Below are 72,089 nucleotides of genomic sequence, written 5' to 3' on the forward strand. Positions count from 1 at the left end.
ATGCGTCATCGCTTGGAGAGTAATAAATTGATTTGAACTTTATTTCCATCCAATCAGCTCCTAACTGCCATGCTACAGGCTGTGTAGGAGCTGATTGGCTGGTACTTTTTTCTCGCTCAGTTTTCTCACCCTCCAAGCGATGATGAATCTATCTGTTTGTGTGGTAACTCCCAACTCTCTCTAAATGGGGAGAGGAACGCCACGATTTAGAGCCTTCCCCCCCCCCCCCCCAAATAGGGACTGTCCTGCTGGAATTGGGATGTATTGTGTGCATTCTGCTGATCCTGCTATTGTAGCCGTTGAGTAAGAGGTGCAGCTCCTGAGAAGTGCTGGAATACTGCACTGACCATGGCGCAGCTTGCAGAATAAATATAAAACACATTACACAGGGACAGCTGCCATTACCATCGTTATATTTAATTGTATACCATTGTTTTTCTTTTAAAATAAATTTTTTCACAGTAATTCATTAAAAACATTGGACATTATTATTTATTACCAGTTTCTTATATAGCGCAGCATATTTCGTTGCACTTTACAATTGGAACAACCGTAATAGAACAGAACTGGGTACAGACAGACATAGAGGTAGGAAGACATGAATCAAACGACAAATATATAGCGTATTAACACGATCCACTATGTTTTTCACATAGACCGTTTTTTAACGCCGTATGAAGTGCCAACTTTATTTCACAATATTGTACAAGTTCCGTAGACGTGTTCTATATCTCAGTGCACTGTGTGACCATCACAGAGAGGTCTGTATAAATACATTACTGTACCATATAAGTTAATGCTATATACTACAGCTACCAGCGCAGGGGGTCTTACAAGCAACGCTACCCCGTCACAGACTAGTTACAGCAGCGGAGTCCTTTTCTCACAAACGTCCTCACCCGTAGTAAATATTTCTGATAATACATGTGTGACGTATGTAATACGCCCTTTTTCACGGAGACATAATTTATTTTTTCCCAATTATCCATTTTCCTGATTAAGTGGCTATATACAAGTATAGCATAGTAGAAATTTCATTTAAGCTAGGCACACAACAGACAGATAATAGGATCCACATCCAATTTCCTGTAAACACAACACAATTAACATTCCTGTCTGAACGATTGTGTTGATGCCTGTAAATGTGGTTTTGTCCGGCCAGTCGTGTACACGTCGCATTTGTGGCACGATGTCGGCTCAACGTGGCCGCACTCCCGATGACGGGAGCCGATCCACCTGGCTTGTGATTGGCCATCAGCCTCGGGTGGTGAGTACACACTGGTGGTCATTCCGAGTTGTTCGCTCTGTAATTTTTTTCACATCGCAGCGATTTTCCGCTTATTGCGCATGCGCAATGTTCGCACTGCGACTGCGCCAAGTAAATTTGCTATGAAGCCAAATACCAATTATTTTACTCACGGCATTACAAGGTTTTTTCTTCGTTCTGGTGATCGTAATGTGATTGACAGGAAGTGGGTGTTTCTGGGCGGAAACTGTCCGTTTTATGGGAGTGTGTGAAAAAACGCTACCGTTTCTGGGAAAAACACGGGAGTGGCTGGAGAAACGGCGGAGTGTCTGGGCGAACGCTGGGTGTGTTTGTGATGTCAAACCAGGAACGACAAGCACTGAACTGATCGCACTGGAAGAGTAAGTCTCGAGCTACTCAGAAACTGCAAAGAAATTTCTATTCGCAATTTTGAGAACCTTTCGTTCGCAATTTTGCTAAGCTAAGATTCACTCCCAGTAGGCGGCGGCTTAGCGTGTGCAATGCTGCTAAAAGCAGCTTGCGAGCGAACAACTCGGAATGAGGGCCACTGTGCAGTAATCGTCCGACCAGCTAAGAATAGTCTGATCAGTCCGGGTATTGCACAGTGGGCAGCTAGCTTTAGATGGGCGGAATAATGACGTATAGATGGAGCCATGATCATCTTGGCTTCTCTGCTGCGCCTAGGCGCACCAAGGTTTATTAGCATAAGCCTTTCATCTATTGTTCTCAGCTGCTATACAATACAGAGAGAACAATACATAAAGGGATTAAGTCTGATTGCCCTGGCTCAATTAATCCTATTAAAGGCCAAGATAAAGATGGCTCCATCTGTAGGCTGTCCATAGCTGATGTACAAATGTTACTCCTGCAATACACAGTGACAATGCCCCCACTTACACCATCATCATCTCAAGCTCCACAGGGTAGTGGTCACTCACAGCCAAAGCCTGCAAACAAAAAAAACAATAGCATGTACATTATAGGTAGCGTCTGTAACGAGAACAGCGATGCTAACAAATGATACAGTTCTGAGTAAAGGTTGTAAATGGCTGCGGTAAACTATGGGGGAGATGTATCAAAGCTTGGAGAGAGATAAGTACCATTCAGCCCCTGTTGGTTTACAGCAGGGATGGGGAACCTTCGGCCCTCCAGCTGATGTTGAACTACACATCCCAGCATGACCTGCAACAGTTTTAGCATGGCCAAATAGCAAAACTGTAGCAAGGCATGCTGGTATGTATAGTTCAACAACAGCTGGAGGGCCAACGGTTCCCGACCCCTGATTTACAGGCTGTGTTTGAAAAATGACAGTTAGGAGCTGATTGTTTGGCACTTTCTCTCCAAGCTTTGATACATATGCCCCTGTCTGTTATGTATTCCCTGTAGCAGACAAGTACAGACAAATGTGTTTTTTTCTGCTTTGCGGATTATGGGGGAGATTTATCAAAGTACGGAGAAGGAAAAAGTGGAAATAGATACAGTATCAACCAATCAGCTCTCAACTGTCATTTTTCAAGCACTTTATCTCTCTCAACTTTATCACTCTCCAAGGCTTAGTACATCACTCGTATATAGGTCTATTCATGAAGCAGTGAAAAGTGTGGGGAAGTGAGCCAGTGCAAAGTTGGCTAATGTAGTAGCGGCCGCAAACCGGATTTCTCTTACGTCCTAGAGTATGCTGGGGACTCCGTAAGGACTATGGGGTATAGACGGGCTCCGCAGGAGACATGGGCACTCTAAAGACTTTAAATGGGTGTGCATGGGCTCCTCCCTCTATGCCCCTCCTCCAGACCTCAGTTCGATCCTGTGCCCAGAGGAGACTGGGTGCATTACAGGGGAGCTCTACTGAGTTTCTCTGAAAAAAGTTTTTCGTTAGGTTTTTTATTTTCAGGGAGCACTGCTGGCAACAGGCTCCCTGCATCGTGGGATTGAGGAGAGAGAAGCAGACCTACTTAAATGATAGACTGCTTCTTATGCTACTGGACACCATTAGCTCCAGAGGGTCAGAACGCAGGTCTCACCCTCGCCGTTCGTCCCGGAGCCGCGCCGCCGTCCTCCTCACAGAGCCGGAAGATAGAAGCCGGGTTAGTATGAGAAGAAAGAAGACTTGAAAGGCGGCAGAAGACTTCAGATCTTCAATGAGGTACCTGCGCGCCATTGCTCCCACATTCACACACACACTGGCGGCACTGTATGGGTGCAGGGCGCAGGGGGGGGCGCCCTGGGCAGCAATTATGAAACCTCTAGGGACACTGGCATAGATATATACTGCGGAGGCAGTATATTACAAAAACCCCCGCCAGTATAAAGATTTGAGCGGGACCAAAGCCCGCCGTTGAGGGGGCGGAGCTTGATCCCTCAGCACTAACCAGCGCCATTTTCTCCACAGCTCGCTGCAGAGAAGCTGGCTCCCCGGACTCTCCCCTGCTGAACACGGTTACATAGGGCAAAAAAGAGGGGAGGGGGGGGGCACATTTATTTGGCGCAGTGAGTATATTTCTATAAAAGCGCTGTACTGACTGGGATTTTATTCCAGTGTCCGGTGGCGCTGGGTGTGTGCTGGCATACTCTCTCTCTGTCTCTCCAAAGGGCCTTATTGGGGGACTGTCTCCATATAGATATATATCCCTGAGTGTGTGGGGGTGTCGGTACGTGTGTGTCAGCATGTCTGAAGCGGAAGGCTCATCTAATGAGGAGGTAGAGCAGATGATTGTGGTGTCTCCGTCGGCGACGCCGACACCTGATTGGTTGGATATGTGGAATGTTTTAAATGCAAATGTGTCTTTATTACATAAGAGAATGGACAAAGCAGAGTCCAGAGAAAAAACAGGGAGTCAATCCATGGCTTTGGCTGTATTACAGGGCCCTCCAGGGTCTCAGAAACGTCCCCTGTCCCAAGTAGCAGACACTGATACCGACACGGATTCTGACTCCAGTGTCGACTACGATGATGCGAGGTTACCCCCAAGGGTGGCCAAAAGTATTCATTATATGATTATTGCAATAAAAGATGTTTTGCATATCACAGAGGACCCCTCTGTCCCTGACACGAGGGTATGCATGCTTAAGGAAAAGAAACCTGAGGTAACCTTTCCCCCATCTCCTGAGCTGAATGCTTTATTTGAAAAGGCTTGGGAAACTCCAGACAAGAAACTGCAGATTCCCAAGAGAATTCTTATGGCGTATCCTTTCCCCGCACAAGACAGGTTACGGTGGGAATCCTCGCCCAGGGTGGACAAGGCTTTGACGGGCTTGTCCAAAAAGGTGGCGCTACCGTCTCCAGACACGGCAGCCCTCAAGGATACTGCTGATCGCAGACAGGAAACTACCTTAAAATCAATTTATGCACATACGGGTGCCTTGCTCAGACCGGCAATACCGTTGGCTTGGGTATGTAGCGCAGTAGCAGCATGGGCAGATAACTTGTCATCTGACATTGATACCCTAGATAGGGATAGCATTTTATTGACCTTGGGTCACATTAAAGACGCAGCCTTATATATGAGAGACGTTGGGCTGTTAGGTTCAAGAGCCAACGCCATGGCAATTTCTGCTAGGTGAGCCCTGTGGACCCGCCAATGGACGGGTGATGCCGACTCAAAGAGACATATGGAAGTTTTGCCTTACAAGGGTGAGGTTTTATTTGGGGAGGGTCTCGCGGACCTGGTTTCCACAGCTACCGCGGATAAATCTACTTTTTTACCTTATGTTCCCCCACAGCAAAAGAAAACACCACAATATCAGATGCAGTCCTTTCGGTCGCATAAGTGCAGAAGAGGTCGGGGCTATTCCTTCCTCGCCAGAGGTAAAGGTGGAGGGAAAAGAATGCCTGCTACGGCTAGTTCCCAGGAGCAGAAGTCCTCCCCGGCTTCTACTAAATCCACCGCATGATGCTGGGGCTCCACTGAGGGAGTCCGTGCCGGTGGGGGCACGTCTTCGACTCTTCAGCCAGGTCTGGGTTCAGTCAGACGTGGATCCTTGGGCAATGGAAATTGTATCCCAAGGCTACAAGCTGGAATTCGAAGAGGTGCCTCCTCGACGATTTTTCAAATCGGCTTTACCAGCTTCTCCCCCAGAGAGGGAAATAGTTTTAGCTGCAATTCAAAAACTGTGTCAACAGCAAGTGATTATCAAGGTTCCCCTAGTCTAACAGGGTAAGGGGTACTATTCAACCCTGTTTGTGGTCCCGAAACTGGATGGCTCGGTCAGACCCATTCTGAATCTAAAATCCCTAAACCTGTACTTGAAAAGGTTAAAATTCAAGATGGAATCGCTCCGGGCAGTTATCTCCAGCCTGGAAGGGGGGGATTTTATGGTGTCACTAGACATAAAGGATGCATACCTTCATGTCCCCATATATCCCCCTCATCAGGCGTACCTGAGATTCGCTGTACAGGACTGTCATTACCAGTTTCAGACGTTGCCGTTTGGGCTTTCCACGGCCCCGAGGATTTTCACCAAGGTAATGGCGAAAATGATGGTACTCCTGCGCAGGCAGGGAGTCACAATTATCCCGTACTTGGACGATCTCCTGATAAAAGCGAGATCGAGAGATCAATTGCTGAAAAGCGTGTCGCTCTCCCTGAGAGTGCTGCAGCAGCATGGCTGGATTCTAAATCTACCAAAGTCACAGTTGGTTCCAACGACTCGGCTATCTTTCTTAGGCATGATTCTGGACACGGAACAGAAGAGGGTTTTTCTCCCGATGGAAAAAGCCCAGGAACTCCAGAACATGGTCAGAGACCTGTTAAAACCGAAAAGAGTGTCAGTCCATAAATGCACTCGAGTACTGGGAAAAATGGTGGCGACCTACGAGGCCATCCCCTTCGGCAGGTTCCATGCGAGTACGTTTCAGTGGGACCTTCTGGACAAGTGGTCGGGTCCCATCTACAAATACATTGGAAAATAAGCCTGTCCCCCAGGGCCAGGGTGTCTCTCCTGTGGTGGCTGCAGAGTGCTCACCTTCTCGGGGGTCGCAGGTTCGGCATTCAAGACTGGGTTCTGGTGACCACGGACGCGAACCTCCGAGGATGGGGAGCAGTCACACAAGGAAGAAATTTTCAGGGACTATGGTCAAGCCAGGAGGCTTGTCTACACATCAACGTACTGGAATTGAGGGCCATATACAACGGGCTACGACAAGCGGAGAATCTTCTTCGCGACCTACCGGTCCTGATACAGCCGTGGCTCATGTAAACCGCCAAGGCGGGACAAGGAGCAGAGTGGCAATGGTGGAAGCCACCAGGATTCTTCGCTGGGCGGAAAATCACGTAAGCGCTCTGTCAGCAGTCTTCATTCCGGGAGTGGACAACTCGGAAGCAGACTTCCTCAGCAGACACGATCTCCATCCAGGAGAGTGGGGACTTCATCAGGAAGTTTTTGCAGAGATAACAAGTCATTGGGGACTTCTTCAAATAGACATGATGGCGTCACGCCTCAACAAGAAGCCTCGGATGTATTGTGCCAGGTCAAGGGACCCTCAGGCAGTAGCGGTGGACGCCCTGGTGACACCGTGGGTGTTTCAGTCTGTCTATGTGTTCCCTCCTCTTCCGCTCATCTCAAAAATACTGAGAATCATAAGACGAAAAAGAGTGCAGACAATACTCATTGTTCCAGATTGGCCTCGAAGGGCCTGGTATTCAGATCTTCAGGAAATGCTCACAGAAGATCCGTGGCCTCTTTCTCTCAGGGAAGACCTGTTGCAGCAGGGGCCCTGCGTGTTCCAAGACTTACCGCGGTTACGTTTGACGGCATGGCGGTTGAACACCACATCCTAGCGGGTAAAGGTATTCCGGAGGAAGTCATCCCTACTCTGATTAAGGCTAGGAAGGAGGTGACGGCGAAACATTATCACCGTATCTGGAGGAAGTATGTATCTTGGTGTGAAGCCAAGAATGCTCCTACGGAAGATTTCCATCTGGGCTGTTTTCTCCACTTTCTACAGACAGGAGTGGATATGGGCCTAAAGTTAGGCTCCATTAAGGTACAGATTTCGGCCCTATCAATTTTCTTTCAGAAGGAATTGGCTTCTCTCCCAGAAGTCCAGACTTTTGTAAAGGGAGTGCTGCATATCCAGCCTCCTTTTGTGGCACCATAGGACCTTAACTTAGTGTTACAGTTCCTAAAATCTCACTGGTTTGAGCCTCTTCAAACAGTTGAATTCAAATTTCTCACTTGGAAGGTGGTCATGTTGTTGGCCTTGGCATCTGCAAGGCGGGTGGCCGAATTGGCGGCTTTGTCTCACAAGAGCCCCTATCTGATTTTCCATGTGGATAGAGCAGAATTGAGGACGCGTCCTCAATTTTTGCCTAAGGTGGTTTCATCTTTTCATATGAACCAACCTATTGTGGTGCCTGTGGCTACGGGTGACTTGGAGGATTCCAAGTCCCTTGATGTAGTCAGGGCCTTAAAAATTTATGTAGCCAGGACGGCTCGGGATAGGAAAACAGAGGCACTGTTTGTCCTGTATGCAGCCAACAAGGTTGGCGCTCCTGCTTCTAAACAGACTATTGCTCGCTGGATCTGTAACACGATTCAGCAGGCTCATTCTACGGCTGGATTGCCGTTACCAGATTCGGTAAAGGCCCATTCCACTGGGAAGGTGGGCTCTTCTTGGGCGACTGCCCAAGGCGTTTCGGCATTACAGCTTTGCCGAGCGGAGACTTGGTCAGGGTCAAACACTTTTGCTAAATTCTACAAGTTTGATACCTTGGCTGAGGATGACCTCATGTTTGCTCAATAGGTGCTGCAGAGTCATCCGCACTCTCCCGCCCGGTCTGGAGCTTTGGTATAATCCCCATGGTCCTTACGGAGTCCCCAGCATCCTCTAGGACGTAAGAGAAAATAAGATTTTAAACCTACCAGTAAATCTTTTTCTCCTAGTCCGTAGAGGATGCTGGGCGCCCGTCCCAGTGCGGACTAAATTCTGCAAGACTTGTATATAGTTGTTGCTTATATAAGGGTTATGTTACAGTTTTAATAAGTCTCTGGCTGATGCTGTTTTGTTTCATACTGTTAACTGGTTCGTATGTTCCAAGTTGTACGGTGTCGATGGTGTGGGCTGGTATGTATCTCGCCCTTAGATTAACAAAAATCCTTTCCTCGTACTGTCCGTCTCCTCTGGGCACAGTTCTCTAACTGAGGTCTGGAGGAGGGGCATAGAGGGAGGAGCCAGTGCACACCCATCTAAAGTCTTAGAGTGCCCATGTCTCCTGCGGATCCTGTCTATACCCCGTGGTCCTTACGGAGTCCCCAGCATCTTCTACGGACTAGGAGAAAAAGATTTACCGGTAGGTTTAAAATCTTATTTTTATGGACACTTTCAGCTGTAAAGTAGAGCGCCCAATAAAGTCGGATCCAGATGTTTTGCCCATGTTAAGTATACAACTCGGCCAATGTCATGGAGTCCAATATTGAAAGTCGGACACAAAACAGCTCTAAAACTCTCAAAGAAATTAGAGGTGTTTTTTTGGCAATTATAAATACACCTTTTAAGCACTTCTGCAATAAATAAACACGTTTCAAGCAAGGTCCATCCACCTCCGCGGAGTTCTACGCAGCCGCTGCAGTATATTTGTGATCTGTATATGAAGTTATTAATGGTTTTAGTAATATGTTGACTTACCAGTTCTTGAGACAGTTTGTACTGTTCATTAAAGTTGAATATCTTGGCTGAATCGGGAACTATAGCGTCATGCAGCTCAGCGCCACTGATGACAATTCTGAAGAAGAAAAAGAAGTTTATGTTATAAAGAGGCGACTTTGATTCCTTATTCTTTCCTCACTGGTTTGCAGTAATCTCCCATTAATGTCCTGGGGTGTTTCGATTGCGTTTCGCTGCCTTTAGGTTAGTAAGTGCCCCTCTGCTGGTGGTAGGTACTGCCTGGATGTTGCAAGGTAAGGAAATTACAGGTACCAGCAATCACTTTGTTCCACCCCTAGCCATGTGCACCTATTAAACTATTCCATTTGTGCAATGATCTCTTCCAGAAACACAGCAACATAATACACCAGGGGCCAAATGTAATAGAGTGAGAATTTCAAAAAGTCAGAGATTTGGTAAGGTTTTTCAGGGTTTTTTTTAAAGTGCCAATCATTTACACAGCAAGATCAACCTGGATTTGCAGTGTAAATGATTGTCACTGTAAAAAAATAAAAAAAAACTGAAAAACCTTACCAAATCTCTCACTTTCTTAAAGTCTCACTCTATTACATTTGGCCCCAGATCTCCTCTATTATTTAAAAAAATTCAGGATTACAGGTGTTGAAACTCTATGATGCTAGTAAAACACCATTATACTAAACTCACTGAATTGATTACACTCATAACATAATGTACACAATGTTTACCTTGCTATTGCTTTCAGTAAATATGAATAAATATATTAATAGCAGAAGGATGACTTTTAAGAGTGACATATTTCTATAGTGCTGTTGTCTGAGCAGGGCACGTCATATACCAAATTAAAGGTCTTGGTCTGTAGATTTGCAGTAAAAATATTGGCGTTGTGATTGGTTGCTTCGTTATGTGGCAATACGTCCACCTGCTATTTACAATGCATCACCATTGTGCACTGGAAAATGTGACAGTGAACTCTCCCTGTGCACCTGCTGGGTGACTAGGAACATGTGACCTGCTGGCTGGTCTGGAAACTGTGACAGTTATTTGCAGCCACAGACTAAGCAGGGATTTTTTGAAATTCGACTCCTAAGGGGGTGTAAATGGGTCAAATGTTCCGCCCAGTTGAAACCGGTCACATCATCTTGTATGCATTAATTGTTTAACAATTCTAAAGAAGCATCTTTGTAAGGTGAATAATCCTTATTTATGGACTGATTACACTCCTATAGTTATGGAAATCAAAAATATAGTTTGCTCAAGCAGCAGCCTGAGGTTATATGAGTTTATAATGTATGCCCTGTTTACTTCTCCCAGTGTATAAAGATGAAGAGGTGACAGCGAGAAGAATGTCCCCCTTAATTATCCGATGACACCTTCATTGTTCTATTTATTGTTATCTGAGCATCTTGTCCCCACATCTGCGTGCAGAGTCCGTCTTCTGCCAGTTACCTGTCGTATGGACAGAACGTTTTTCCTACAGTCGTGTCAACGTCGTGAGGGATCAGCCATGTGAAGTCTTCGCTGCTGTGCAGGCGGATGTTGTCCCAGTCAGACTCACTGACGTAGCTGCAGCCGGCATTGAAGTCTCCCAGAAATATAATATTCTATGAAAAAAACAGAATACATAGTGGCATAAGTTTCTCTATAGGGGGAGATGTATCAAGACTTGGGGAGAGATAAAGTACCAGTCAATCAACTTCTAACTGCCCTGTTGCAGGCTGTATTTGAGAAATGACAGAAGCTGATTGTTTGGTATTTTATCTCTTTCCACTTTATCTCTCTCCAAAGTTTGATACCTCTCTCCCCCTGGGGAACAAGTTCAACCTGAGACATTCATCAATGGAACGTAGAATTGGAAAGCTGGAGCAGTAAGGTGGGTTTGAGGTAAGAATTTATATATTTATTCATTTACTTATATAGGGCCTGCATATTCTGTTGCATTATAAAACAAGACTGGGTAATAACAGGCAGACAGAGAGGTAAGAGGGCCCTGCTCGCCAGCTTACAGTGTGTGCAGGCTGGGGGTCATTATTCATTTTGTATGTAGGTACAGTAACTTCCATTCTGCTACTTTGCCTTGTGTTACACAGGTGAGCTACGGAAGGGGCTGGGGAAGGGAGTAGGCTAAGTGGGGTGGCGAGTCCGGGCTTGGCTATGGGACCATGTGCTTCACTTTAGACGGGAGATCAAGGGCGCAACACATTTGAATTCCGCCCATTGTGTCATTTATGTGCACATAAACAGGAGGCACGTAACACATCATCTCAGCCCTGCACTCCATGAAGAGCCAGACAGTATACTATAACTCCTCCCTACTCCAGGATGGGCCCAGTACTTACATCGGTCTGCCACCTGTCACACACATCCACATAGACGTCGTACAGAGCATCTATCTCCCGGACCGCATCCTTGGGTGCAGAATGTAACGGGACCAGGACAATGTTTCCAATAACTGTGGAAATGAATAATATAATATAGAGGCAGACTACTTCATATACACTACTACCAGCATTTGTGTAAGTAATTATCTAACGCTGCCAGCCTTCATATGTCTAGTGTACTGTACCTAATATTTGTTGAACTATATGTTGACTATTTGCAATAGTAATAGCAGATTAATAGTATCCAATGCATACCCAGTGGAGTGGTTTATTGAGCAGTAGTGTGTTTGTACAGCCGTACTCACATACACCGAGGATCAGACTGGGGAGGAGAACATATAGAGCCCCGACCAGTGATGTGTGAGGATTGTGGTGCCTACAAAAGTGGTAGCAGTGTGGCTTTGTAGCATCAGGACTGCGTATATTGCAGGGTGTCTGGCAGCTAAGTGGAACACGTCTGTGTCCACTGTGGCACTCTATCACAGTTTCAAGATGGCGCCACTCATGCACAGAATACCAAAATATAGTATCATGGAAAACCACAGGTTAAAGTCATATGGGACCTGTACATCAAGGGACAATCGGGAATTCCCGTTCTCCCGATGACTGGGTTGGAGGATCGGGGAAATCCAACATGTTAGAAAGACCTGATTCACAGATTCCGATCAAAAAGTTATTGGGATCCACGAGCTGGAAGTTTTAACATGCAGTTTTTCCCGATTCGCGGATCGGCATTGGGGCATCGTCCGGCTGATGTATTGGCCAGCATTACGTATAGAGTAAAACAAGAGTAAAACAATATAATACGCAGTGCAGTAACGACAAGATACATATAGAGAAGACACCTGAAAGATAATGAAAGCACTCTACCTAGAATTGTTAACAATGATCCCCCTATACTATACTAGTGTGCAAGAGGGGATCTTAGCAATATAGCCTTGTCTGCCTATTTTTCATGACAAATGTAAGTATTATCTTTGTATTACTTGTATCATGCATTGTTGACATTGCTTGTTCAGTTTTATTATACTTCAGAGCTAATTAAGAATTTAACATAAAAGCACTTTACCTATGACCTCGTGTCATACACAGTAACAGATCTGATTTTTAATGGTCTTATCGTTTACATTAGACGGTACATTATCTGTTGTAATGTAATTTACACTATGGTATGATATGGCATTACATTACTGACCTGTCCCTGGAGCGTTAAACATGACCACGAATGGTTCCCTGCTGAAGGTGTCTTCTCCAGTGTACATGTTGTGATCGTGGTAATGATAGGAGTCTTGGACGCTCACCTTGTCATTCCTGTGGGGTTTAAGTGAACACAGCGCGTTAGGGTCTCTGAGCACATTGCTGCTTGGGGCAGGGTAGTTCCATTTTACCCTGAAGCCAGAAGTGGCCATTTTGGATTAGGTATAGTTGGGCAAACTGTGAGGGTAGAGCCTGGCACCAGGTCAGGTCACAGTCTAGGTGGATTGGAGACAAGAGTCATACTACAACTCTTTCAATGGTTTATATACTTCATGCACACATAAATGTACCGTGAAAAGTATATAAATAAATTAGGAGTTGTGTCCTTAGCTTTCTAGAACCTTTGCTGTCTCGGACTGGGAGTCTCAGCTAAGACGCTGGGGCCTCCAACTGTGAACAAATTTGTGGTGGTCCACTAGTGCATGCCCAGAATACGTTCCCGACGCACCTGCGTTTAGCTAACCACTCCGCCGTTACCTCCCCCAAACACCGACTACCAGTCACTAAGTTTGAAAAATAAATCTTCTCTGTGCGCACCGCCGCTAATGTTGGTCATACATTAGAACGACTTGCAAATGAGCGATGCCGCTAACGACTTCCCTAGAACTCCCCGGCAGCTCTCCGGCAGTCCCAGATTCATGATGTAGTGCATACACATGAGATAGATCTTTAAGATCTTGCTAAAAATCCGAGGAGTGGCCACGAACATCCAGGAGCATCCTGTCGTTGACGATAGCTTCAGATCTTACGTGCAGCAGGTAAAATCTGAAGAAAGGACCCGCGGGTCTGCACATCGGGTCGTTATCGTTTGTGAAAACAGCATGATTTATCGTTCCGATGCATCAAAATCGTGCGATCGTCCCTAAAATCGTTCTAATGTATGGCCAGCTTAAGTCATCGCCATGCGTGTACAGTAGCAAAACAGGCTTCACCATTGAAAACTGATATTCACAACCATCCATGTATCCCACCCGCTGTTGAGGCTTTGCCATGCGGTGCCGGGATTGTGGCGGTTGCCGCCATTGCTTGCTTTTTTAAATATATGTGTCTTCCCCAAAGTTGCATGAAATGCCCGATATTCGTAGAGCGGCCGATGGTTTTCAACAGCACATGTGTCTAAGTAGCTAAATAGTTGCACAGCACCTGCGTCCCAAAGTGTAAGTGTACCGAGTCGCAGGACCAATTGAGACACACGGTCCCGGATATGTACTGGGCAGTGCTTGCCAGCAGCGGAGTCACTAGGGGGGGAGGTGTGGACTGCATTCGGGTGTCACCCTGGGGTGACATCATAATGCCAGCTCTTCCTCAGTGACTTAGAGTCGGGTACTGCACTGTGACACTGTCCGCCACACCCACCCCATCACTGAGGAGGAGCCGGCAATGCAGTAGGAGTCTCCGTAATCAGGCAAGCATCTCCAGGAATGTTGGCCACACCCTCAAAGTGATGTAAAGGAGGGGGAGGAGTTGCAAAGCCACGCCCCTTATCACAAACCCACGCCTCTTTCCTGGTGCGCATACTGTCTTGCAGCACCAGGTGTCACCAGGCTCAGGGATGCTGCTGACTGGGAGGTGGCTTTTCAGACACACGGAACGATCTTCACGATTTGTCGTTCCAATTTGACAAATAGTGACAATATTGTTCTAGTGTGAGTGTGCACGGCCTTAATATCAGTCCCGTGTGCTTTACATAGTCTGTCACCTACGGAGACATGCTCACGTGACTACAACACACCTTGACACCTAATCATCAATTATCCTAGTGTTAATTCATACAGGAGCCACGTGTAATCCATTAGGGGACACACGCCATGTGAACGCGTCATTAATCTGAGGCCAGCGACCTGTATGCTCTTCAGGTTACAACTGAATACAGTCAGCTCTCTCCAATACAGTAAGTGGTCTGGGAAATCTGCCAAATTCAATACTGATACATTATATATGTCATCTTTTGTCATCTACTAGGCTGGCTTCCAGCACTGCAACACTAACAGAGATACTTAGACAACACAGAATCAAATCACATAGCTCATACATTCAGGAAGGAAAAGTAATTACTGTCAAAGAGTTTTCTTAGGGCCAGGGGCAGGTGTCGTAACAGAACAGTTCTGTTACTTCAGTTAGGGGTCTATTTATGAAGCAGTGAAAAGTGTGGAGAAGTGAGCCCGTGGAGAAGTTGCCCATGACAACCAATCAGCTGCTCCGTACACATATGCAAGGGGAAGCACATGTACATCTGTGCTTCCCCTTGCACATTGGGAAGCACAGGTGTACACCAGGGATGGGCTTTGTAGGGTCTTAGTCAGAGCCAGGCCCACCGTGTACTATGCCATACGGAAGTCCAGCTTGTTTTGCTCAGACAAGTGTATACAGAGAGATCTCACCTGTACACAAACAGGTAACGCTCTTTATAAGAGTCTCTTCCTAAAGGGTCGCTGACCTCATAGGAATATCTGGGTTGAGGATGTTTTCTGTGAATCAAAAGAAATTTTATGAAACAAACATAATAATATATAACACAGTACATCATAATAACATGATAAACAAAATACCGTGACATACAGTACATGTAGTAACAAACCATACAATGTAGACAAGTGGTTCTCAGCAGGGAAAAGAAGAAGACTCCTTTGTGCTGGCACTCTTGTTTAAAATCTCATCTTAGAAAGATTAAGGCATAACTTTTAATAACATTAATTTCAAATAAACAGCAGTATGGGTCAGAACTATGGCTTCCAATAAATTCAATAGAACCAATCTTGTGCTAGATTGATCAAACATAGGGGCAGATGTATTAACCTGGAGAAGGCATAAGGAAGTGATAAACCTGTGATAAATGCAAGGTGATAAACGCACCAGCCAATCGGCTCCTAACTGTTCGTTTACATACTGGAACTGATTGGCTGGTGCGTTTATCACCTTGCATTTATCACAGGTTTATCACTTCCTTATGCCTTCTCTAGGTTAGTACATCTGCCCCATAGATAGGTTCAGGTGTGCCAGAGATGTGGAGCCCCGTCTGCGCAGACCAGGTGGTGTTGCTAAATGCATGTTTCACCCGTACAGGGCTCTACCTTCGCGTTTCACCCACATGGAGCTTGTTCGCAGATCAGCCATGTTTTTCAGTGCCAATAATGTTTTCAACCAAAAAAGATACTGACAGTCATCAGTTCATATTATAGAGTACACTCTATGATAGGTCTTACACAAATAGGCGCTCTATGTTGGATCATTAAGATTTTAAGCAATAGTGCCCCCTCCCTAATCCCCCCGGCCTAAAAAAAAAGTATTCTTTTCCCTGCACCTCTGCAGAGAATTACTTGTCTTTGACTTATGTGCCTTATGATTCCGGGGGGCACCACCAACATCAGCAATTAGATTGTGACCACTAGTATTGGATTACTTTTGTACTGTTGGTTATATTGTTTTGCTATCAAATTGTTAATCCTGTGCAGATATCTGTGGCTTAAGCACTGATGGTTCAAAATGACCGAGGCACTTATTAAGTGACTTAATAAGAGTTTGAAGAAAAAACTTGGGAAATCTATTTATTAGAGATGAGCGGGTTCGGTTTCTCTGAATCCGAACCCGCCAGAACTTCATGTTTTTTTTCACGGGTCCGAGCGACTCGGATCTTCCCGCCTTGCTCGGTTAACCCGAGCGCGCCCGAACGTCATCATGACGCTGTCGGATTCTCGCGAGGCTCGGATTCTATCGCGAGACTCGGATTCTATATAAGGAGCCGCGCGTCGCCGCCATTTTCACACGTGCATTGAGATTGATAGGGAGAGGACGTGGCTGGCGTCCTCTCCGTTTAGACACTTGATTTACTAATTTTGGGGAGCATTAGGAGTACTCAGTAGTGTACAGTGCAGAGTTTTGCTGATAGTGACCAGTGACCACCACTTTTATTTATAATCCGTTCTCTGCCTGAAAAAAGCGATACACAGCACACAGTGACTCAGTCACATACATACCATATCTGTGTGCACTGCTCAGGCTCAGGCCAGTGTGCTGTATCATCTATATATATTATATATCTGTCTGACTGCTCAGCTCACACAGCTTATAATTGTGGGGGAGACTGGGGAGCACTACTGCAGTGCCAGTTATAGGTTATAGCAGGAGCCAGGAGTACATAATATTATATTAAAATTAAACAGTGCACACTTTTGCTGCAGGAGTGCCACTGCCAGTGTGACTAGTGACCAGTGACCTGACCACCAGTATATAATATTAGTAGTATACTATCTCTTTATCAACCAGTCTATATTAGCAGCAGACACAGTACAGTGCGGTAGTTCACGGCTGTGGCTACCTCTGTGTCGGCACTCGGCAGCCCGTCCATAATTGTATATACCAGTGACCTAACCGTGGTTTTTTTTTCTTTCTTTATACATACATACTAGTTACGAGTATACTATCTCTTTATCAACCAGTCTATATATTAGCAGCAGACACAGTACAGTGCGGTAGTTCACGGCTGTGGCTACCTCTGTGTCGGCACTCGGCAGCCCGTCCATAATTGTATATACCACCTAACCGTGGTTTTTTTTTCTTTCTTTATACATACATACTAGTTACGAGTATACTATCTCTTTATCAACCAGTCTATATATTAGCAGCAGACACAGTACAGTGCGGTAGTTCACGGCTGTGGCTACCTCTGTGTCGGCACTCGGCAGCCCGTCCATAATTGTATATACCACCTAACCGTGGTTTTTTTTTCTTTCTTTATACATACATACTAGTTACGAGTATACTATCTCTTTATCAACCAGTCTATATATTAGCAGCAGACACAGTACAGTGCGGTAGTTCACGGCTGTGGCTACCTCTGTGTCGGCACTCGGCAGCCCGTCCATAATTGTATATACCACCTAACCGTGGTTTTTTTTTCTTTCTTTATACATACATACTAGTTACGAGTATACTATCTCTTTATCAACCAGTCTATATATTAGCAGCAGACACAGTACAGTGCGGTAGTTCACGGCTGTGGCTACCTCTGTGTCGGCACTCGGCAGCCCGTCCATAATTGTATATACCACCTAACCGTGGTTTTTTTTCTTTCTTTATACATACATACTAGTTACGAGTATACTATCTCTTTATCAACCAGTCTATATATTAGCAGCAGACACAGTACAGTGCGGTAGTTCACGGCTGTGGCTACCTCTGTGTCGGCACTCGGCAGCCCGTCCATAATTGTATATACCACCTAACCGTGGTTTTTTTTTCTTTCTTTATACATACATACTAGTTACGAGTATACTATCTCTTTATCAACCAGTCTATATATTAGCAGCAGACACAGTACAGTGCGGTAGTTCACGGCTGTGGCTACCTCTGTGTCGGCACTCGGCAGCCCGTCCATAATTGTATATACCACCTAACCGTGGTTTTTTTTTCTTTCTTTATACATACATACTAGTTACGAGTATACTATCTCTTTATCAACCAGTCTATATATTAGCAGCAGACACAGTACAGTGCGGTAGTTCACGGCTGTGGCTACCTCTGTGTCGGCACTCGGCAGCCCGTCCATAATTGTATATACCACCTAACCGTGTTTTTTTTTTTCTTTCTTTATACATACATACTAGTTACGAGTATACTATCTCTTTATCAACCAGTCTATATATTAGCAGCAGACACAGTACAGTGCGGTAGTTCACGGCTGTGGCTACCTCTGTGTCGGCACTCGGCAGCCCGTCCATAATTGTATATACCACCTAACCGTGGTTTTTTTTCTTTCTTTATACATACATACTAGTTACGAGTATACTATCTCTTTATCAACCAGTCTATATATTAGCAGCAGACACAGTACAGTGCGGTAGTTCACGGCTGTGGCTACCTCTGTGTCGGCACTCGGCAGCCCGTCCATAATTGTATACTAGTATCCAATCCATCCATCTCCATTGTTTACCTGAGGTGCCTTTTAGTTGTGCCTATTAAAATATGGAGAACAAAAATGTTGAGGTTCCAAAATTAGGGAAAGATCAAGATCCACTTCCACCTCGTGCTGAAGCTGCTGCCACTAGTCATGGCCGAGACGATGAAATGCCAGCAACGTCGTCTGCCAAGGCCGATGCCCAATGGCATAGTACAGAGCATGTCAAAACCAAAACACCAAATATCAGTAAAAAAAGGACTCCAAAACCTAAAATAAAATTGTCGGAGGAGAAGCGTAAACTTGCCAATATGCCATTTACCACACGGAGTGGCAAGGAACGGCTGAGGCCCTGGCCTATGTTCATGGCTAGTGGTTCAGCTTCACATGAGGATGGAAGCACTCAGCCTCTCGCTAGAAAACTGAAAAGACTCAAGCTGGCAAAAGCACCGCAAAGAACTGTGCGTTCTTTGAAATCCCAAATCCACAAGGAGAGTCCAATTGTGTCGGTTGCGATGCCTGACCTTCCCAACACTGGACGTGAAGAGCATGCGCCTTCCACCATTTGCACGCCCCCTGCAAGTGCTGGAAGGAGCACCCGCAGTCCAGTTCCTGATAGTCAGATTGAAGATGTCAGTGTTGAAGTACACCAGGATGAGGAGGATATGGGTGTTGCTGGCGCTGGGGAGGAAATTGACCAGGAGGATTCTGATGGTGAGGTGGTTTGTTTAAGTCAGGCACCCGGGGAGACACCTGTTGTCCGTGGGAGGAATATGGCCGTTGACATGCCAGGTGAAAATACCAAAAAAATCAGCTCTTCGGTGTGGAGGTATTTCACCAGAAATGCGGACAACAGGTGTCAAGCCGTGTGTTCCCTTTGTCAAGCTGTAATAAGTAGGGGTAAGGACGTTAACCACCTCGGAACATCCTCCCTTATACGTCACCTGCAGCGCATTCATAATAAGTCAGTGACAAGTTCAAAAACTTTGGGTGACAGCGGAAGCAGTCCACTGACCAGTAAATCCCTTCCTCTTGTAACCAAGCTCACGCAAACCACCCCACCAACTCCCTCAGTGTCAATTTCCTCCTTCCCCAGGAATGCCAATAGTCCTGCAGGCCATGTCACTGGCAATTCTGACGAGTCCTCTCCTGCCTGGGATTCCTCCGATGCATCCTTGCGTGTAACGCCTACTGCTGCTGGCGCTGCTGTTGTTGCCGCTGGGAGTCGATGGTCATCCCAGAGGGGAAGTCGTAAGCCCACTTGTACTACTTCCAGTAAGCAATTGACTGTTCAACAGTCCTTTGCGAGGAAGATGAAATATCACAGCAGTCATCCTACTGCAAAGCGGATAACTGAGTCCTTGACAACTATGTTGGTGTTAGACGTGCGTCCGGTATCCGCCGTTAGTTCACAGGGAACTAGACAATTTATTGAGGCAGTGTGCCCCCGTTACCAAATACCATCTAGGTTCCACTTCTCTAGGCAGGCGATACCGAGAATGTACACGGACGTCAGAAAAAGACTCACCAGTGTCCTAAAAAATGCAGTTGTACCCAATGTCCACTTAACCACGGACATGTGGACAAGTGGAGCAGGGCAGGGTCAGGACTATATGACTGTGACAGCCCACTGGGTAGATGTATGGACTCCCGCCGCAAGAACAGCAGCGGCGGCACCAGTAGCAGCATCTCGCAAACGCCAACTCTTTCCTAGGCAGGCTACGCTTTGTATCACCGCTTTCCAGAATACGCACACAGCTGAAAACCTCTTACGGCAACTGAGGAAGATCATCGCGGAATGGCTTACCCCAATTGGACTCTCCTGTGGATTTGTGGCATCGGACAACGCCAGCAATATTGTGTGTGCATTAAATATGGGCAAATTCCAGCACGTCCCATGTTTTGCACATACCTTGAATTTGGTGGTGCAGAATTTTTTAAAAAACGACAGGGGCGTGCAAGAGATGCTGTCGGTGGCCAGAAAAATTGCGGGACACTTTCGGCGTACAGGCACCACGTACAGAAGACTGGAGCACCACCAAAAACTACTGAACCTGCCCTGCCATCATCTGAAGCAAGAAGTGGTAACGAGGTGGAATTCAACCCTCTATATGCTTCAGAGGTTGGAGGAGCAGCAAAAGGCCATTCAAGCCTATACAATTGAGCACGATATAGTAGGTGGAATGCACCTGTCTCAAGTGCAGTGGAGAATGATTTCAACGTTGTGCAAGGTTCTGATGCCCTTTGAACTTGCCACACGTGAAGTCAGTTCAGACACTGCCAGCCTGAGTCAGGTCATTCCCCTCATCAGGCTTTTGCAGAAGAAGCTGGAGGCATTGAAGAAGGAGCTAAAAGGGAGCGATTCCGCTAGGCATGTGGGACTTGTGGATGCAGCCCTTAATTCGCTTAACAAGGATTCACGGGTGGTCAATCTGTTGAAATCAAAGCACTACATTTTGGCCACCGTGCTCGATCCTAGATTTAAAGCCTACCTTGGATCTCTCTTTCCGGCAGACACAGGTCTGCTGGGGTTGAAAGACCTGCTGGTGACAAAATTGTCAAGTCAAGCGGAACGCGACCTGTCAACATCTCCTCCTTCACATTCTCCCGCAACTGGGGGTGCGAGGAAAAGGCTCAGAATTCCGAGCCCACCCGCTGGCGGTGATGCAGGGCAGTCTGGAGCGACTGCTGATGCTGACATCTGGTCCGGACTGAAGGACCTGACAACGATTACGGACATGTCGTCTACTGTCACTGCATATGATTCTCTCAACATTGATAGAATGGTGGAGGATTATATGAGTGACCGCATCCAAGTAGGCACGTCACACAGTCCGTACTTATACTGGCAGGAAAAAGAGGCAATTTGGAGGCCCTTGCACAAACTGGCTTTATTCTACCTAAGTTGCCCTCCCACAAGTGTGTACTCCGAAAGAGTGTTTAGTGCCGCCGCTCACCTTGTCAGCAATCGGCGTACGAGGTTACATCCAGAAAATGTGGAGAAGATGATGTTCATTAAAATGAATTATAATCAATTCCTCCGCGGAGACATTGACCAGCAGCAATTGCCTCCACAAAGTACACAGGGAGCTGAGATGGTGGATTCCAGTGGGGACGAATTGATAATCTGTGAGGAGGGGGATGTACACGGTGATATATCGGAGGGTGAAGATGAGGTGGACATCTTGCCTCTGTAGAGCCAGTTTGTGCAAGGAGAGATTAATTGCTTCTTTTTTGGGGGGGGTCCAAACCAACCCGTCATATCAGTCACAGTCGTGTGGCAGACCCTGTCACTGAAATGATGGGTTGGTTAAAGTGTGCATGTCCTGTTTTGTTTATACAACATAAGGGTGGGTGGGAGGGCCCAAGGACAATTCCATCTTGCACCTCTTTTTTCTTTTCTTTTTCTTTGCATCATGTGCTGATTGGGGAGGGTTTTTTGGAAGGGACATCCTGCGTGACACTGCAGTGCCACTCCTAGATGGGCCCGGTGTTTGTGTCGGCCACTAGGGTCGCTAATCTTACTCACACAGTCAGCTACCTCATTGCGCCTCTTTTTTTCTTTGCGTCATGTGCTGTTTGGGGAGGGTTTTTTGGAAGGGACATCCTGCGTGACACTGCAGTGCCACTCCTAGATGGGCCCGGTGTTTGTGTCGGCCACTAGGGTCGCTAATCTTACTCACACAGCTACCTCATTGCGCCTCTTTTTTTCTTTGCGTCATGTGCTGTTTGGGGAGGGTTTTTTGGAAGGGCCATCCTGCGTGACACTGCAGTGCCACTCCTAGATGGGCCCGGTGTTTGTGTCGGCCACTAGGGTCCCTAATCTTACTCACACAGCTACCTCATTGCGCCTCTTTTTTTCTTTGCGTCATGTGCTGTTTGGGGAGGGTTTTTTGGAAGGGACATCCTGCGTGACACTGCAGTGCCACTCCTAGATGGGCCCGGTGTTTGTGTCGGCCACTAGGGTCGCTTATCTTACTCACACAGCGACCTCGGTGCAAATTTTAGGACTAAAAATAATATTGTGAGGTGTGAGGTATTCAGAATAGACTGAAAATGAGTGTAAATTATGGTTTTTGAGGTTAATAATACTTTGGGATCAAAATGACCCCCAAATTCTATGATTTAAGCTGTTTTTTAGTGTTTTTGGAAAAAAACACCCGAATCCAAAACACACCCGAATCCGACAAAAATAATTCGGTGAGGTTTTGCCAAAACGCGTTCGAACCCAAAACACGGCCGCGGAACCGAACCCAAAACCAAAACACAAAACCCGAAAAATTTCAGGCGCTCATCTCTACTATTTATATAGCTCCCTGATAATACACAGTGTTTTTTTAGAGAAGGTTTAATCGGCCCCATTGACCACTTTTTTGGTCAGCAGCCAATTACCCTCCCAGCATGTTTTTGAATTCCATGACTTGTGAGGCTTAGGGAAAGCCAAACAGGTAAGTCTGGTTATATCGAAAGTGAATGGACAAAGAAAATCTACACACCCTTATTGAAATTGCAGGGTTTTCTCTTATGTAAACCCTTTTCTACTATTAATGTGCTACCAACACATAGACAATTTTTTTACGAAAAACTACTGATTTTTTTTTTTTTTTAGCCATACAGGAGCTGATGCAGAGGTGCAAGTGCGGCCACAGAAATAAATAAAGATCTTCGCACCTATACATGCACCTAGGTGGCCATACTGCCCCTTTCCGTCCACAAGTGCCTGGGGCAAATGCTGCCTGGAATCTGACTCTGCACACACTAAAGCCTGCATAGCCCGCTGTTCCACCTACATGCCCTGAAAGCACTCAGCCTACATATGAATGTGCCATTGCTGCTCCAGTTACGCCCATTCAGCCGCTAGCGAAGATGTCTCATCTTAATTCTGCATGTGGCATCATTAACTGATTACCAGCCTTTCACGCTGGAGGCAAATCTGGCACCAGCTTAAACTCTGACTTCAAATAAATAGCATAAGAATAGCAATAGGCAAAGAGTAGGTTATATTCTGACCTGTTCAGTTCCAGCATCAGGGTTTCCACTGCACTAAGGTCTGTATCTCTGACTTCCTGGATCACGACTATATCATAGCGACACAGTATCTGTAAGGATGGACAGTGGTTACAGGAGGACAACAGGGCAACACAAACATGTAGCCGGGGACCAACACCCAGAAATCTAAATGAACTTGGATAAGTTTTACATATGAGCTTTGCTACATGTAGATGTACACTTCCATTTCTCATGTTTCCCTCCTCCCATCATGTCACTGCAGCTGTCACATGCAACCCTGTGCTGCTGGGTACCCTGCTCCTCCCACTATCTAACTCTCAGTCTGTAGCTTCCTGCTGCCTCCATTCTCCTTCTCACATCATGTCACTGCCCCTGTCACATGCAGCCCTGTCCTCACTGACACATCACTCATCTCCTGATATACTCTGTGCTGCTGGGGACCCTGCTCCTCTCACTATCTAACTCTCAGTCTGTAGCTTCCTGCTGCCTCCATTCTCCTTCTCACATCATGTCACTGCCCCTGTCACATGCGACCCTGTCCTCACTGACACATCACTCATCTCCTGATGTACTCTGTGCTGCTGGGTACCCTGCTCCTCCCACTATCTAACTCTCAGTCTGTAGCTTCCTGCTGCCTCCATTCTCCTTCTCACATCATGTCACTGCCCCTGTCACATGCAGCCCTGTCCTCACTGACACATCACTCATCTCCTGATATACTCTGTGCTGCTGGGGGATCCTGCTCCTTCCACTATATAACTCTCAGTCTGTGTCTTCCTGCTGCCTCCATTCTCCTTCTCACATCATGTCACTGCCCCTGTCACATGCGACCCTGTCCTCACTGACACATCACTCATCTCCTGATATACTCTGTGCTGCTGGGTACCCTGCTCCTCCCACTATCTAACTCTCAGTCTGTAGCTTCCTGCTGCCTCCATTCTCCTTCTCACATCATGTCACTGCCCCTGTCACCTGCAGCCCTGTCCTCACTGACACATCACTCATCTCCTGATATACTCTGTGCTGCTGGGGACCCTGCTTCTTTCCCTATAGAACGCTCAGTCTGTGGCTTCCTGCTGTCTCCATTTCCCTACTCACGTCATGTCACTGCCCCTGTCACATGCGAACCTGTCCTCACTGACACATCACTCATCTCCTGATATACTCTGTACTGCTGTGGCACCCTGCTCCTCCCACTATCTAACTCTCAGTCTGTGGCTTCCTGCTGCCTCCATTCTCCTTCTCACATCATGTCACTGCCCCTGTCACATGCGACCCTGTCCTCACTGACACATCACTCATCTCCTGATATACTCTGTGCTGCTGGGGACCCTGCTTCTTTCCCTATAGAACGCTCAGTCTGTGGCTTCCTGCTGCCTCCATTCCCCTCCTCCCATCATGTCACTGCCCCGTCACATGCAAACCTGTCCTCACTGACACATCACTCATCTCCTGATATACTCTGTGCTGCTTGGGTACCCCGCTCCTCCCACTATATAACTCTCAGTCTGTAGCTTCCTGCTGCCTCCATTCCCCTCCTCACATCATGTCACTGCCCGTCATATGCAGCTCTATCCTACCTGACACATCACTCATCTCCTGATATACTCTGTGCTGCTGGGGACCCTGCCCCTTCCACTATATAACTCCCAGTCTGTGGCTTCCTGCTGCCTCCATTTCCCTCCTCACATCATGTCACTGCCCCTGTCACATGCAGCCCTGTCCTCACTGACACATCACTCATCTCCTGATATACTCTGTGCTGCTGGGGACCCTGCTCCTCAGACTATCTAACTCTCAGTCTGTGGCTTCCTGCTGCCTCCATTTCCCTCCTCACATCATGTCACTGCCCCTGTCACATGCAGCCCTGTCCTCACTGTCACATCACTCATCTCCTGATATACTCTGTGCTGCTGGGGACCCTGCTCCTTCCACTATATAACTCTCAATCTGTGGCTTCCTGCTGCCTCCATTCCCCTCCTCACATCATGTCACTGCCCGTCATATGCAGCTCTATCCTACCTGACACATCACTCATCTCCTGATATACTCTGTGCTGCTGGGGACCCTGCTCCTTCCACTGTATAACTCACAATCATTTTCTGACGGATCTCTTACACCTGTAAAATATTGTTATTTTACTGAATGTCAGTGAAACATTTGATGGGACTGGGAGACAGCCATAAATACTATCCATCACTGTTACCTGACCACCCTTCCTCCCTCCGGAATGTCATCTACACATCCCTACTGAGCAAACACTCATTTATTTATTCCTATCACTAGTATGTGTTTTCATGTGACATTATAAAGGCATGAGAAGTAAACATTAATATTGACAATAAGGCAGAACCTAAGCAGCGACAGGTGAGAAATTCCCACAATATGCAAATGGTGCACAGGTGAGCAGTACTCAGACGGTGGAGAATGAGCCCCTCAGTCCACAACTATTATCCTCCATATATCACCTCATTGTCGCTTCTTATATATTTTGTACGTTGAATATGCAGCTTCAGTCACATGTATACTCACAAGACATGGGGCCTACAGGGTCATTCTGAGTTGATCGCTAGCTGCCGTTGTTTGCAGCGCACCGATCAGCCTAAAAATCAGCATTTCTGTGTATGCGTATATGGCCCGCAATGCGCAGGCGCAGCGTACGGGTACAAAGCCCGTTGTGGTTTTGCACAGGTTCTAGCAAAGTTTTCAGTCGCACTGACGGCCGCAAGAAGATTGACAGAAAGGGGGCGTTACTGGGTGTCAACTGACCGTTTTCAGGGAGTGTTTGCAAAAACGCAGGCGTGTCTGAAAAAACGCAGGCGTGGCTTGGCGCTCGCTGGGCGGGTGTATGACGTCAAATCCGGACACGAATAGGCTGAAATGATCGCAAGCGCTGAGTAGATTCAGAGCTACTCAGAAACTGCACAAATTGATTTTGCAGAGCTCGGCTGCACAAGCGTTCGCACTTCTGCTAAGCTAACATACACTCCCCAGTGGGCGGCGGCATAGCGTTTGCACGGCTGCTAAAACTAGCTAGCGAGCGATCAACTCGGAATGACCCCCCTAATTCAGACTTGATAGCAGCAGCAAATTTGTTAGCAGTTGGGCAAAACCGTGTGCACTGCAGGGTGGGGGCAGATACTGTATATTGGGTGGGGTATGTTCAAACTGAAATCTAAATTGCAGTGTAAAAATAAAACAGCCAGTATTTACCATGCACAGAAACAATATAACCCACCCAAATCTAACTCTCTCTGCACATGTTATATCTGCCCCACCTGCAGTGCACATGGGGGGTAATTCAGAGTTGATCGCAACAGTAAATTTGTTAGCAGTTGGGCAAAATCATGTGCACTGCAGGGGGGGCAGATATAACATTTGCAGAGAGAGTTAGATTTGGGTGGGTTATATTGTTTCTGTGCAGGGTAAATACTGGCAGCTTTATTTTTACACTGCAATTTAAATTTCAGTTTGAACACACCACACCCAAATCTAACTCTCTCTGCACATGTTATATCTTCCTCCCCTGCAGTGCACATGGTTTTGCCCAACTGCTAACAAAATTCCTGCTGCGATCAACTCAGAATTACCCCCATGGGCCCTCATTCCGAGTTGTTAGCTCGCTAGCTGCTTTTAGCAGCATTGCACACGCTAGGCCGCCGCCCCCTGGGAGTGTATCTTAGCTTAGCAGAATAGCGAACGAAAGAGTAGCAGAATTGCCACTAAATATTTTCTTGCAGTTTCTGAGTAGCTCCAGACCTACTCCGAGATTGCGATCAGCTCGGTCCGTTTAGTTCCTGGTTTGACGTCACAAACACGCCCTGCGTTCGGCCAGCTACTCCCCCGTTTCTCCAGACACTCCCGCGTTTTTCCCTGACACGCCTGCGTTTTTTAGCATACTCCCGTAAAACGCTCAGTTACCACCCAGAAACGCCCCTTTCCTGTCAATCACTCACCGATCAGCAGTGCGACTGAAAAGCGCCGCACGAACAACATCAAAACTGCTAAGTTTTTAGTAAAATAAGCCCATGCGCCCTGCGTACCATGCGCATGCGCATTTAGCAGCAAATCGCAGCATAGCGAAAATCGTCAACGAGCGAACAACTCGGAATGACCACCATGGTTTTGCCCATCTGCTAACAAATTTGCTGCTGCAATCAATTCTGAATTACCCCCATCAATAGAATCAGTAGAGCAGGGTAAATCCTAAGTCATCAATCTCTACTGGAGTAAGTGGTCTAATGAACTGCTTACCTTACATATGATGGAAGATACATCAGGTTTTGTCATTTTTGAGTCTCCAAAGGCCTGAATGTTAAATGCTCCGATCTTCAAAGCCGCCACATTGCACAAGACCAGAGTCAGAGCAATGATGACACGTATCATCTCTGCAATGAGACCAGAGCACGCATTACACACAGAACATCCTCTGACATCATTGTGTACATCTTTCTCCGGTTTTATGTGTGCATGATATATATCCTGAGGAGGGTAATATTCTTATTTTGTAATAAATTCTATTTGCTATTACTAATTTGCAATAAACCAGAGTAGTCAAACTGATTTATTTCCCTTTCTTTCACTCCGATAAACTTTCAAAGTTCTCCCTGACTCCTGGGGGAGCAACGAACCCTCCCGGATCGCAGTTATTCAGTCACTTGCTATGGGTTGGGTATGAAATGCCGGCTGTCGGGATGCCGGTGGTTAGGGGACCGACAGCGGCATCCAGGCAGTCGAAATCCCGACAATGGGCGGTAAGTAGTGGGGATCCGGTCATTAGGTCGACAGTAAGTAGGTCGACACTGTCTAGGTTGACCAATATTGGTCGACAGTACGTAGGTCGACATGGTTTCTAGGTCGACAGGGACTCTAAGTTGACATGTTCTAGGTCAACACGACAAAAGGTTGACATGAGTTTTTCACTTTTTTTTTTTTCAATTTTTTTTTTACTTTTTCATACTTTACGATCCATGTGGACTACAATTGGGAACGGTAACCTGTGCCCAGCTCAGCGGCAGCGGAACTAAGCATCTTGCCCGAAGTTCACTCGCCATGCGAGGGGACACGGTGCACTAATTGGGGTTCCCGGTCACTGTACGGCGAAAACGACACCAAAAAAGTAAAAAAAAACTCATATCGATTTTTTCTCATGTTGACCTAGTACATGTCAACCTAGAGTCCCTGTCGACCTAGAAACCATATCGACCTACTTACTGTCAACCAATAGTGGTCGACCTATACACTGTAGACCTAGATCTAATCTACTTAACATACCACACTCAAGCAGTGTATCCCTCCCCCTACCCTACCCTTAACCCTCCCTAAGGGGAAGATGTATTAAGCCTGGTGAAATTATAAAGTGGAAGGTGATAACGCACCAGCCAGCCAGCTCCTAACTGTAAAGTTCCAGGCTGGGTTTGAAAAATGACAGGTAGGAGCTGATTTATCACTTCACCAGGCTTAATACATGTGCCCCTAAATCGCGTAATCCTAACCCCCCATCCCCGGCGTAATGCTTTCCCGTCCTGCTGACTCGACGAACGGGATCTCGACGGTTGGGATTCCGGCGTCAGCATTCCATCACGTGTCAGGATTCTGGTGCCAGCATCTCGTGAGTCGGGATGCCGACCGTCGGGATTGTAACCGCATCCCCTTGCTATAAGCATCCGCAGCAAACACAGAAAATTCTCTCTTCCATTGTGTTTTGCTAGAGGTTTGAAATACCAACTGCGTTCTCATCATCTGTGTTTTCACACTAAAACGCATTTCGCCATACAGAAGGCGAGACGCGTACAGCTTTTGTCAACATAGACTACGAGTTAGATATTAAAATTCTTAAGTCTTTTGTGTTAAAAAAAACAACAACAAAAAAAACGTATTGACGTTCACTAGAACAATGGGGGGTGATTCAGTCCTGATCACTGCTGTGCGAAAACACAGCGGGCGATCAGCAATAGACTGCGCATGCGTATACACCGCGATGCGTATGCATGTCGGCCAACAACAACAGGCATCGCCGGTCAGCGACAGGCTGGTGCAAAAATTTTATTTGCATGGGCGTTCGCAGGGTGATTGACAGGAGGAGGCCGTCTGTGGGTGGTAACTGACCGTTTATTGGGAGTGTCCGGAAAAACGCAGGCGTGCCCAAGCGTTTTCAGGGAGGGTGTGTGACGTCAGCTCCGGCGCCGATCAGCCTGTTCTCATCGCACTGTAGGAGTAAGTCCTGGGCTGCGCACACACTGCACACACTGGATTTTTGCAGCTTGGCGTTACACATGCGATCGCACACTTGCACAGCGATTTTACACTCCCCCTTGTGCGGCGACTATCTGATCGCAGGACAGCAAAGTGAGTAGCCCAGCGATCAGATCTGAATCACCCCCAATATTTCATCTAATAAATTAGATGTGCAAGTTCAGTTATCATTTGGGAAACAGTTTCCCGGCGGTCAGGATACCGACGCTGGAATCCCAACAAACAAGGGAAAACCGGCGGTCGGAATCCCGACAGGGGGGCCTGGAATCCCAATTGGGGGGGGTGGTTCATGCCACCACCCGAGGGGGAATGAATTAGTGTGGCTAGCAAAGCTCGGCACCAGACTCAGAGCGCAGCGCACCCGCGAGGAGACACGCTGCGCTCGCCATCCGGATCCCGCTTGTGGGGATTCCGGTGCCGGTCATATGACTGCCGGGATCACGACCGTTGGGATCCCATACTGAATCTATCATTTGTTATATACTTCTTAGATTTTTTTGCTAGTAATTCTCGGTGTAAACAGTGTTTTGTTTTTGTTGGGATTTTTTCTGTTCATGGATGGATTTGCAGACATGTGTACAAAAGAACGGTGGAATTGTATTGGCTATAACTGATTCCTAACTGAACATATTAACATAGTAATTAACATAATTAGTACACGCTGAAATTCTACCCACATAACTTTGAAGGGAAGCACATGAATGGCTGAATGGGCGCATTGCCAAGAATTGTTAGACTGACTGTAGGTAATTCAGACTGAATTCCAATGTTGTACTAATTAGTACATTAATATAATGGGCACGTTCTGTGTTATTATGGTTCACGTGCTGTGAGACATATATAATTGGCATTCGCTGTATGGTAATGACTCATTTTGAAAAATTTTAGCAAGCTTATTTTGGAATCTAATAATGTATTTTTCTGTACATGAAATTCAAGATTTGAAATACAAATATTACATAATTCATAACTTCATTTGTAAGAGCTTGAGTACAGGGATCATGGATGTACCTGTGATATAAAGATTGGGGATACTAGATCATGTATAATATAAGATGAAAAGTAGTACCAGTGATATAAACTACAGTGGTACTAGATGAGACGTATCAGTGATATCAAGTATAGTGGTGCTAGATGAGTATCAGTGATATATAATGTGTGGAGGTACTAGATGAGAATGAGATATAATGATTTAAAAGTACAGTGGTACTAGATGAGTATCAGTGATATAAAGTACAGTGGTGCAAAATGAGTATCAGTGATATATAATGTATGGAGGTACTAGATGAGAATGAGATACAATTATATAAAGTACAGTGGTACTAGATGAGAAGTATCAGTGATATCAAGTGCATTGGTCCTAGATGAGAAAAAGTACCATTGATATAAACTACAGTGATGCTAGATAAGTGGGAGTATCAGTGATATAAAGTGTGGAGGTACTAGATGAGAATGAGTACCAGTGATAGAAAGTACAGTGGTACTAGATGAGAAGGAGTAATAGTGCTATAGAGTAAGTTGGTAATAGAAGAAAAGAAGTACTAGTAATATATATATATATATATATAGAATGAGTTGGTACTAGAAGAGAAGGAGTACCAGTAATATAGAGCTAGGTGATACTAGATGAGAAGTACCAGTAATATAGAGCTAGGTGGTACTAGAAGAGAAGGAGTACCAGTAATATATAGCTAGGTGATACTAGATGAGAAGGAGTACCAGTAATATAGAGCTAGGTGGTACTAATAGAGAAGGAGTACCAGTAATATAGAGCTAGGTGGTACTAATAGAGAAGGAATACCAGTAATATAGAGCTAGGTGATACTAGATGAGAAGGAGTACCAGTAATATAAAGCTAGGTGGTACTAATAGAGGAGTACCAGTAATATATAGCTAGGTGATACTAGATGAGAAGGAGTACCAGTAATATAGAGCTAGGTGGTACTAATAGAGAAGGAGTACCAGTAATATAGAGCTAGGTGGTACTAATAGAGAAGGAGTACCAGTAATATAGAGCTAGGTGGTACTAGACGAGAAGGAATACCAGTAATATAGAGCTAGGTGATACTAGATGAGAAGGAGTACCAGTAATATAGAGCTAGGTGGTACTAATAGAGAAGGAGTACCAGTAATATAGAGCTAGGTGATACTAGATGAGAAGGAGTACCAGTAATATAGAGCTAGGTGGTACTAATAGAGAAGGAGTATCAGTAATATAGAGCTAGGTGATACTAGATGAGAAGGAGTACCAGTAATATAGAGCTAGGTGGTACTAATAGAGAAGGAGTACCAGTAATATAGAGCTAGGTGGTACTAGAAGAGAAGGAATACCAGTAATATAGAGCTAGGTGATACTATAAGAGAAGGAGTACCAGTAACATAGAGCAAGATGGTACTAGAAGAGATGGAGTACTAGTAATATAAAGCAATATGATACTAGAAGAGGAGTACTAGTAATATAGAGCAAGATGAAACTAGAAGAGAAGGAGTACAAGTAATATAGAGCAAGGTGGTACTAGAAGAGAAGTACCAGTGATATAAAGCAAGGTGGTACTAGATGAGAAGGAGTACTAGTAATATAGAGTAAGGTGGTGCCAGAAGAGGAGTACTATTAATATAGAGTGAGGTGGTACTAGAAGAGAAGGAGTACCAGTGATATAGAGCAAGGTGGTACTAGAAGAGGAGTACTAGTAATATAGAGTGAGATGGTACTAGAAGAGAAGGAGTACCAGTAATATAGAGCAAGGTGGTACTAGGAGAGAAAGAGTACCAGTAATATAAAGCAAGGTGGTACATGAAGAGAAGTAGTAGCAGTGATATAGAGTGAGGTGGTATTAGAAGAGGAGTACCAGTGATATAGAAGGAGGTGGTATTAGACGAGAAGGAGTACCAGAAATATAGAGTGAGGTGGTATTAGACGAGAAGGAGTACCAGAAATATAGAGCTAGTTAGTGCTAGAAGAGAAGGAGTACTAGTAATATAGGGCAAGGTGGTACTAGAAGAGAAGGAGTATCAGTAGTATAGAGCTAGGTAGTGCTAGTAGAGGAGTACCAGTGATATAGAATTAGGTAGTACTAGACAAGAAGAAGTACCAGTAACATAGACCGAGGTGGTACTAGAAGAGGAGGAATACAGGTAATATAGAGTGAGGTGGTATTAGAAGAGGAGTACCAGTCATATAGAATTAGGTGGTACTAGAAGAGAAGAAGTACCACTGATATAGAGTGAGGTTGTACTAGAAGATAAGGAATACAGGTGAGATAGGGGGAGGTTGTACTAGAAGAGAAGGAATACAGGTGATATACTGTAGGGTGAGGTGGTATTAGAAGAGCAATAGTACCAGTAATATAAAGTGAGGTGGTATTAGAAGAGGAGTACCAGTGATATAGAGCAAGGTGGTACTAGAAGAGAAGTAATAGTAATATAGAGTGAGGTGGTACTAGAAGAGAAGGAGTACCAGTGATATAGAGCAAGGTGGTACTAGAAGAGAAAGATTACCAGTAATATAGTGCAAGGTGGTACATGAAGAGAAGTAGTACCAGTGATATAGAGTGAGATGGTATTAGAAGAGGAGTACCAGTGATATAGAATGAGGTGGTATTAGACGAGAAGGAGTACCAGAAATATAGAGTGAGGTGGTACTAGAAGAGGAGTGCCAGTAATATAGAGCTAGTTAGTGCTAGAGGAGAAGGAGTACTAGTAATATAGGACAAGGTAGTACTAGAAGAGAAGGAGTATTAGTAGTATAGAGCTAGGTGGTGCTAGTAGAGGAGTACCTGTGATATAGAATTAGGTAGTACAAGACGAGGAGTACCAGTAACATAGACTGAGGTGGTTCTAGAAGAGGTGGAATACAGGTAATATAGAGTGAGGTGGTATTAGAAGAGGAGTACCAGTCAAATAGAATTAGGTGGTACTAGAAGAGAAGGAGTACCATTGATATAGAGTGAAGTTGTACTAGAAGAGAAGGAACACAGGTGATATACTGTAGGGTGAGGTGGTACTAGAAGAGCAGTAGTACCAGTAATATAAAGTGAGGTGATATTAGAAGAGGAGTACCAGTGATATAGAGCAAGGTGGTACTAGAAGAGAAGGAGTACCAGTGATATAGAGCAAGGTGGTACTAGAAGATCAGCAGTACCAGTGTATATAAAGTGAGGTGGTATTAGAAGAGGCGTACTAGTGATATAGAGCAAGGTGGTACTAGAAGAGCAGTAGTACCAGTGTATATAAAGTGAGGTGGTATTAGAAGAGGAGTAGCAGTGATATAGAGCAAGGTGGTACTAGAAGATCAGCAGTACCAGTGTATATAAAGTGAGGTGGTATTAGAATAGGAGCACCTGTGATATTGAGCAAGGTGGTACTAGAAGAGCAGTAGTACCAGCGTATATAAAGTGAGGTGGTATTAGAATAGGAGTACCAGCGATATAGAGCAAGATGGTACTAGAAGAGCAGTAGTACCAGTGTATATAAAGTGAGGTGGTATTAGAAGAGGAGTACCAGTGATATAAAGCAAGGTGGTACTAGAAGGGCAGTAGTACCAGTGTATATAAAGTGAGGTGGTATTAGAAGAGGAGTACCAGTGATATAAAGCAAGGTGGTACTAGAAGATCAGCAGTACCAGTGTATATAAAGTGAGGTGGTATTAGAAGAGGAGTACCAGTCATATAGACCAATGTGGTACTAGAAGAGCAGCAGTACCAGTGTATATAAAGTGAGGTGGTATTAGAATAGGAGTACCTGTGATATAGAGTGAGATGGTTTTAGAAGAGATGTACCAGGGATGAAAAGAGAGATGGTAGTTGTAATGGGGTATTCAGAAGCAATAACATAATGTAATAAATAACAATTACGAGGCTATGCCACCAAGCCAAGCTTGTAAACATAAGAATAGTAATTACAGGTATTGTAAAATAAAATGAACGTACAATTCTGAGGAATCTGAAACATCACTAAAACACAGAGTAACATTATCTGAGCCTCCCGGCTGTACATACTCACTGGATGGTGACAGGTGAGTCCGGTAGCCGAATGGTATCTCTGGGGTGTCAGCCTGACTCTGTCTGGCAGTTACAGGTCTTCTAAGAAATTATTGGGAGTCTTTTGCCAGTAGGTCATATAAATAGATCCTCCCATACAGTAACCTCTGCCTCATCACAGAGCACTGCGGCTCCTCCCAATATATCTTATTATTACAGGCAAATTAGAATCACACCTGCGCAGCCTTACATACAGGTGCTTTCTAGAAAACAAGCACAAGATAAGGGCATAAGGTCATGATATCAGTGGTGGATTATAGCCATCCGGGGTAATGGGTTTCAGCTACATGCCAAACATACATCATGCGGAGCACCATGCACATCATGCTACCATCCTCCATTCAGTGCCAGATGTCGATAGGTGGCAACCACAGGCAGAGCCGGACCATCCATCAGGTAGCCAAGGCTCCCGCTGATGGCCAAAAAGTTTGTATGAAGCTATATTCAGTGTAGAAATGAGAAGTTAAAACTGTCTAATAAAAAGAGGAAATAATCTTATAACTCATGTACTTAACACCTATACTATAGGAATACTCATAGAGGATGGAACATGAAAGGGTAATTACATACTGTACTTTAGTACCGCTTGTAAAAAAAAAAAAGTTGCTGGAGTGTTTAAATAAAGTATGATACATAAACATTTGCATGTGACAACACGCGGATAATAACAGCTCCGGTACATGTCACATCATAAGCTCCCTAGGTGGAATTTAAAGAGCCATTAGACATTCAGAGTAGCAGGAACAGAAGCTGAGTAATGTACAGCAGTACATGGTGTACTCCAGCTGTGACCAGGGCTGCCATTAGAAATTGTGGGGCCCAAGACGGACAAAAGAGACAGGGCCCCTCTCCCCCCATTGTGATATTTGTCAAAGTCAGAAAAATATCTCTATGCACACTACCATATTTGCACCTCACACAGGTCCGTGCTGCGCATGCGTACGCTCTCCCGTACGTGCGCATACTCACAGTCGCGGGCACCCGCAGGCGCATGGTATGCGTATTTACGGTAGAGTTTATGCGATCATAGCGTGCGACTCAATCATTACATATTTTCACTAATAATGTATTTTGTAGATCATGGTCCCTTTGATAGATTCTGAAAGTTTGGTTAATATAGAATGTTTATGAACAGAGGAATCCCTCTTTGTTTGATACGAAGGGTCAGATAGGAGTAATACAGTGGTGTTTAGTATCCATCGGAAGAATATTTAATTAGAAATATTCCGGTGTTGGTTTGAAGCAGATCAATCGCTCGTGCGAATAGTTATGGACATAAGAAGTTTATGAACATTTACTTTATTTGCACTTTATTACCCATGCGGCGGGAAACCCAGTTTCCCTCCCACCTGAGCAGTTGGAAATAGTCACAGCCCACCTGTATGAATCAACCTATGACCTTTTGTTATAATGCGAAGCCGAATTCCTGTGTCCAATGAACAATGAGATTGTAGGGACCATTGAATTGTATTGTGTGTGGGGCATAAATAGCAGGCCGACCATATCCAACTTCTCTCTCTTCAACGGTTCTCATTGCTGATAATCGGGAGCTGGATATCGAGGCGCATGCGATCGTTCCCCTTGTGCGTAAGTTCTCTCCGTAATCATATTGTCTTACTGTGAGCCATTTCTCTCTCTCCCTCTCTTCTCTTTCTCTCGTATTTTTCCTTGATTAGACTTGAATTGTATTGTATTTCCTGTGTAGTTATCTGGTTAGTTGGTTTATGTTATATTGTAGTGTATGCTTTGTACTGTGATTCCTTTTGTAAGTATAATAGTCATAATACACATAATAGGTTTCGGACCCTAAGCCCAGGTATCTGTGTATTCTTTTTAGTGTTAAATATTCCCTGAGCGTCGGTGACGCTCAAGCAGCTTTGTAGTTAATCAGGTTACACAAGGTTGCACTTACACTTTGTCTCTACACTAAGGTTTGCTGTGTATTTCATTGCTAAAGGTATAGATATAAAAGTTTAACGTTGTGAGCGTCTGCATCGCTGGTGATCTCCTCGTGGTCCCGAGCGCTGCTACGCTATAGCGAATCATTACGATAAGTCAACAGCCAATAGTCTGCCTGCCTGCGATCACTTGGCCGTGAGTGAACGTGACGCCTGAGCGTCTCGATCACGGCTAAGCGATCGATACGCAACTTGCGTACCCTTACGGTACTTCTTACGTAGATAGCGTACATTGTTCTTAGACCTCATAAAGGGTTATATACACGATAAATATTTAGCTTTATCAATTGGCGGCTCGTCCTGTCCTTCACATATCTGCACTAGGTAGATCAGCAGACATTATCCCTCAGCAAAGGGCGGGAGGTTGTCTCGTAGTGCTGACGGGATAAGCGTCTGCTTCGCTTAGATAAAAGAGTGCTGAAGGAATCCGGGAACCGGAGGTAAGAACAAAACGCTAGTGTCTTTTAAAACTGTTTATTCTTCTGTCTTGCGTACATACGCACGCACACATATATATCTGCATTTCCGTTTCATTTTCGTATATCATTCTCCTGTCTGCCAGTTTTATAGTTGATAAAAAAAAAAAAAAGTGCCAAAAGAGATTTGCTGTTATTTCATAGTTTAAGAGTAAAAGTAATATAGTTAAAAGATAGACAAACACACAGTTTTGCCTGGGAGATAAGGCGAAGTCAGTGTGTTGTGTGGTAGATGACCAGGGATCATCTACATTGATAAAAATATAAATTGTGTTACGGTGGATCTTTGCTTTGCGTACACGTGTCCCTAACAAAAGACTTGTGTACGCAATCCAAAGGCGGACGCACGCAGCGTACATTACGCAACGGAGCGTCCGGTTACGCCCACGTAGCTCAAGTCACGATAAGTTGATTTTTAACGCAACACGATAAGTAACGCAAAGCGGTAAATAGCGCCACAGGCGATAAATAACGCAAGTCTATTTTTTGGAAATCCAAAATTTCAATTAACAGATCCTGCTCCTAATTGGTAACACAGCTGGGCTAAAGAAAAATTTCTGCGCAGAAATAGAAATAGAAGCAAAAGTGTACATGTGATGAGTGAGTGTTTTTGTATTACATAAGTTTATATAACTTAAAGGTTGAACCACAAGAAAAGTCGAGTACTCGTGAGGTACACGCGTGTAAGTGACGTGCACGGTGGCTAGGGAGGCATCCTTGGTTAAACATAATATTTGAGCATTAGAGTATAGCGGACCAGTATAGAACAAGACCAGGAGGTCAGACCAGGAGGTCGTACAGAACAAGACCAGGAGGTCATAGTAGACCAGCAGGTCCAGGTACAGTAAACAGGGAAGTCCGCTATACAGTTCAGAGGCACAACACCAAGAGAAGGGTTGGTGCAAGACCCATATAGGCCGTACAAGCTCTGGCTGAAGGAATTCGCAGTCGTAAGTTTCGATTCCATTGGTCTTTCCGTACACAAGCTTAGTTGTTTGTGTACTGAACGACTGGACCGCACGTAATTGTGTACAGTAGTTAGTAATCTGACCTAGTACCATTAGAGTAAAGGGGTCACAAACGCTATTTGTACATTCTGACGTGATTTGTGTAATTTTTTATTTTTCAAGAAGGGAAGTTCGCTGGTCACTCAGGAACTATCTGACAAACCTCACCTTTACTGGAAAGAGTAAGTGTTCTGCGGATAACCCTCGCATGTTCCAGTAAACAACGGTTTTTATAGGTGCCCTGGGTCGAGTGCGCCAGCACCATATCGGTGTGATCAGGTCGCATTGGTCGGCGTGGGCGAGTGAGTGGGGTACTCGGTAAACCGCCACCGTCAGCCTATTGTGAACAATCTGGTTTTCTGTAAGGGTTCGCTGAAGACCTTGATATAGAGATCAGAGGTAGAGCAAGCAACGCCTACAGAGTTATGGGGGCCAGTTGTTCAGGTAGGGGGCGGTCAACCTCGGTTCGGGTTGATTCAGTGGTCCGACCAATTGGGTCGGCCAGGTATATCATGTGTGAGAAATATGGAAGTCACACAGAGGTTTTATGTGATGAATGGGAGAGAATGACGGTACAAGACCGGGAGAAATTCCCAAGAATAGGTAGCTTCAGCCCAGAAGTGTTACAAAATTTAAGGAGGAGGATATGTCTCATAAAATCAACAAAGAGACGAGTTCAGCATTATGATTATTTACAGTTGTGGCAACAGGAAGGTGAGATACAGAGAGGTTTGGCTCAGGCGGCAGGATCTGGCTCTAACAGAAAACTGATTGCCACGGCCCCGTCGCCACCATATATATCAGGAGAGAAGTTGATTACGGAGAAAGACGCACTAAGGTGTAACACAAAATCACTTAGTAACTGTGTAAATGTTAATGATAATGTTAACCCATTAACCCATGCAAGTATTAACCCGTGCAAGTTGTACCCTGTTTTGAACTTTCCTCAGGAGTGTGATCAAGAGGACGAAGCGACAAAGATTTCAGCGCTCTCTCTAGCAGCCACCATAGCAGAGACCACAGTAGGCACAGCAACACCCACGAGATTAGTAAAGGTCCCTAGCGGAGGGATAGGTGAGGTCGTATCAACTGGTAAGTACGGCACCATGCATTATGCTGAGACTATTTCACCACAAGCTGTAGAATCTACACAGAATGAGGTTGTTAGAATTACTCCTGTTAGGGTAATAGCAGTTCCCAATGGGAAAACAGATGTATCAGGAGCCACTCCCATAAGGAACATTGCCATGTACAGCCCATTTTCCCGAATGGAATTAAGGACCATAGTGTCTGAATTCCCTGACCCTAGAAAAGATTTAGTTGCCAGCCAAAAATACATCACAGACTTAGGAAACACTTTAGAGCCCAATAATAAAGATTGGCAGATATTGCTAAAAGCTTGTTTACCCTCCAATGTCGACTCAGCTCAATTTTTAGCTGATTGTGGACTAGATCTGGATGTACCTCTTACAGATGTGTACAACAAAGATAACGTAAGAAGGATAAACTTACAGTTAAAGGAGCATTTCCCAGCAGTTGTTAAATGGAACAAAATATTTTCCATTAAACAAAAAGAGTCAGAAACAGCTGCAGAATATTTTCACCGGGCACTATTAGAAATGGCAAAGTACACTGGTATAGAGGACATTAGGACAAATCCAAACCATCGAGAAGTAGCAGTATCTGTACTAATGGATGGTTTGAAGGAAACATTAAAGGCAAGGGTACAGACCACGCAACCATGTTGGCGAGGTCTGTCAGTGTCCACTTTGAGAGAGGCTGCTATTGATCACGACCGAAACATCACCAGACACAGGGAGTCGCAGAGTGATAAGCTAATGTCAGTAAGTATACAGGCTCTGACCACGAAGCAGCCTGCGTATGTACCATCCAACCCTGTGGGTAAGTCAACTATGATAACATGTTATTCTTGTCAAAGACAGGGACACTATGCACGAGACTGTAGAGCGAAAAATTCGCAAAGATCATACCAACCCCCTAGACAACGACACGACACACGACATTGGGAGCAAGGTCCGCAGAAACTGAGTTATGAGCCACATACAGGGGAAACAAAAAGATATCCCCCAAACAGAGACTGGCATGCCTCTGGTAGTTCCCAACTATCTCCCTCACAAATAGTTGCTGCCAGCGGGATTCAGGGAGGTCACCATACCCAATAGGGGTGTGGCCATACCTGTAATCTGCAGCCAGTGAAATTGATTGCCAACCTTGAAAGTGAACCCGAGGTCGCAATTAATGTAGCTGGTAAAACTTTAAACTTTCTTGTAGACACAGGGGCGGCCAAGTCAGTGATAAATTCGACAGTGGGCATGAGGACCACTGGTAGGACAATTCCAGCCATGGGAGTAACAGGAGTAGTCCAGCACTACCCTGTTAGCAAACCAGCCGAGATTACAATAGGGCCTTTGCATACCAAGCATTCCTTTTTGCTGGCTGCATCGGCACCAACCAATCTCCTGGGAAGGGACTTACTGTGTAAAATGGGGTGCGTCATTTATTGTACTCCTGAAGGTGTATTCTTGGACATACCTGAGAATCACGCTCAGGAAGTGCGAGACACGTTAGACTCCCCATCAAAATTAATGTCACATACCATTATGACAAATAGGAATCCATCCCAAGTAGAAGAGATGACATCTCAGATACCAGAGTCACTTTGGACAAAAGACGGACAGGACACTGGATTAATGGCAAACGTAGCTCCAGTAGTTGTACAAGTAAAAGATGGTAGGATAGCTCCAAAAATCCCACAGTATCCTCTGAAGCCAGAGGTGGAGTTAGGAGTTTACCCAGTAATAGAGCGCTTGCTACAACAGGGCATTCTGGTAAGAACGTCCAGCACTGCCAATAGTCCCATCTTCCCTGTTAAGAAGAGTGGGGGGAGGGGTTACAGGCTAGTGCAGGATCTAAGGGGGATTAACAAAATAGTTGAGAGTCAGTTCCCCGTAGTGCCAAATCCAGCTGTCATCCTAATGCAAATCCCTCCCACTGCCAAATTTTTCACTGTTATTGACCTCTGCTCCGCTTTCTTTTCGGTACCTCTGCACCCTGACAGCCAATATTTGTTTGCATTCACATACAGAGGAGTCCAATACACGTGGACTCGATTGCCCCAAGGTTTCATAGATAGTCCAAGTATATTTTCTCAGGCTTTGCATGATTGTTTACAGTCTTTCCAACCAGACAGTGGATCAGTATTGATACAGTATGTGGACGATTTATTACTGTGTTCAGATTCACTGGAAGCATCTCTGAAGGATACGAAACAGCTCCTGTTTCATCTTTCAGACACCGGACACAAGGTGTCCAAAGACAAGTTGCAATTATGCCAAACTAAGGTAAAATATTTGGGACACTGTCTAACACAAGGACTGAGACACCTGACCGCTGATAGAATCCAAGCAATTAGAGACATGACCCTGCCACAAACCCAGCAACAGATCAGAACGTTTTTAGGAATGTGTGGGTATTGCCGTAATTGGATCCCAGGGTTTTCCATTTTAGCGTTACCTTTGCAGGAAATGGTCTCCTCGAACAAACCTGATAGGATTTCGCATACAGACGAGTCCGAAACAGCATTTGAGAGACTCAAACAGTGCCTAACGCAGGCACCAGCACTAGGTATGCCAGACTATGGGAAACCCTTTGAACTATACGGAACAGAAAGTGCTGGTTGCGCGGCAGGCGTACTAACCCAAAAACACGGTGATGCCAGCAGGCCAGTTGCATACTACAGCGCTCAGCTAGATACGGTAGCGCGATCCCTCCCCACATGCTTGCGAAGCGTTGCTGCGATAGCATTGCTAGTGACAAAAAGCGAAGATGTCGTGCTAGGCCACAACCTCACAATCCATACGCCACATGCGGTATCAGCCTTATTGAATTCTGCCCAAACCAGACACGTCTCATCAGCGAGGTTTACAAGATGGGAATTAGCACTAATGGCCCCCGTAAACATCACCATAAGGAGATGCAGTGCATTAAATCCTGCAACATATCTCCCAGGTGTGCCTGGTCAGGCACAAAGGGTGGAAGGTGAGAGTGCTGGGGAAGGAGGATTTAATACAAAGGAAGATACACATGATTGTATGGAATATTTGACCCAAAATTTTACCGCAAGGCCTGACATCAGTGACAACCCACTGGAAGATGCAGAACTCACGTTCTACACGGACGGTAGTTGTCACAGACAGTCAGACTCGGGAGACTTGTGTACTGGATACGCAGTCGTAGATGACCAAGACACCATAGAAGCGGAACCGCTAGGCCCACCTCACTCAGCCCAGGTTGCTGAACTGGTCGCCCTAACCAGAGCATGTGAATTGGCTAAGGGTAAGTCAGCCAATATCTACACCGATTCTAGATACGCATTCGGGGTAGTCCATGATTTCGGAGCCCTATGGCGCCTCAGAAATTTCATGACGGCAGCTGGTACACCGGTAGCGCATGCAGCTCACATAAAAAGGCTTCTAACAGCGATACAGGAACCCGACAGAGTGGCTGTTATCAAATGTAAAGCACACACATATAGCCAAGACCCGGTATCACTTGGTAACAGCCAAGCAGACGAAGCTGCTAAGTTAGCAGCTGCTACCCCCATACAGACAGACACCACACAACTGATGGTATTCAATACCATCAACACACAGAAGTTGTGTAAAATGCAAAATTTGTGTTCCACACAGGAAAAGGCAGTCTGGAAGGCAAAGGGATGTGGCCAAGAGTCCTCAGGACTCTGGACGGATGGACATGGTAAACCAGTGGCCCCCAGAGCATATCTTCCATGTCTGGCTGAAGCAGCTCACGGGCTGACTCATCTAGGCAAGGAGGGAATGTGCAAATTGGTAAGAGCCTATTGGTGCGCCCCAGGATTCTCCTCTCATGCGAGTAAAAGAGCAATGTCATGCCTTACCTGTCTGAGAAAGAATATTGGAAAGGCAATACCTACAGAACCATCCCATATCCCACCTGCCGGCGGCCCTTTCCAGGTAATACAAATTGACTTCATTCAATTACCCCCTTGTCGGAATTTGAAATATGTACTTGTTTGTATAGATGTTTTCTCGAATTGGGTCGAAGCATTTCCTGCAGCTACAAATACCGCTATGTTTACAGCTAAGAAAATTGTGCAGGAATTTGTATGTAGATATGGTATCCCTAGAATAATCGAAAGTGATAGGGGTACCCATTTTACAGGTGATGTCTTTCAAGGAATGTGTAAGTTGATGGGAATTGATAGCAAGCTGCACACTCCATACCGTCCACAGGCGAGTGCGAAGGTCGAAAGAGTGAACAGCACTATTAAAAATAAATTGAGTAAAGTGATGGCAGAGACAGGATTGACATGGCCAGAAGCTTTACCCATTGTACTGTACAGTATCAGAACCACTCCCAGGTCCCCTCTTAATCTGTCCCCCTTTGAAATCTTATTTGGTCGACAACCGCATGTCATGATTAACCCTCAGGATGATTTGAAATGTAACAATGAAGTAACTGTAAAGTACTTGATTAACATGAGTAAACAGTTAAGGAATCAAAATGATAATCTAAAGTTGGTGATTCCTGATCTACCTGATAGTAGTTGTCATGACATTGAACCTGGGGATTATGTAATGATACGAAATTTTCTACGCTCAGGTTGCCTTATTGACAGATGGGAAGGACCATACCAGGTCTTATTGACTAGCACTACAGCATTGAAGGTTGCTGAGAGAGAGACTTGGGTCCATTCATCCCACTGCAAGAAGGTTGCTGATCCAGAGAAGTCCCGTGATAAGGAACAGACGGTAGAGGTTGTATCACTGGAGTGTCTGTTCCAGGAGGACTGAGGCGGCACCTGAGCCTTGAAGACCGAGAGCTGTTGTCGACTCCCCACTCCCTTTTATTGTTTTTTTTCCACTTCCCATCCCCCCTCCCTCAAATGTATTTTTCCTCCTTCTCATTCTTCTTCGTCTCCTCCTCAAAGATGGACTTGCCCCAAGAGACTGTGATCCGGATTTTCCTGTTGACCATGATGTTGACCAGAGCAGTCTGTTCCGGCGAGAGTACCATGGAGGTCGATAGAGGTTCTGGAATGAGTTCTGATGATAAAGATGGAGGCGTAGTTTTCCAAGATCAACCTAACCAACTAGCAAAGGCGAGTATCAGAAAACGATCCGATAGCATTGACCATAGAAGAAATTGTGACGGATTGTTAGCTGAAGAAAATTGTATCTGTAGGCTCTGTAACAATGTCATTGAAGATGGGTGCATTAAGAAATGCCAATCCAGTTTTAATATCCATATGGACCGACATCCATTGAGTGATTATCACTCCTTAGTGGGTAATGTATTAAACAAAACAGATTGTTGGGTATGCTCTCAAGTACCTCAGGGTCATAGCAAATCAGGGCTAGTACCATTTCCTTTAACGATAGGGGAGGTACTTGAGTTAAATGGTGGGAGACCGGTGGACCGGAGGTTTAATATCTCCAGCCCTCCTAGTTTGAAGCTCCACCAATACCACGTGGATAGGTCCCTATTATGTTTTAACATCTCCAATCCCAGAAAGCCGGGAAATTGGGAAGTATCATGGAGTAACCACACCATGACCTTTTCACATAGAGCAGATAGAATGCCTACAGATACAGAGCTTGTACGCCACATAGCCAGTAGAGGAAAATCTTTCCGGTATAGATACACCTTAGGAAATAGGATTACTAGAGTTGGAGAAGTATCACCAGGATACTGTGCACATATCGTACAACCTGATACGTGCATTAAGCAGATGGAAGAATTAGGGCTAGGAGATTTCACCTGGAAGGTGTGTAATATGGTAATGTCTTTCTCCGTCCCATATGTTCTCCCCGATTATGCATATTTCATATGCGGGAGAAAGGCGTACAAGTGGCTTGCCCCAAACTCTGAAGGATTGTGTTATATTGGAAGAGTATTGCCTGAAGTAATGACTGTAACCCATGATAAAATGAAAGACATACACCGTGGTGCCCAAGCTCCTTATACTCACACTCATTACGAGCACCTCGTTAAAAGACAACTGTCAGAAAGGTTAGAGCATCCGGCCTCTGATCTGATCCATGAATCCACCGGGATTCAGGTTCTGGTGGCGTTAGATTTCACTCGCACCGCTCGAGGAGTGATGAATTATAGATACATTTCCGCACTCGCCAATTTGTTAGATAATATCACTGAAATGTATGATGACACGTTTAGATACACTGGAAGAGAACTTCAGGCTTATAAAACAGAACTGGTACAGCATAGAATGGTTCTTAATTACCTCACAGCAGTGACAGGCGGATATTGTGTTACATTGGCAACACAGTACGGCGTGAAGTGTTGCACGTATATCACAAATAGCACCGAGGATCCGGTAGAGGTCATAGACCAAAAGATGGACGATATTCTCCAATTAAAGTGGGAATTTCGCCGAAAACACAATCTCACTCTTGCTGCTGTAGGTAATGAGCTGACTGGTTGGGTGTCATGGTTGAACCCGCGAAATTGGTTCTCCGGTTTGGGAGACTGGGCTCAAGGAGTCATAATGGATGTTGGGAAGTTTCTACTATGTATCTTAGGTGTCGTTATATCGATTGGATTGATATTTAGATGCGGGCAGGCTTTAATGAGGTGCAAACAAAGTACCAGAGTGATGAGTTTGAGGAGTGAGGAAACTGTAATTAACCTGGATTTGATTTACGACCCAACGATAGAAACAATGATGTGATGAAAATGCGATTTCTACGGTCCGTTTCTTTCACCTGTTTTTCTGGTTTTTCTCCAAGATAACAAGACCCCCTTGGACGAGGAAGTTGATGAGACGCTATACAGACAACGGATAGACCAAAGAAGAAGTTTTGACCACTTGAGATATGGACACTTGATGAACTTTGCCATGGATCCCCAGTTTCCCTAGAATTCTTAAAATTACGCTAGCCCAACATTTTTTGTAAATCTAATGGCATTGACAAAGCTTATTGCTCACGCTTAATGAGCAAAACAGCGCAAAGAAGACGACTTTCAACTGATACCGAACAAAACTTCAACCGACAGATGTACATTAACCTGACATAGAATACCACCGCATTTTACCGTAATTATGTCTTTTCTTCATTTCTACAACCCTCAGGTAATGACACACATAGTATAGGGAATACAGGCACAGATATCAGCAATCACATATTCCCCCATTCATGTATCATCAACTAAAATGTGCTCCCCATTTTGTTCAAAATCCGAAAAGAGCTCGGTAAAGTTTGACAGCCCATCCACAGACCTGTACCACGGGATAAGAAGGAATTCAAATGTATACTTCGCAACACCTCGAAGCTTGATTTACAACACGTACGGCACGATGATACTTGACCCCCCCAAACATGGACTCATACACACATGCTTCTGCTATCACACTAGGTCATACCTTCTTCACACCTACTCCTCTCTCCTCCCTTACCCAACCATGGAAATGAATTAACCCCTGACATATATTTTTCTCCTTTTGAAATGTTTTAGAAGGTGGCAGTTATTATTGACTGCCAAAGGGTGGACTGTCAAAGTCAGAAAAATATCTCTATGCACACTACCATATTTGCACCTCACACAGGTCCGTGCTGCGCATGCGTACGCTCTCCCGTACGTGCGCATACTCACAGTCGCGGGCACCCGCAGGCGCATGGTATGCGTATTTACGGTAGAGTTTATGCGATCATAGCGTGCGACTCAATCATTACATATTTTCACTAATAATGTATTTTATAGATCATGGTCCCTTTGATAGATTCTGAAAGTTTGGTTAATATAGAATGTTTATGAACAGAGGAATCCCTCTTTGTTTGATACGAAGGGTCAGATAGGAGTAATACAGTGGTGTTTAGTATCCATCGGAAGAATATTTAATTAGAAATATTCCGGTGTTGGTTTGAAGCAGATCAATCGCTCGTGCGAATAGTTATGGACATAAGAAGTTTATGAACATTTACTTTATTTGCACTTTATTACCCATGCGGCGGGAAACCCAGTTTCCCTCCCACCTGAGCAGTTGGAAATAGTCACAGCCCACCTGTATGAATCAACCTATGACCTTTTGTTATAATGCGAAGCCGAATTCCTGTGTCCAATGAACAATGAGATTGTAGGGACCATTGAATTGTATTGTGTGTGGGGCATAAATAGCAGGCCGACCATATCCAACTTCTCTCTCTTCAACGGTTCTCATTGCTGATAATCGGGAGCTGGATATCGAGGCGCATGCGATCGTTCCCCTTGTGCGTAAGTTCTCTCCGTAATCATATTGTCTTACTGTGAGCCATTTCTCTCTCTCCCTCTCTTCTCTTTCTCTCGTATTTTTCCTTGATTAGACTTGAATTGTATTGTATTTCCTGTGTAGTTATCTGGTTAGTTGGTTTATGTTATATTGTAGTGTATGCTTTGTACTGTGATTCCTTTTGTAAGTATAATAGTCATAATACACATAATAGGTTTCGGACCCTAAGCCCAGGTATCTGTGTATTCTTTTTAGTGTTAAATATTCCCTGAGCGTCGGTGACGCTCAAGCAGCTTTGTAGTTAATCAGGTTACACAAGGTTGCACTTACACTTTGTCTCTACACTAAGGTTTGCTGTGTATTTCATTGCTAAAGGTATAGATATAAAAGTTTAACGTTGTGAGCGTCTGCATCGCTGGTGATCTCCTCGTGGTCCCGAGCGCTGCTACGCTATAGCAAATCATTACGATAAGTCAACAGCCAATAGTCTGCCTGCCTGCGATCACTTGGCCGTGAGTGAACGTGACGCCTGAGCGTCTCGATCACGGCTAAGCGATCGATACGCAACTTGCGTACCCTTACGGTACTTCTTACGTAGATAGCGTACATTGTTCTTAGACCTCATAAAGGGTTATATACACGATAAATATTTAGCTTTATCATATTACATATAGGTGGAGCACTGTGGACCTAAAGGAACAGTTCAGAGAGCTGATGCGTAGTTGAAGGCTTGTTTTAAGAAGTCCTTCCTGTGCATCGCCCCGCTGTTGTTTCACGGCCTGGTGCAGCTCTCCAGGTACTTGTAGTAGGAACCAGGAGTGGGACCCCCTTTCTGTAAGGGTGCGGGACACCAGTCCCCACAGTATCCCCCCTGATGGCTGCCCTGGCTGTGACCTTCCTTATTCACATAAGGGGCTGATTCTGACGCAAGGTGGCTGTGTTCATGTGAAGCCTGGTACAGATCCATCTGACTCAGAGTAGAACGGAAATAATGGACAATGCGTCAAATCGCAACTGCACGTGTGCTGTATCCAAAAACTCTATATTTGCATCCATGCAAAAAGATCCATTCGACTGAGCTCTAGCCCCGCACTCAGGAGAGACACTCCCATAACAGCTTACAGTTTATCCTAAACACAACTACATGTATAATCACAATTACCCACAATGTGGGTAAAATCAATCAGTAATACTTAGGCTGCAATCACAAAGTCAATCCTTTTGCCGGGATACGGTCATTCGGTCGACACAGCTTAGGTTGAAAGTCATTAGGTCGACCACTGAATGTCGACATGCATTAGGTCGACATAGTCAATAGGTCGACGTGGTCATTAGGTCAACATGTACTAGGTTGACAGGTCAAAAATGTCGACATTAGGTTTGTTTGTTTGTTTGTTTTTTCGTTTTTTGGGGGGATTTTTTCATACTTAATGATCCACGTGCACTACGATTGGAACGGTAACCTTGCCCGAAGCATGGCGAGCGAAGCGGTGCACTAATTGGGGTTCCCCATCACTTTCCAAAGAAAACGACGCCAAAAACAGTAAAAAAAAAATCACATGTCGACCTTTTGACCTGTCGACCGAAAGACCATGTCGACATGCTGTCCCTGTCGACATAATGCATGTTGACCTTCCATGGTCGACCTAATGTCTGTCGACCTAAGTTGTGTCTATCCAACGACCCATACCCATTTTGCCAATCCAAGGAGTAATGCAGTTTTTGTAGAATTTGATGGTCTTTAGGATGTGCCACCTCAAGTACTTTCTAAACATTGAAATAACACTTCAATACCATGGATGGATATGTTCCTTGGAGATGTTGTCTGAAGATGGAGGATTTGAGGGGATTTCTGCTTAATATTTCTATAATGAGACCCTCACACCAGAGTTCCCCCAATAGACAGAATCAATTCCTGTATATATATATTTTTTTCCAATGATTTTATTTATAACATTTTTAAAAGGATCTTCCATAGCAAATGCAGAGTGATTTAGGTGGCCCAGATGTTGTTAAACTTGATGTGCGAGCTCATATATACCAAGTGTGCCCACTTTTCCCTATTGCATTAATCACACAACGCGTTTCGTCAAATTATCGACTTCTTCAGAGATGTTCAATGTTTAGACTAGCATCTTCAAAAAATTTTATCAACCCTTCTGTTCGGGGATATGTAATATGCTGAATTATTAGTAGAATATTCTTCCCTTCATAGAATAGTTCCTTCTTAAAGTCATTCTATCCAAATACTACAGTTGTCTCCTGTGTGTTCTGCTTCTCAGATGATGGCCTCATTATAGAAATATAAAGAAGAAATCCTCTCAAATCCTCAATCTTCAGAAAACGTCTCCAAGGAAACTATCCATCCAGGTTATCGAAGTGTTAAATCAGCGTGCAGAAAGCTATTGCGGTGGTGCATCCTAAAGACCCCCAAATACTACTACAACTACATATATGGCAGTGTTTCCGGTTTGCCTAGCTGTTGGGACTGGAGTAGAGTTGGACGATAACATATTTTGTCTCCGCAAATTGCACTTTTTTGTTTTACTACGCTTGTGTGCAAAGAAACACGCATCCTACGTAGATTTGGACATATATTGCACGTTTGACTCCTTTCGCTTAGAGAGACTTAATGGGGAGAGAGGGGTGTTACAGAATTAACTGGACAGGACTGGACAGGAAGGGTGTGTTTACGCAAATAAAATGATAGGTAGACGCTGAATGGTAACCATGGGCAACTTCTTCTCTTGCCCTCTTCTCCATTATTTTCATATAACCTGGGTAACTGTTTAGGGGTCTATTTACTAAGCCTCGGATGGAGTTAAAGTGGACGGAGATAAGTACCAGCCAATCAGCTCGTAACTGCCATGTTACAGGCTGGTTTGAAAAATGACAGTTAAGAGCTGGTTGGCTGGTACTTCATCTCCGTCCACTTTATCTCTCTCCAAAGCTTAGTAAATTGACCCCTTAATGTTTTTCCCTCCATTAACACACACACAGCCTAATCCTGCATCACATCCTACTTCTGTATAGTTAGTTATCCCCCGGCATTGCCTGGCTCCTACTCCCAGCCACTCATCATACCTGTGACAGTCAGTCATTATACACATGACGGGATCGGGTAAGACCTGTACATCAAAACTAGGTTTGGTCCTTGTCTGTTAGTCACTGTTTATTACTGCAGCCATTCCCAGATGGGGCCAGTCCTACTCCCCCCTGTAGTCTGTGGCTCTGGTCACACCTACACAGGACAATGGGCCTACCAGTATGACATATGTCAGATTACAGTCATGTCTATAGGCATCGCTGCATCAGACTGCAAATCCTCACTACACCCCAAATCCTCACTACACCCGCCACTTGTTGACATATGCTGTCACTTGCAGCCTTACATCATGGTGATAATAAGAGTAACGCAGACCTATAAAAGATCCCTCTGCCCTTATAATATATGGAAACTACTGTTTAAGGGAAGGAGATGTCGGCTGCTTTCTATTCGCCAGCGTCTGCAACAGTTTTCTATTGGGACGATATTTAACAAAATCCGCAAAGCTTACCTATGTGGGCCAAGGTTGTCTTCAGATGGCATCAGCCCATTCACTGCAACGGGGCTGCCCTGCAGCAGTGGGATCTTGCGTTGGAGGTTCAGCTTAGATCATATATAATATACATAATAATGTGTAGCACTATGCAGTGCTATACAGAGAACATACGTCAAACACATCAGTCCCTGCTGCAATAGAGCATACGGTCTATGGCCCTCATTCCGAGTTGTTCGCTCGCAAGCTGCTTTTAGCAGATTTGCTCACGCTAAGTCGCCGCCTACTGGGAGTGAATCTTAGCTTCTTAAAATTGCGAACGACGTATTCGCAATATTGCGATTAGACCTCTCTCAGCAGTTTCTGAGTAGCTCCAGACTTACTCGGCATCTGCGATCAGTTCAGTGCTTGTCGTTCCTGGTTTGACGTCACAAACACACCCAGCGTTCGCCCAGACACTCCTCCGTTTCTCCAGCCACTCCCGCGTTTTTCCCAGAAACGGTAGCGTTTTTTCACACACACCCATAAAACGGCCAGTTTCCGCCCAGAAACACCCACTTCCTGTCAATCACATTACGATCACCAGAACGATGAAAAAGCCATGAGTAAAATTCCTAACTGCATAGCAAATTTACTTGGCGCAGTCGCAGTGCGAACATTGCGCATGCGCACTAAGCGGAAAAACGCTGCGATGCGAAGAAATTTACCGAGCGAACAACTCGGAATGACCCCCTATATTTCCCAACACATTACTTTTTTTTAAATATATTTTTGGAGTAAATAATAGACAAATGTGCACCTATCAGCATATTTTGGAGTGTCGGAGGAACTGGAGCACTCAACGGAAACCTACACAAACACAAGAAGAACATATAAACTCCACACATATAGCACTGGTTGGAAATTGAACTCATGACGTTAGTACTGCAAATCACCAATGCTAACCATGGTGATACTGTGCTGCCCACACTGTGGCTTTTTGTATTCATTATTATTATTAGCAAATCTTATTTATAGCAGCGTCACAACAGTTCCACAGTGAACATATTCGTATACAGATAAATTGCAAGCATAACAGGATATAAATGCATAACATTGTGATACAGACAAGCTATATAATTAACAACTAATTATGCATATCCTATACAGTGATAATAACAACGTCGGTGTCTTCCTTCTTGTTGATGGGTGCAGCAGGTTTAGAGCCATTGTAAGCATGAGGGAGGAGCCAAGGGTGACACAGCGAGGTGAGTCAGTGTGCTAGGGCACAGGTTCTCAAACTCGGTCCACAGGACCCCACACAGTGCATGTTTTGCAGGTCTCCTCACAGAATCACAAGTGAAATAATTAACTCCACCTGTGGACCTTTTAAAATGTGTCAGTCACCTGTGCACCTGCTGGGTTACCTGCAAAACATGCAGTGTGTGGGGTCCTGAGGACCGAGTTTGAGAACCTATGTGCTAGGGTAAAGAGGGGCGTGTAAGGATGAGATAGGCTTTGGTAAGGGAATAGGCTTTAAGGCAGGGCTGGCCAAACCAGTCCTCAAGATCTACCAACAGTTCACATTTTCCAGACCACCTAGCTGGTGCACAGGTGTAGCCATTACTAATTAAGATGTGCTGCATTCATTCCTAATTGACAATTCTACAGGTCTGCAGGAGGCCTGGAAAACATGAACTGTTGCTAGATCTCGAGGACCAGTTTGGCCAGCCCTGCTTTAAGGAGTTGCCCAAACAAACCAATCAGATTCTGTCATTTATCTAGCACAGACTATAAAAATGACTGTTGGAAGACAATTGGTTACTTTAGGCAACTACTCCACTTTATCTCTCTCGTGATACATCTCCCCCAGAGTGAGGAGTTTGAAATGGACTAAGCGCAGGGGTAGCCAACCCTGGTCCTCGAGAGTTACTAACAGTTAACGTTTTCCAGGTCTTCTCACAGAATCACAAGTGAAGTAATTAACTCCACCTGTGGATCTCTAACAAAATGCCAGCAAGTAATGAATACACCTGTGCACCTACTAGGTGGTCTGGAAAACGTAAACTGTTGGTAGCTCTCGAGGACCAGGGTTGGCTACCCCTGGACTAGGGTAATGGGAGCTAGTCTAGTGACTAGGTGAGAAGAGAGGTACTGTAGATGCAGTGTGGTTGAAGAGGAAGATGAGCTGGGCAGCAGCACTGAGGACAGATTGGAATGGAGATACATGGGATTCTCCTAGATAAGGGGCGGGATGTACTAAAGAAAAAAAGCCCGCATATCGATGCGGAGGGTATCGCCATATTTTTGTGGTGATACCCTATAGAAGCCTATGGTCTTGTTACCGCATTCCGCCGCCGCCCAACACCGCTTACGACGACCCCGCTCACCTCCGTCCTGTAAGCCTCCTGGTGCGGCTCCACAATGCTGGTGCAGCCTCCCACCTCCTCCCGCGACACAGCCATTTGTCCTTCCGGCTGCAGGGGGGAAGAGGAGGAGCCCAGGGACTCCCTGCACACGTCACGGATCTGGGAGGTGATGGAGACCCCTGCACACCACACCACTAACATCGCAGGGGGCCTGGGGCATCATATTGCGATACTAATTGCATATGTTAGTATATATGCGATTAGCATCGCTGCGATGACCGGAGATGGGCGGCTATGTATATTAATACATCCCACCCAAGGGGAGGTTGCAGTAGTCCAGGGAAAAGATGACCAGACAGATCTTCGTTGCTACAGGGTAAGAAAGTGTCTGATCCTAGAGATATTACAAAGGTGGCAGTGACAGGAATGGAAGAGGACCTGGATGTGGGGTATGAGGGGAGGGCTGGGTTGAGGACAACAACTACACAGCAGATTTGTGGGACAGAAGAAATGGTGATGTTATCAATGAATAGTGAAAAGGAGAAGGGACTCGGGAGGGTGGGAAGACGATCAGCTCAGTCTAAGGCATGTTAAGTGTAAAAAAGTACTGGGACACCCAGGAGGACATGGCATAGAGACAGTTGGAGACATGGATGAGGAGAGAGGGGGAGGTCAGGGGTAGGAAGGTAGATGTGAACGTCATCAGCATGGAGATTATGTTGGAGGCCAGAAGAGCTGATGAGCTCACATAGCGTTGAAGCATAGAAAAGAGACAGAAAGCGATATAATCAAGGGGGGATGGGCTTTATGTCATAAAGACATACGGGTCCTAATGCAAATGCCACTACAAGCCCTCATCCATGTGCAAAAACTGGTACGCCCACATTGAGCATCTTTAGAGACTTAAATACCGCTCAGTGCATCTCTAAACAATGGTGCATTGGTCGCACCAGCAAAACTTGCACAAGCCACCCATGCAAAGTGCAGGTTCTCCATCTGAGTACGGCCTCCAGTATGAGCGATAATACATCTGCGTATGTAATCACTGCAGCAACACGACATGCCCATAATACGACCATCTACCTGTGTCCGCATAGCCACCGAAGTCTCCTCTCCCAGTCACCGAACAGAAACACCCGATACAGTTTCAAATATTTCTGAGACTGTGCGCCTCAACAGCACACGGACGGTGGGTCCAACACAGAATCGGGCCTATAATTCTAAAGTCGTTTGAATGCGTTATAGTTTAAATTCTCATTTTATAGGGGCAGATGGGGTGGTATCCATGTGACCGGCGGTCAGCAGACCGACGGTCACATGACCTCCATCAAAATACCGCTCCTCACTATCCCGACAGTCGGCATGCCAACCAACAGGGACTATTTCCACTTGTGGGTGTCCAAGACACCCATAGTTGGTCAGGAGACCAACGGTCAGCCATACCACACCTGGTAGAAAGATAAAGTACCACCCAAAGTACCACCCAATCAGTTCCTGTCATTTTTCAAACTCAGCCTGTAACATGACAGCTAGTAGCTGATTGGTTGGTACTTTTTCTCTCTCCACTTTATCTCTGGTATCCGGTCTATAGGTCGTCAGTAAAAAAGTTGACAGTCAGTAGGTCGACCACTAATAGTCGATATGCATTAGGTCGACATGTGAAATGTTGACAGTGCTTATGGTCAACAGGTACAAATGGTCGACATGACAATGGTCGATGCGCATATGGTCGACACAACGTTTTTAAGGGATTTTGCATCTTTTTAAACTTTTTCATACCATCCATGTGGACTACGACTGGGAATAGTGACCTTGCTCAAAACATAGCGAACAAAGCGAGAGATGCGAGGAGACGCGGTGCACTAATTGGGATTTTCTGTGCTTTGGCAGCGATAACAACACCAAACAAACAAAAAAAAAAGCGTGAATCTTTTTTTGTGTCAGCCAATTTCCATGGCGACTTTTTTTTTTATGTGTTAACCTTTTCCATTGTCTACCTTTTACCTGTCAACCTGATGATTCTGTTGACCTTTTGCCCATATTGATCTTTTCCATGTTGACCATATAGGGTCAACCTAGTGACTGTCGACCAAAGTGAACGTATCAGTTATATTTAACAGGGAACCATTATCTGGTTAAAACAGGTGGAAAGGCCTATAATCTAACCAACATAGAAGGGGCATAGGAATATATATTTTTTTTTTATAATCAGTTTTTTATTAAGGATTTTTAAAAGACATGAACAAGGAAAGAAAAACACCTATGCAGTTACAAGTACAGAAACACCGACACAAGTAAAGCTAATATACACAAATCTAATTGTACAAATGTCAAAAGAAGAGGTAGCAAACCTGCAGAAGGGAGTGTAACCTTCAGAGGTAATATATACCAAATGTGCAGGCAGTTGGAGTTTAACAGCCGAGGAGAGAGGTATAATCTAAGGAAACATCGCAAGGAATCTAGCTATGTCTGCGAAATGGCTGTGGTGTGTAACAGCAGTCAAAGGCGTTCTCATACATAAGAAACATGAAGACTAATAGGGGAACAGAGTAGGAGCGCCGAAATTCACCAAGGGTAGAGACAAGGAGAAGTAGGAAGGAAGAAAAGAAGAGAGAAAAAGAAGGGGGGTAAGAAAAGTAAGAGGTACCACTTAGCAAGTTATGGGAGACAGAGAGATAGGAGTGTTAGTTACTATCCAAGGGGGTGGCTAAGTAGGCCTGGAAGGCCTTGTATCCCAGCCAAGGGGACCATGTGGAATCAAATTCACGAGACTTGCCTATCGATGAGAGGAACAGATCCTCCATTCTCATAAAATAATCTAGTTTAGTGAACCACGCATGACTCGTAGGAGGGAGGTGGGACCTCCACATGGACGGGATTACAGCACGCACTGCGTTACTGAAATGACGCAATAGGGAATGTTTGTGTTGGGACATTGGAATTTCGGAGTGATTAATAAGCCAAAATGCTGGATTATGCCGGATTTGAGTCTTCAGAATGGCCTGAGAGATGCGTATAACCTCCCACCAGAAGGATTGGATCAGTGGACATGTCCACCAAATATGTAGAAGGGTGCCAGATGGGGAGGAACAATGCCAACAGAGAGCTGAAGAGGAGGGATACATAGCATGGAGAAGAGAGGGGTGCCTGTACCATCTTGTCACAACTTTATATTGAGTCTCTCTGACCTGGACACAGACAGAGCTCGTGTGGGTTTTTAGGAAAAAAAAATCCCAGTCTCTAGGCGACAAGGAAATGCCCAGGTCCCTCTCCCAAGCCACAGCAAAGGATGGAGTAAAGGTAGGTTGGGAATGGCAAACAATCTTGTAAAGTGTGGAAATAGTGTGGGTCGGGTCAAGGACAGCAACACAGAGTTTCTCAAAGAGGGTCAATTCTCTAGCGGCGTTCCGGAGTCTAGAGCCAGTCACCAAAAAGTGTCTTATTTGTAGAAACTTGCAAAAGTCCTGCTGGGGGATGTCCCACTTCGCCCTCAGGTCTGAGAACTGTCTGACTCCAGTCGACGACACCATCTGACCGACCCTGAACAGACCTCTTAGCGCCCATTGCGCGAAGTGGGCAGGGTTGACACCCGGAGCAAAGTCAGGGTTGGCCAGAAAGGATGTCAAGGGGCCGAATTTAGAAGAGATATAAGGTCGTTCCCGCAATGACTTCCAGGCAGCAAGTGTAGGAGTTATAGTTGGATGGGGAAGGCGCAACTTAGGGGAGCAGGGGAGCCAAGGAAATATTTCTGGGAATTGCTGTACGTACAGGCCCTCCAGTTCCACCCATTGTTTAAGCTCACGGTGTATCATCCAGTCTATAATTCTACTCAAAAGAATGGCATGATAGTAATATTTTATATCAGGAAGCTGGAGGCCGCCACTCTCAATCGATTTGGTCAACTGGGAGCGTTTAAGCCTAGGTCTCCTCCTCTGCCAAACAAATTGCTGGATCAAAAGTGAAACAGCTCGGCACCAGGACTCCGGGATGCGGATCGGGAGGGTCTGCATTACATATAGTAATTTAGGGAGGGTATTCATCTTAACTTTGTTAATCCTCCCAAACCAAGATAGATATTTCATATTCCATCTAGAGTAGTCATTTAGAATCGTTTGCAAAAGAGGCAAATAATTCAGTGGGAACAACTGGGATTAGTTAGCGGACAACTTAACACCGAGATAAGTTATGTGGGAGGATTGCCACGAAAAAGGGAAAGAGCGTTTAAGGTCCGTGACGGAGTCTGCAGGAGCGGAAATGTTAAGAGCACTAGATTTAGCATAATTAATTTTGAAATTGGAAAGCTGTCCAAATAGGTCGAGTTATTTCATTAGGTGCGGTGGGGAGTCCGTGGGATGGGATACTATGGCCAACAGGTCGTCGGCAAACAGGGCTAACTTATATTCTCCATCACCTACAGTAAAACCTGTGATGGCGTGATTGGCCCGTATAGACCTAGCCAGCGCCTCAATACATAGCACAAAAAATAAGATTTTACTCACCGGTAAATCTATTTCTCGTAGTCCGTAGTGGATGCTGGGACTCCGTAAGGACCATGGGGAATAGCGGCTCCGCAGGAGACTGGGCACAACTAAAGAAAGCTTTAGGACTACCTGGTGTGCACTGGCTCCTCCCCCTATGACCCTCCTCCAGACGTCAGTTAGGATACTGTGCCTGGAAGAGCTGACACAATAAGGAAGGATTTTGAATCCCGGGTAAGACTCATACCAGCCACACCAATCACACCGTACAACTCGTGATATTATACCCAGTTAACAGTATGACAACAACGGAGCCTCTGCACAGATGGCTCTCAATAATAACCCTTTAGTTAACAATAACTATGTACAAGTATTGCAGACAATCCGCACTTGGGATGGGCGCCTAGCATCCACTACGGACTACGAGAAATAGATTTACCGGTGAGTAAAATCTTATTTTCTCTGACGTCCTAAGTGGATGCTGGGACTCCGTAAGGACCATGGGGATTATACCAAAGCTCCCAAACGGGCGGGAGAGTGCGGATGACTCTGCAGCATCGAATGAGCGAACTCCAGGTCCTCCTCAGCCAGGGTGTCAAACTTGTAAAATCTTGCAAATGTGTTTGACCCTGACCAAGTAGCAGCTCGGCAAAGTTGTAAAGCCGAGACCCCTCGGGCAGCCGCCCAAGAAGAGCCCACCTTCCTCGTGGAATGGGCTTTTACTGATCTAGGATGCGGCAGTCCCGCCGCAGAATGTGCAAGCTGAATTGTGCTACATATCCAGCGAGCAATAGTCTGCTTTGAATCAGGAGCACCCATCTTGTTTGGTGCGTAGAGGATAAACAGCGAGTCAGTTTTCCTGACTCCAGCCGTTCTGGAAACATAAATTTTCAGGGCCCTGACTACATCCAGCAACTTGGAATCCTCCAAGTCCCGAGTAGCCGCAGGCACCACAATAGGTTGGTTCAAATGAAACGCTGAAACCACCTTAGGCAGAAATTGGGGACGAGTCCTCAATTCCGCCCTATCCATATGGAAAATCAGATAAGGGCTTTTACATGACAAAGCCGCCAACTCTGACACACGCCTGGCCGAAGCCAGGGCCAATAGCATGACCACTTTCCACGTGAGATATTTTAACTCCACGTTGAGATCCCAAGGTGCCACTGGAGGCACAAAAGGAGGCTGAATATGCAGCACTCCTTTAACAAAAGTCTGAACTTCCGGCAGGGAAGCCAGTTCTTTTTGGAAGAAAATCGACAGAGCCGAAATCTGGACCTTAATGGACCCCAATTTGTTTTGCGGTCACGTCCTTCCTGGCTTTGATCAGCGTAGGAATGACTTCCTCCGGAATGCCCTTTTCCTTCAGGATCCGGTTTTCAACCGCCATGCCGTCAAACGCAGCCGCGGTAAGTCTTGGAACAGACAAGGCCCCTGCTGCAGCAGGTCTTGTCTGAGCGGTAGAGGCCATGGGTCCTCTGAGATCATTTCTTGAAGTTCTGGGTACCAAGCTCTTCTTGGCCAATCCGGAACAATGAGTATAGTTCTTACTCTTCTCCTTCTTATTATCCTCAGCACCCTTGGTATGAGAGGCAGAGGAGGAAACACATAAACCGACCGGTACAACCACGGTGTCACTAGAGCGTCCACCGCTATCGCCTGAGGGTCCCTTGACCTGGCGCAATAGTTTTCTAGCTTTTTGTTGAGGCGGGACGCCATCATGCCCACCTGTGGCCATTCCCATCGGTTTGTAATCAGCCGGAAGACTTCTGGATGAAGTCCCCACTCTCCTGGGTGGAGGTCGTGTCTGCTGAGGAAGTCTGCTTCCCAGTTGTCCACTCCCGGAATAAACACTGCCGACAGTGCTAACACGTGATTTCCCATCGGAGAATCCTCGTGGCTTCTGCCATCGCCATCCTGCTTCTCGTGCCGCCCTGTCGGTTTACATGGGCAACCGCCGTGATGTTGTCTGACTGAATCAGTACTGGCTGACTTTGAAGCAGGGGTCTTGCCTGACTTAGGGCATTGTAATTGGCTCTTAGTTCCAGAATATTTATGTGTAGGGACATTTCCTGGCTTGACCATAGTCCCTGGAAATTTCTTCCCTGTGTGACTGCTCCCCAGCCTCGAAGGCTGGCGTCCGTGGTTACCAGGACCTAGTCCTGTATGCCGAATCTGCGGCCCTCCAGAAGATGAGCACTCTGCAGCCACCACAGTAGAGAGTGACACCCTGGTCCTTGCAGACAGGGTTATCCTCTGATGCATCTGAAGATGCGATCCGGACCACTTGTCCAACAGATCCCACTGAAAGATCCGTGCATGGAACCTTCCGAACGGAATTGCTTCGTAAGAAGCTACCATCTTTCACAGGACTCGCGTGCAGTGGTGCACCGACACCTGTTTTGGTCTTAGGAGGTCTCTGACTAGCGATGACAACTCCTTGTTCTTCTCCTCCGGGAGAAACACCCTTTTCTGTTCTGTGTCCAGAACCATCCCCAGGAACAATAGACGTGTTGCAGGAACCAGCTGCGACTTTGGAATATTCAGGATCCAGCCGTGCTGTTGTAGCACCTGCCGAGCAAGTGCTACTCAGATCAACAACTGTTCCTTGGACCTCGCCTTTATCAGGAGATCGTCCAAGTACGGGATAATTATAACTCCCTTTTTTCGCAGGAGTATCATCATCTCGGCCATTACCTTGGTAAACACCCTCGGTGCCGTGGACAGACCAAACGGCAGCGTCTGGAATTGGTAATGACAGTCCTGTACCACAAATCTGAGGTACTCCTGGTGAGGAGAGTAAATGGGGACATGCAGGTAAGCATCCTTGATGTCCAGTGATACCATGTAATCCCCTTCCTCCAGGCTTGAGATAACCGTCCTGAGCGATTCCATCTTGAACTTGAACCGTTTTATATACGTGTTCAAAGATTTTAAATTTAAAATGGGTCTCACCGAACCGTCTGGTTTCGGTACCACAAACATTGTGGAATAGTAACCCCTCCCTTGTTGAAGGAGGGGTACCTTGACTATCACCTGCTGCGAATACAGCTTGTGAATTGCCTCTATCACAGCCTCCCTGTCCAAGGGAGACGTTGGCAAGGCAGATTTTAGGAAACGGCGAGGGGGAGACGTCTCGAATTCCAGCTTGTATCCCTGAGACACTACTTGTAGAATCCAGGAATCCACCTGTGAGCAAGCCCACTGATCGCTGAAGCACTTGAGACGGGCCCCCACCGCACCTGGCTCCGCCAGTGGAGCCCCAGCGTCATGCTGTGGACTTAGCGGAAGCGGGGGAGGACTTTTGTTCCTGGGAACTGGCTGTATTTTGCAGCTTTTTCCCTCTACCTCTGCCTCTGGGCAGAAAGGACGCGCCTTTAACCCGCTTGCCTTTCTGGGGCCGAAAGGACTGTACCTGATAATACGGTGCTTTCTTTTGCTGTGAGGGGACATGGGGTAAAAATGCTGATTTTCCAGCTGTCGCTGTGGAAACTAGGTCCGAGAGACCATCCCCAAATAACTCCTCACCCTTGTAAGGCAAAACTTCCATGTGCCTTTTAGAATCTGCATCCCCTGTCCACTGCCGGGTCCATAAACCCCTTCTGGCAGAAATGGACAGTGCATTTATTCTAGATGCCAGCCGGCAAATATCCCTCTGTGCATCTCTCATATACAGAACCGCGTCTTTTATATGCTCTATGGTTAGCAATATAGTGTCCCTGTCTAAGGTATCAATATTTTCTGACAGGGAATCTGACCACGCAGCTGCAGCACTGCACATCCATGCTGAAGCAATAGCTGGTCGCAGTATAATGCCTGAGTGTGTATAAACAGACTTCAGGATAGCCTCCTGCTTTCTATCGGCAGGTTCCTTGAGGGCGGCCGTGTCCGGAGACGGCAGTGCCACCTTCTTTGATAGTCGTGTGAGCGCTTTATCCACCCTAGGGGGTGTCTCCCAGCGTAACCTGTCCTCTGGCGGGAAAGGGTACGCTATTAGTAACTTTTTAGAAATTACCAGTTTCTTATCAGGGGAAGCCCACGCTTCTTCACACACTTCATTTTATTTATCAGATGGGGGAAAAACCACTGGTAGTTTTTTCTCCCCAAACATTATACCCTTTTTTGTGGTACCTCGGGTAACATCAGAAATGTGCAAGACATTTTTCATTGCCGCAATCATATAACGGGTGGCTCTATTGGAATGTACAGTAGTCTCCTCGTCGTCGACACTGGAATCGGTATCTGTGTCGACGTCTGTGTCTGCCATCTGAGGTAGCGGGCGTTTTAGAGCCCCTGATGGCTTTTGAGACGCATGGGCAGGCACGAGCTGAGAAGCCGGCTGTCCCACATCTGTTATGTCATCAAATCTCTTATGTAAAGAGTCGACACTGTCACGTAATTCCTTCCACATTACCATCCATTCAGGTGTCGGCCCCACAGGGGGTGACATCACATTTATCGGCACCTGCTCCGCCTCCACATAAGCCTCCTCATCAAACATGTCGACACAGCCGTACCGACACACCGCACACACACAGGAAATGCTCTGACTGAGGACAGGACCCCACAAAAGCCCTTTGGGGAGACAGAGGGAGAGTATGCCAGCACACACCAGAGCGCTATATAACACAGGGATTAACACTATAACTGAGTGATTTTTCCCCTATAGCTGCTTATATATATGTAATACTGTGTCTAAATTTAGTGCCCCCCCTCTCTTTTTAACCCTTTGAGCCTGAAAACTACAGGGGAGAGCCTGGGGAGCTGTCTTCCAGCTGCACTGTGAAGAGAAAATGGCGCCAGTGTGCTGAGGAAGATAGCCCCGCCCCTATTTCAACTGACTTTCTCCTGCTTTTACTGGATCTCTGGCAGGGGTATTTCTCTGACGTCCTAAGTGGATGCTGGGGACTCCGTCAGGACCATGGGGATTAGCGGCTCCGCAGGAGACAGGGCACAAAACTAAAGCTTTAGGATCAGGTGGTGTGTACTGGCTCCTCCCCCTATGACCCTCCTCCAAGCCTCAGTTAGGTTTTTGTGCCCGTCCGAGCAGGGTGCAATCTAGGTGGCTCTCTTAAGGAGCTGCTTAGAAAAAGTTTTTAGGTTTCTTATTTTCAGTGAGTCCTGCTGGCAACAGGCTCACTGCATCGAGGGACTTAGGGGAGAGAAGTTCAACTCACCTGCGTGCAGGATGGATTGGCTTCTTAGGCTACTGGACACCATTAGCTCCAAAGGGAGTCGGAACACAGGTCTCACCCTGGGGTTCGTCCCGGAGCCGCGCCGCCGACCCCCCTTGCAGATGCTGAAGATTGAAGGTCCAGAAACCGGCGGCAGAAGGCTTTTCAGTCTTCATGAAGGTAGCGCACAGCACTGCAGCTGTGCGCCATTGTTGTCACACACTTCACACCAACGGTCACGGAGGGTGCAGGGCGTTGCTGGGGGCGCCCTGGGCAGCAATGTATAATACCTTATTCTGGCTAAAAATACATCACATATAGCCCCTGGAGGCTATATGGATGTATTTAACCCCTGCCAGGTCTCAGAAAAACGGGAGAAGAAGCCCGCCGAAAAGGGGGCGGGGCCTATTCTCCTCAGCACACAGCGCCATTTTCCCTCACAGAAATGCTGGTGGGAAGGCTCCCAGGCTCTCCCCTGCACTGCACTACAGAAACAGGGTTAAAACAGAGAGGGGGGGCACTTAATTGGCGATATGTATATATATATTAAAATGCTATAAGGGAAAAACACTTATATAAAGGTTTGTCCCTGTATAATATAGCGTTTTTGGTGTGTGCTGGCAAACTCTCCCTCTGTCTCCCCAAAGGGCTAGTGGGGTCCTGTCCTCTATCAGAGCATTCCCTGTGTGTGTGCTGTGTGTCGGTACTTGTGTGTCGACATGTATGAGGACGATGTTGGTGAGGAGGCGGAGCAATTGCCGGTAATGGTGATGTCACTCTCTAGGGAGTCGACACCGGAATGGATGGCTTCTTTAAGGAATTACGTGATAATGTCAACATGCTGCAAGGTCGGTTGACGACATGAGACGGCCGGCAAACCAATTAGTACCTGTCCAGGCGTCTAAAACACCGTCAGGGGCGTTAAAACGTCCTTTTACCTCAGTCGGTCGACACAGACACGGACACTGACTCCAGTGTCGACGGTGAAGAAACAAACGTATTTTCCTTTAGGGCCACACGTTACTTGTTAAGGGCAATGAAGGAGATGTTACATATTTCTGATACTACAAGTACCACAAAAAAGGGTATTATGTGGAGTGTGAAAAAACTACATGTGGTTTTTCCTGAATCAGATAAATTAAATGAAGTGTGTGATGATGCGTGGGTTTCCCCCGATAGAAAATTATTGGCGGTATACCCTTTCCCGCCAGAAGTTATGGCGCGTTGGGAAACACACCTTAGGGTGGATAAGGCGCTCACACGCTTATAAAAACAAGTGGCGTTACCGTCTCCAGATACGGACGCCCTCAAGGAGCCAACTGATAGGAGGTTGGAAAATATCCTAAAAAGTATATACACACATACTGGTGTTATACTGCGACCAGCGATCGCCTCAGCCTGGATGGGCAGCGCTGGGGTGGCTTGGTCGGATTCCCTGACTGGAAATATTGATACCCTTGACAGGGACAGTATTTTATTGACTATAGAGCATTTAAAAGATGCATTTCTATATATGTGAAACTCTGGCATCAAGAGTAAGTGCGATGTCCATATCTGCCAGACGATGTTTATGGACACGACAGTGGTCAGGTGATGCAGATTCCAAACGCCACATGGAAGTATTGCCGTATAAAGGGGAGGAGTTATTTGGGGTCGGTCCATCGGACCTGGTGGCCACGGCAACAGCTAGAAAATCCACCTTTTTTACCCCAAGTCACATCTCAGCAGAAAAAGACATAGTCTTTTCAGCCTCAGTCCTTTCGTCCCCATAATATCTGCCCAGGGATAGAGGTAAGGGAAGAAGACTGCAGCAGGCAGCCCACTCCCAGGAACAGAAGCCTTCCACCGCTTCTGCCAAGTCCTCAGCATGACGCTGGGGCCGTACAAACAGGTGCGGTGGGGGGTCGTCTCAAGAGTTTCAGCACGCAGTGGGCTCACTCGCAAGTGGACCCCTGGATCCTACAAGTAGTATCCCAGGGGTACAGATTGGAAATTCGAGACGTCTCCCCCTCGCAGGTTCCTGAAGTTTGCTTTACCAACGTCTACCTCCGACAGGGAGGCAGTATTGGAAACAATTCACAAGCTGTATTCCCAGCAGGTGATAATCAAAGTACCCCTCCTACAACAAGTAAAGGGGTATTATTCCACACTATATTGTGGTACTGAAGCCAGACGGCTAGGTGAGACCTATTCTAAATGGAGTCACTCAGAGCAGTGATAGCGAACCAGGAAGAAGGGGACTATATGGTGTCCCTGGACATCAAGGATGCTTACCTCCATGTCCAAATTTGCCCTTCTCACAAAGGGTACCTCAGGTTCGTGGTACAAAACTGTCACTATCAGTTTCAGACGCTGCCGTTTGGATTGTCCACGGCACCCCGGGTCTTTACCAAGGTAATGGCCGAAATGATGATTCTTCTTCAAAGAAAAGGCGTCTTAATTATCCCTTACTTGGACGATCTCCTGATAAGGGCAAGGTCCAGAGAACAGTTGGAGGTCTGAGTAGCACTATCTCAAGTAGTTCTACGACAGCACGGGTGGATTCTAAATATTCCAAAATCGCAGCTGTCTCCGACGACACGTCTGCTGTCCCTAGGGATGATTCTGGACACAGTCCAGAAAAAGGTGTTTCTCCCGGAGGAGAAAGCCAGGGAGTTATCCGAGCTAGTCAGGAACCTCCAAAAACCAGGAAAAGTGTCAGTGCATCATTGCACAAGGGTCCTGGGAAAAATGGTGGCTTCTTACGAAGCGATTCCATTCGGCAGATTTCACGCAAGAACTTTTCAGTGGGATCTGCTGGACAAATGGTCCGGATCGCATCTTCAGATGCATCAGCGGATAACCCTGTCTCCAAGGACAAGGGTGTCTCTTCTGTGGTGGCTGCAGAGTGCTCATCTACTAAAGGGCCACAGTTATGCATTCAGGACTGGGTCCTGGTGACCACGGATTCCAGCTTGAAAGGCTGGGGAGCTGTCACACAGGGAAAAAATTTCCAGGGAGTGTGATCAAGTCTGGGGACTTCTCTCCGCATAAATATACTGGAGCTAAGAGCAATTTACAATGCTCTAAGCTTAGCAAGACCTCTGCTTCAAGGTCAGCCGGTATTGATCCAGTGGGACAACATCACGGCAGTCGCCCACGTAAACAGACAGGGCGGCACAAGAAGCAGGAGGACAATGGCAGAAACTGCAAGGATTCTTCGCTGGGCGGAAAATCATGTGATAGCACTGTCAGCAGTTTTTCATTCCGGGAGTGGACAACTGGGAAGCAGACTTCCTCAGCACGACCTCCACCCGGGAGAGTGGGGACTTAATCGAGAAGTTTTTTCCACATGATTGTGCACCGTTGGGAAAGACCAAAGGTGGACATGATGGCGTCCCGCCTGAACAAAAAACTGGACAGGTATTGCGCCAGGTCGAGAGACCCTCAGGCAATAGCTGTGGACGTTCTGGTAACACCATGGGTGTACCAGTCGGTGTATGTGTTCCCTCCTCTGCTTCTCATACCAAAGGTACTGAGAATTATAAGACGTAGAGGAGTAAGAACTATACTCGTGGCTCCGGATGGGCCAAGAAGGACTTGGTACCCGGAACTTCAAGAGATGCTCACAGAGGACTCAGGGCCTCTGCCGATAAGAAGGGACTTGCTTCAGCAAGTACCATGTCTGTTCCAAGACTTACCGTGGCTGCGTTTGACGGCATGGCGGTTGAACGCCGGATCCTAAGGGAAAAAGGCATTCCGGAAGAGGTCATTCCTACCCTGGTCAAAGCCAGGAAGGAGGTGACCGCACAACATTATCACCACAAGTGGCGAAAATATGTTGCGTGGTGTGAGGCCAGGAAGGCCCCACGAAGAAATTTCAACTCGGTCGATTCCTGCATTTCCTGCAAACAGGAGTGTCTATGGGCCTCAAATTGGGGTCCATTAAGGTTCAAATTTCGGCCCTGTCGATTTTCTTCCAGAAAGAATTGGCTTCAGTTCCTGAAGTCCAGAAATTTGACAAGGGAGTACTGCATATACAACCCCCTTTTGTGCCTCCAGTGGCACTGTGGGATCTCAAAGTAGTCCTGGGATTTCTTAAAATCACGTTGGTTTAAACCGCTCAAATCTGTGGATTTGAAATATCTCACATGGAAAGTGACCATGATGTTGGCCCTGGCCTCGGCCAGGCGAGTGTCAGAATTGGCGGCTTTGTCTCACAAAAGCCCATATCTGATTGTCCATTCGGACAGGGCAGAGCTGCGGACTCGTCCCCAGTTTCTCCCTAAGGTGGTGTCAGCGTTTCATCTGAACCAGCTTATTGTGGTACCTGCGGCTACTAGAGACTTGGAGGACTCCAAGTTGCTAGATGTTGTCAGGGCCCTGAAAATATAGATTTCCAGGACGGCTGGAGTCAGGAAAACTGATTTGCTGTTATCCTGTATGCACCCAAAAAACTGGGTGCTCTTGCTTCTAAGCAGACGATTGCTAGTTGAATGTGTGGTACAATTCAGCTTGCACATTCTGTGACAGGACTGCCACAGCCAAAATATATAAATGCCCATTCCACAAGGAAGGTGGGCTCATCTTGGGCGACTGCCTGAGGGGTCTCGGCTTTACAACTTTGCCGAGCTGCTACTTGGTCAGGGGCACACCCTGGCTGAGGAGGACCTGGAGTTCTCTCACTCGGTGCTGCAGAGTCATCCGCACTCTCCCGCCCGTTTGGGAGCTTTGGTATAATCCCCATGGTCCTGACGGAGTCCCCAGCATCCACTTAGGACGTCAGAGAAAATAAGATTTTACTTACCGATAAATCTATTTCTCGTAGTCCGTAGTGGATGCTGGGCGCCCATCCCAAGTGCGGATTGTCTGCAATACTTGTACATAGTTATTGTTACAAAAAAATCGGGTTGTTATTGTTGTGAGCCGTCTGTTCAGAGGCTCCTACGTTTGTAATACTGTTAACTGGGTTTAGATCACAAGTTATACGGTGTGATTGGTGTGGCTGGTATGAGTCTTACCCGGGATTCAATATCCTTCCTTATTGTGTACGCTCGTCCGGGCACAGTATCCTAACTGAGGCTTGGAGGAGGGTCATAGGGGGAGGAGCCAGTACACACCACCTGATCCTAAAGCTTTAGTTTTGTGCCCTGTCTCCTGCGGAGCCGCTAATCCCCATGGTCCTGACGGAGTCCCCAGCATCCACTACGGACTACGAGAAATAGATTTATCGGTAAGTAAAATCTTATTTTTTACACCTATATAGCCTTCCTGACTATATATGGTGTAGATTTGCCAGCCAAGGTATATTATATTGCTGCTCAGGGCGCCCCCCCCCAGCGCCCTGCACCCATCAGTGACCGGAGTGTGAGGTGTGCATGAGGAGCAATGGCGCACAGCTGCAGTGCTGTGCGCTACCTTGTTGAAGACCGAAGTCTTCTGCCGCTGATTTTCCGGACCAACTTCTTGCTTCTGGCTCTGTAAGGGGGACGGCGGCGCGGCTCCGGGACCGGACGATCGAGGTCGGGCCCTGTGTTCGATCCCTCTGGAGCTAATGGTGTCCAGTAGGCTAAGAAGCCCAAGCTAGCTGCAAGCAGGTAGGTTCGCTTCTTCTCCCCTTAGTCCCTCGTAGCAGTGAGTCTGTTGCCAGCAGATCTCACTGAAAATAAAAAACCTAAACTATTACTTTCTTTCTAGGAGCTCAGGAGAGCCTCCTAGTGTGCATCCAGCTTGGCCGGGCACAAGATTCTAACTGGAGGAGGAGGGTCATAGGGGGAGGAGCCAGTGCACACCAGGTAGTCCTAAAGCTTTCTTTAGTTGTGCCCAGTCTCCTGCGGAGCCGCTATTCCCCATGGTCCTTACGGAGTCCCAGCATCCACTTAGGACGTCAGAGAAATCAAAGGAGATAATGGGCAGCCTTGTCTAGTACCGTTGCTTATGGTGAATGGGTCAGACAAGGTGCCATTTACACGGACCCTTGCTGTCGGGGAGTCATACAGGGCCATTATCCAAGAAAATGCATTGGGACCTAAGCCTATATGCTCCAAAATGGATTCCATAAATTTCCAACTGACCCTATCAAATGCCTTTTCGGCGTCAGTAGAGAGTAGAATAGAAGGGGTAGAACTGTGGGATGCTAAATGGATGAGGTTGAGGATTTTGGTTGTGTTGTCTTTGGCCTCTCGGCCAACCACAAAACCTACCTGGTCATTATGAATCAAAAGGGGGACCGGCGCACTCAATCTATTCGCCAAAATCTTCGCGTAGATTTTGAGGTCTACGTTGAGGAGGAAAATGGGTCTGTAGCTGGAGCAGACCGAAGGGTCTTTGCCCTGTTTCGGTATCACCGAAACATGGGCCTCCAGAGAATCACGGGAGAAATGAGAGCCAGATGCAATCGAATTAAACGCTCGGAGGAGTAGGGGGAGCAACCTATCTTTAAACACCTTATAGTATGCGATAGTGAATCCGTCGGGGCCAGGGCTTTTTCCGGACGGCATAGAGGAGATGGCCTGATCTAGCTCTTGGGCAGTGAAAGGGGCTTCCAGTATACTGAGCTTCAAGGGCGGGAGGACAGGATAGTCAATGGACTTCAGATAGTCCCTTATTTTTTGGAGTGAAAGGTGGGGGTCTAAATCTGAGGGAGCACTCTCTAGGTTATAAAGCAAGGCATAAAATCGTGCAAAGCAAGCCCCAATCTCAGGTGATTTGAATTTAGGGATCCCTCTGGCGTCCTTCACCAAACTAATAAACGAAGCCGAGTGTTGGGCACGTATAACGTGAGCCAGGACTCGGACAGGCTTATTGCCCCATTGATAATATTTCCGTTTAAATTTACGAATGGAGTGAATTATATTCCGACAATTCCACAAGGGTCACATCTGACAGTGATACCTTGTGAGAGGTCTGGAGGGCATGAATCTTAAGTAAAAGTCCTGAGATCAGAGACTGCTTCTGTTTATTTTTATAAGTGCCCAGTTGTATCAATTTGCCGCGGAGGACACATTTATGTGCTTCCCACACAGTAAGGTGGGAAACATCGTCTGTGACATTCGTGGCAATATAATCATCTAGGGTTTTGTCTAAGGCGTCCTTACAGAGTGTATCATAGAGAAAAGACTCATTGAGTCTCCAGGTCCATTGTTTATGGGGACCATGAGGGAGGGCCAAAGTCAAAGTCACTTGGGCGTGGTCAGACCAGGTGATGGAGCCAATAGTGGCATCTATGAGAAGCGGGAGATGTCTGTGGCTAAGAAATAAGTAATCAATACGGGAGTAAACCCGGTGAGGGTGTGAATAAAAGGAGTAGTCACGCCCTGAGGGGTTGAGGGTTCTCCAGGAGTCAGCTAGCTGTTGTGTGTGGAATAGGCGTTTAACTCGGCGATATTTGGATGCAACGAATCTAGAGGTTTGGGATGATGTGTCAGTGCTGGGGTCCAATGTCCAGTTGAAGTCACCACCTAAAACGATGACACCCTGGAATAGAGAGTCTAACCTCGGGAGATGGAAATTGAAGAAAGACAATTGGGCCTGGTTCGGGGCATAAATCACTGCAAAGGTAAACATTTGCTCAAAGAGGAGCCTACCCGGTACTACCCTATGTACGGTAACGTCCGAAACACGCAAGTCCCTGGAGAAAACGATAGCCACTCCTTTGGATTTGCTACCTGGGGTGTTACAGTAATATGCTGCGGGGAAGTAGCGACTGGTGAGAGAGGGGTTACGAATTCCAACCTTAAAATGGGTCTCCTGCACTAATGCAACATCTGCTCTTTCAGATCTCAGTAGATGTAGAAGGCTAGATCTCTTCTCTGGCGTGTTAAGACCACGCGCATTGAGGGACAGCACTTTAATCTTTCCCGAGGTACTCATGGTGGGATGAAGTAAGGCGAATTCCCATAAATCTGAAAGTGGAGGGAGAGAAAAGGGGGGGAAGGAAGAGCAAGCATGGAAAAAGAGACAAAGAAGAAAGAAAATAAGATTTTACTCACCGGTAAATCTATTTCTCGTAGTCCGTAGTGGATGCTGGGGACTCCGTAAGGACCATGGGGAATAGACGGGCTCCACAGGAGACTGGGCACTCTAAAAGAAAGATTAGGTACTATCTGGTGTGCACTGGCTCCTCCCACTATGACCCTCCTCCAGACCTCAGTTAGGATACTGTGCCCGGAAGAGCTGACACAATAAGGAAGGATTTTGAATCCCGGGTAAGACTCATACCAGCCACACCAATCACACCGTATAACTCGTGATACTACACCCAGTTAACAGTATGAAATATAACTGAGCCTCTCAACAGATGGCTCAACAATAACCCTTAGTTAGGCAATAACTACATACAAGTATTGCAGACAATCCGCACTTGGGATGGGCGCCCAGCATCCACTACGGACTACGAGAAATAGATTTACCGGTGAGTAAAATCTTATTTTCTCTGACGTCCTAGTGGATGCTGGGAACTCCGTAAGGACCATGGGGATTATACCAAAGCTCCCAAACGGGCGGGAGAGTGCGGATGACTCTGCAGCACCGAATGAGAGAACTCAAGGTCCTCCTCAGCCAGGGTATCAATTTTGTAGAATTTAGCAAACGTGTTTGCCCCTGACAAAGTTGCAGCTCGGCAAAATTGTAAAGCCGAGATCCCTCGGGCAGCCGCCCAAGATGAACCCACTTTCCTCGTGGAATGGGCTTTCACTGATTTAGGATGCGGCAAACCAGCCGCAGAATGCTCCAGCTGAATTGTGCTACAAATTCAGCGAGCAATAGTCTGCTTAGAAGCAGAAGCACCTATTTTGTTGGGTGCCTACAGGATAAAAAGCGAGTCAGTTTTCCTGACTCCAGCCATCCTGGAAATATAAATTTTTAAGGCCCTGACTACGTCCAGTAACTTGGAATCTTCCAAGTCCCTAGTAGCCGCAGGCACTACAATAGGTTGGTTCAAGTGAAAAGCTGATACCACCTTAGGGAGAAACTGGGGACGAGTCCTCAATTCTGCCCTATCCATATGGAAAATCAGATAAGGGCTTTTACATGACAAAGCCGCCAATTCTGACACACGCCTGGCCGAAGCCAAGGCCAATAACATGACCACTTTCCACGTGAGATATTTCAAATCCACAGT

At 46.0% G+C, this 72,089-nt stretch overlaps 1 protein-coding gene across 2 annotated transcripts; it reads right to left on the reverse strand.

Moving 5' to 3' along the window:
• Positions 1-402: 402 nt before the first annotated feature.
• On the reverse strand, positions 403-34,735 carry LOC134945594 (deoxyribonuclease-1-like). 2 transcript variants are annotated; one of them, XM_063934981.1, is made up of 9 exons: positions 34,686-34,735; positions 27,684-27,817; positions 23,430-23,518; positions 14,908-14,994; positions 12,465-12,580; positions 11,228-11,340; positions 10,338-10,492; positions 8,892-8,988; positions 403-2,214 (listed from the first exon to the last, which is right to left on the reverse strand). In XM_063934981.1, the coding sequence occupies exons 2-9, from the start codon at positions 27,813-27,815 to the stop codon at positions 2,161-2,163; spliced, it is 843 nt and encodes a 280-aa protein (XP_063791051.1). In that variant the 5' UTR covers positions 27,816-27,817; positions 34,686-34,735; the 3' UTR covers positions 403-2,160. The 2 variants fall into 2 exon arrangements, with proteins under 2 accessions (XP_063791051.1, XP_063791050.1); XM_063934980.1 differs by lacking the exons at positions 27,684-27,817; positions 34,686-34,735 and having other exon boundaries at positions 23,430-23,669.
• Between the last annotated feature and the right edge of the window lie 37,354 nt (positions 34,736-72,089).

The sequence above is a fragment of the Pseudophryne corroboree genome, chromosome 7, assembly GCF_028390025.1.
Source record: "Pseudophryne corroboree isolate aPseCor3 chromosome 7, aPseCor3.hap2, whole genome shotgun sequence".
Classification (NCBI taxonomy): domain Eukaryota; kingdom Metazoa; phylum Chordata; class Amphibia; order Anura; family Myobatrachidae; genus Pseudophryne; species Pseudophryne corroboree.

Excerpts from the sequence above, each read along its gene's own strand:
- LOC134945594 (XM_063934980.1), bottom strand. The coding sequence starts at position 23,662 with ATGAGAAATGGAAGTGTACATCTACATGTAGCAAAGCTCATATGTAAA. Across the intron at positions 10,493-11,227 it reads GTGACAGGTGGCAGACCGAT|AATATTATATTTCTGGGAGA; the intron begins GTAAGTACTGGG and ends TTTTTTTCATAG. Across the intron at positions 8,989-10,337 it reads ACGTTCTGTCCATACGACAG|AATTGTCATCAGTGGCGCTG; the intron begins GTAACTGGCAGA and ends TTTCTTCTTCAG.